Genomic DNA, 72,089 nt, shown 5'->3' on the forward strand with positions numbered 1-72,089 from the left:
GACATGAGGGACTTATACCCCGTGCGATCTGGTCTGCCAGAATGTATGGAATGGTGTGATGTAGGAGGCATCACCCCTCCTCGTGGACCCCGTCTGCCACCGTTTGTTGGACCAAGGCCACACCCGAGTCCCTATGGACCGCAAGCTCCACAGGACCAACTGTTTCCGGATGATCATGTTCAGCTTCCAGGACATGGTGGTGACTTCTATGAGGATTACTACGGAGACGTCTGAGTTGGCAGTAGATCTACTAGTATTGTAACAGTTGTAATCTCCACAGTCCTGCGTGTCTTGTGGAATACAACTTGGTGTGTATCACGTTCCGGAGGTGTAGAAAAATAATGTATAGGAGCTTGGAATGCCTCTGATGAGATGTATCGTCTTTCATCGTAGTTGTACCTTAGCCTGGGCTTGTACTAAACTATGTATGGCGTGTATGACCGTTGGTATATGTATGTTGCTATGTTACCATGTCATACTGATGGTCATCCCTGCATTCCGCGTTATCCATTACATTCCGCTTTTCCCTATCAAGATTCAGCCATCCTCGTCTAAATCGTTGCCTTGTTTCTCCTAGGATGGTTAACACCCGCAACAACCCTGCTGTCCAGGCGCAGGGTGAAGCCAATGCAGCCAGGGCGGAGGATCTGCCCCAACCGCCTTCACTGGCCGAAGTTATGCTGGAGGCAGAAAGAAACAAGCGTGAGACTAACCGCTTGCTAGAGCGAATTGAGCAGAATACTGCACGTCACCAGAGGAACGACCTGGTGTCCCTCAATGACTTTATCAAGTTGTACCCACCGAAGTTCAATCATTCCGTCGAGCCCCTTGATGCGGATGACTGGCTTCGCAGCATCACCCATAAGCTACGTTCTGCCAACGTAGCCGAAGCTGATAAGGTTACCTACGCTGCCTATCACCTCGAAGGCCCTGCTAGCCTTTGGTGGGAGAACTTTGAGGCTATGCGCCCAGCTGGCCAAATCACTACTTGGGCTGAATTCAGTGAGGCTTTCCGTGAGCATCACATCCCGGAGGGTCTCATAGATCGCAAGCGCGAAGAATTCTGCAACTTCACCCAAGGCAGACTGACCGTGGATGCATACAGCCGTGAGTTTGGAAATCTAGCACGCTATGCTCCTGAAGAGGTATCCACCGACGCCAAGAAGCAGGCAAGGTTCCGCAAGGGACTTAGCCCCGAGCTTCGCCGTGATCTCCGTCTGCATGAGTGTACCTCCTTCCAAAAGTTGGTCAATAAGGCCATCAGTGCCGAGACAGGACAAACTGACTATGACGCTACACGCAAGCACTCTCGTGACTTTGGTTCCTCATCTGGCTCCGGATCCCAGAAGCGCCGGGTCTGGATTCCAAATACTGCTCTACCACCCAGGTTCACTCCGAGGCCATCCTTCGAGGCGCCTCGCCCCAACCAGCAGCATGCACCGCCCAAAGTCTATGGTGGCCCCACTGCTAATGCTGCTCCACACCCCAATATTGTGACATGCTTCAAGTGTGGAGAAACGGGTCACTATCAGCGCGAGTGCCCCCGAAACAACCTCAATCAACCTGGACAGTCCGTTGGCCGTGGTAAGCCAGCAGGAAAGACTTACTACGCCAAGCCAGCCACCACAGCACGTGGCCATGTCAACTATGTTTCAGCTGAAGAAACTCATGAGGATCCCAACGTCGTCCTTGGTACGCTCCTTGTTAATTGCCATCCGGCAACTGTTCTTTTCGATACTGGAGCATCTCATTCATTTATCTCTGAGAGCTATGCTCGATTACACAACACCACATTCTGCGACATGCCCACTTCCATGGTAATCCAAACCCCTGGTTCTAAGTGGCAAACCTCTAAGATAAGCCATGGCAATGAAATTCTTGCTGACAGATTGGTCTTCCTTGCGTCACTAATAGCTCTCAAGTCCTCGGACATAAACATCATCTTGGGTATGGACTGGATGTCAGCTCATTATGCTAAGATTGATTGCTCCACTAGAACTGTTCAACTCACCCATCCGTCGGGCAAGACAGTCAATGTTTTGACCCGAGTGTCTAAACGTCAGCTCTACTCATTAAATGCCAACCTGGGAAACCCGGTGATGAAATCCATACCGATTTTATCCCATTTCCATTCAGGAATAGCTAGAGGCTGAAGGGTGCCAGCAGGTCGCTGATGCTCTGCTTTAACACGTCGGCAGACGACGCAATTAGCAATGTATTGAGCAATTTCTCTCTTCATCCTAGTCCACCAAAACCTCTGGCGTAGGTCCTGATACATTTTAGTACTACCGGGATGAATGGTGAGAGGAGATTCATGGGCTTCCTTAAGGATCAATCGCCTCAGGTTGCGTACCTTGGGAACCACTAGGCGGTCTCCAAAGAACACAACACCTTGGTCATCAACGGAGAAACAATCCGCAACTCCTTTCTTGATGTTTCTCTTAATACGGGAGATCCCTGGATCTACCTTCTGAGCTTGGATGATCTGATCCGTAAGGGTAGGTTTCGCCACCAGGGTAGATAGAAATCCTTGAGGAACAAGGTGAAGGTTAAGCTTACAGAATTCCTCGTGGAGAAGTGGTTGGCTTTGTTGTAACATCAAGTTGTTACAATAGGATTTACGGCTTAGCGCATCAGCCATGACGTTGGCTTTGCCCGGGGTGTAAGTAATTCCTAAGTCGTAGTCTGAGATCAACTCAACCCAACGTCTTTGCCTGAGATTCAAATCCGGTTGGGTGAAGATGTATTTCAGACTCTGGTGGTCTGTGAAAATCTCGCAACGGTTACCGAGAAGGTAATGTCGCCATGTTTTGAGTGCATGGACTACGGCTGCAAGCTCTAGATCATGTGTGGGATAATTATCCTCATGTGGACGCAACTGTCGGGAAGCGTAGGCAATCACATGACGGTCTTGCATGAGTATGCAACCTACCAACGCTGTCAGGACCCCGATTCCAAGTCACACCGATCTAGCCTGTAACACCTCATATCACATTGCGGCCTCACGCACGGTACTCCCACGGGTGTCGCCTTACCATGGCCCGGGACCGTTTGCGCCTTTTGGCTCACGTATATGACAATGTCGCTAGCATCCATATGACAGAGAACCCGGGCCGACATGGCTAGTCGTGAACCCAAAGCGGCACTAACGTATGGGGACAGGCATACATGAATCAACATCGAACATGTCGGTCAGCAGCGTGTGAATCCGGGCTGAAGCACTGGGCTAACAGGACTCCGGGAACCCGGGCTGTAGCAGGCTAGGCAGGACTCCGGAAGTCACCGCGTGACATTTCCCCGAAGGGACAGACACAGGAACGATATGACTCACATGCCGGCCAGTCAAGTGTCCAGAGCAGTAGTGCTGGGCTAGCAGGACTCCGGTGAACCGGGCTGTAGCGGACTACTATGGCTCAAGGAGGCACCAGACTACATTTCCCCATAAGAGAGGCTGCTAAAGATAGACAACTAGATTGTCGGATCCCACACATACCAAGCATTTCAAACATACACACAATATGCTCGATATGCGCGAATACAACATGGCATCACAACAACACTCTACAACTCAAGTACTTTATTTAAGGGGCTCCGGAGAGCCTTACATAACTTGTTCATACAGATAGGGGTCGCATGACCCAACACTCAAGTCATACAATCATACAAGCACATGCGGAAGCAAACTGTCTGGGTACAGACACTAGAAGAAAGAAGGCTTGACGAAGCCTGTCTATCTACATAGGCCCTTCACAAGCCTAGATCACCACCTGGGTGGCGCGTCACTCGTCGTCGTCGAGTTCTACGTAGAACCCGTCAGAAGGGGCGGTGTTGTCGTCTGAAAACAGTAATTAAAACAACATGAGTACAAAGGTACTCAGCAAGTCTTACAACAGATCCTACTATACATGTTCATTCTCAAGAAGGTAGTGGGGTTATTGCGGCAAGCCAGCTTTGACTCTTGGCTAAGCTATCCTACGATACACCACTTGTGAAATAGTTTTCGCACACGAGTCCACTAATCACCAACTCAATACTCCACCGTGGATCCTCCCTCGTCATCCAACGAGAGGGCCATCCGCGGTACTCACACTTATCTTGAGGCTTTTAGTAGTATCCATTTACTTGTCTATGAACTGCATAAGCGACCAAGTAGTCCTTTACCGCGGACGCGGCTATTCGAATAGTTTCATACCCTGCAGGGGTGTACTTCGTCACACACGCTCTCACCACTTATCGTCGCTACACGACGTGTACTCGGCAACCTTCAAGCGGAAGCCCAACGTGGGTGTCGGCCACAGCCTACCTAAACACTCGAGTCTCTAGTCCAGGTTTATCGCCTATTCAGGTTCCATCCGCAGGGAGTCCGGCCGAGGTTTCCACATACGGCCCCGAACGATGTGTGCAGGGTTCCCGGACACCAAACGGGCGACTCGGTACACCGTGCCACGAGCCTACCGCATCACAGCCCACCCCTTGGTCAGCGCTGTCCACGGCCTCCAGCTTACTACAAACACCAGAAACTACGTGCAACTCCTGGACAGAGGACAAGGGTGAATAAGAAGCCGAGGGGGTCCATTGGTTTCGGGCCCAATGTGTGGTAGTAGCTGAATCTTAAATCACGCATACAGATCTCAGTTCTTAGGGACGGTCTCAATGAAACAACCCACCATGTACTCCTACATGGCCTCCCATCGATACCTTTACCAAATCGTATTCAACACTTTACTCTCCTTACCGACACACACACTTTCACTCCAGTTCATCACCCTGATGAGCCAGACCTGACACAACTCTAAGCATAGCAAGCATAGCATTGTAGGAACACAACATGGCTCAATCAACTCCTACACATGCTAGTGGGTTTCATCTAGTTACTGTGGCAATGACAGGTCATGCAGAGGAAAATGGGTTCAACTACCGCAACACACACAGCAGTTTGAATCGCGTTGTCTTAATGCAGTAAACGAGAGCAGAAGCGAGAAGATGGGTTTGTATCGAAATGATCAATGGGTTGCTTGCCTGACAGAGTGGTGGTGGGATACTGCCCTTCAGTTGGATACCCGTGAATATCCTCGGCGGCAGGACCTACCACGATGAGCATACCGAAGCACAATCAACACCAAGCAAGTGCAACAATATGATGCATGCATGAGACATGGCAAAATGGATGTATTGGGCTAATGCAACTAAGGTCAGAAAGGTTTGGACTAATTTGAATCAAAGATTCAAATTCCAAGTTCATAAATGGCCCATAATAATGCCTTATCTTGTTCTGTATAAAACAGTAGGTTAACTTGCTTAATCATGCATGAAACCAGTACAGATGGATAGAATGGATTTTTCTGATCATTTTTCATATATAAATCTTTTCATTCTGAGCTATAGATTATTTTCTATGATTTTTTGAAGTTTGTGATAATTTCTGGAATTTCCAATATAAGAATAATTCCAGTAAAAGCTTTACTGCGTCAGCCTGACGTCAGTGTGACGTCAGCAGGTCAACGGGGTCGTCCAGGTCAATCCTGACGTGTGGGTCCCCTGTGTCAGTGTCACTGTTAGGTAATTAGTTAATTAGGATTAGTTTTAACTCTAACTCAGATTAGTTAGCAGGCGGGCCCCACTCGTCAGTGACCCTGGGGGGGTTAAACCGTGGTCAAACCACGTTGACTCGCCGGCGTTTAGCCGCCGGCGACGTCCAGACACGGCGGTGGAGTGCGGGATCCCTCTCCGGCGACCAAAAGGACGGCGGAGAGTACCTATGTGTAGCTGGGGGCGAACCGCGTCGACTGGTGGTGGTAGTGGAGCTCGGGGTCGCCGGAATCGACGCCGGCGACGAGCCGTGCGGCTGCCGGAGTACGGGCGTGGTTGAAACCGTAGCTAGAGAGCACGGCGAGGGACATGCGATGGCGCTACGGGTTCCTGGCGTTGCGGTGAAGCTAATGGCTACGGTGGTGCGGCCGTTGGATGGCCGGAGCCTCGTCGGCGACGAGCTCGTACGGCGGCGCGTTCGGGTGAGCTTCGTGCGGTGGCTACAGAGCTCGAGAGAGAGAGAGAGGGGAGGATGGGAAGGTGGCCATGCTCACGGCGATTGCGACGGAGCAGGCGGCGGGGTCGGAGACGAGCTGTAGCAGTGGCGACGGCGGAGGGGATCTCCGACGGGGAGCGGCGAAGGCGAGGTCGGTGGCGGAGCTTCGGGGCAAACGAGCGCTCGGGGCTCGGCTTGCTCGAAGGAGTGGGCGACGGCAGAGCTGTAGGACACAGTGGAATGGCGCGAGGTCGACGGTGGCCACGGTTACTCCGGTGAGGTGTCTGCGGCGGCGTCGGCCATGGTGGGGAAAAGGCGAGGGAGAGGCGATGGGGGAGAGTGACGATGTCCAGGGGCTCGGGGCGCGTCGAGGAAGGTCGTCCAGCTCGTCCGCGGCGAGGGCGGCAAGCTGCTGGCGCCGTGGCGAGCTCACGCTCGCCGGCGTCAGCTGTCTGCCTGCTCTGGCGAGAGCAAGCAGCTCGCTGGCGCGGGCCAGCACAGTGCTGGGCCGCCAGGTGGGCTGCCAGGTAAGTTTTCTGCCTTCTGTTCTCTTTTCTCTTTTTATTTATTTCTGTACTGTGTTTTGAAATAGTAAAAATACTATTTCATTTGGAAAAATCCTGAAAATATTCTGAGGCACCTTTGAGATTATTCCCAACGGCCTAAAAATACTTCCAAGGTTATTTGGGCATTTGAAAATATTTATAGCATTTAAAATGCCCAATTGCAAATACTTATGGCTTGTGCAAAAATCCAAGATGGCCTCCAAAAATATGAAACCATTTTTGGCAGAGGTTTTAACCAAGACCAAAGGTGGAGAACATTTATGGAGGGCATTTCAGGTTCATTGGAAATTTTTTAGTAAACCCTAGTTGTTCCAGGGGGGGTGCTGGGGGTTTCTGGCATTCCCCATTTCAGGTTTCTGTGAAATGTAGCCATGATGCAACACTCTAATGCATGAACTAACTAGGATGTGACAACTCACCCCCACTCAAAAGAATCTCGTCCCGAGATTTAGGTTCCGTTGGGAAGAAGGTGGGGTACTCAAGTCGAAGACGATCCTCCCTTTCCCAAGTAGCTTCTTTCTCGGAATGGTGTGACCATTGAACTTTGAGAAACTTGATGTTTCGGCGTCGAGTGGTACGCTCGGCTTGATCAAGGATTCGAACGGGATACTCCCGATATGTGAGATTTTCTTGGAGATCAAGCGTTTCGTGGTCCACTCCACGGATAGGATCCGAGAAGCAACGCCTGAGTTGGGAAACGTGGAAGACGTCATGAACCTTGGAAAGATGCGGAGGTAGTTCCAATTGGTAGGCAACTTCTCCTCGCTTGGCAAGAATGCGAAAGGGTCCAATGTAGCGAGGGGACAATTTGCCTTTGATACCGAATCGGTGGGTTCCCTTTAAAGGAGTCACCCGAAGGTAAGCCTTCTCGTCAACCTCAAAAGTCATAGCCTTATGTTTGCGATCATAATGGCTCTTTTGGCGAGATTGGGCTGTTTTCAATTTCTCACGAATAATGCGAACCTGCTCTTCTGCTTCCTGAATCATATCCGGGCCAAAGAGTTGTCTTTCCCCGGTTTCTGACCAGTTAAGAGGCGTTCGACATTTTCGTCCATAGAGAACCTCGAAAGGGGCTTTGCCCAAGCTAGCTTGGTAACTATTGTTATAAGCGAACTCGGCGAATGGAAGGCATTTCTCCCAATCCATGCCGAAGGAGATGACAGAAGCTCGGAGCATATCCTCCAGAATTTGATTAACTCGTTCTACCTGACCACTTGATTGAGGGTGAAAGGCGGTGCTAAAAGAGAGACGAGTTCCCATTGCATTTTGGAAGCTTTCCCAAAATCGAGAGGTGAAGAGACTTCCGCGGTCTGAGTTAATTTCCAATGGAACACCATGCAGAGACACTATTCGGGAGATGTACAAGTCTGCTAGCTGGCTAGCGGTTATACTCTCACGAACAGGTAGGAAGTGGGCTACTTTGGAAAGACGATCGACAACAACGAAGATAGCATTATTCCCTCTCTTGGTCCTGGGAAACCCGGTGATGAAATCCATACCGATTTTATCCCATTTCCATTCAGGAATAGCTAGAGGCTGAAGGGTGCCAGCAGGTCGCTGATGCTCTGCTTTAACACGTCGGCAGACATCGCAATTAGCAATGTATTGAGCAATTTCTCTCTTCATCCTAGTCCACCAAAACCTCTGGCGTAGGTCCTGATACATTTTAGTACTACCGGGATGAATGGTGAGAGGAGATTCATGGGCTTCCTTAAGGATCAATCGCCTCAGGTTGCGTACCTTGGGAACCACTAGGCGGTCTCCAAAGAACACAACACCTTGGTCATCAACGGAGAAACAATCCGCAACTCCTTTCTTGATGTTTCTCTTAATACGGGAGATCCCTGGATCTACCTTCTGAGCTTGGATGATCTGATCCGTAAGGGTAGGTTTCGCCACCAGGGTAGATAGAAATCCTTGAGGAACAAGGTGAAGGTTAAGCTTACAGAATTCCTCGTGGAGAAGTGGTTGGCTTTGTTGTAACATCAAGTTGTTACAATAGGATTTACGGCTTAGCGCATCAGCCATGACGTTGGCTTTGCCCGGGGTGTAAGTAATTCCTAAGTCGTAGTCTGAGATCAACTCAACCCAACGTCTTTGCCTGAGATTCAAATCCGGTTGGGTGAAGATGTATTTCAGACTCTGGTGGTCTGTGAAAATCTCGCAACGGTTACCGAGAAGGTAATGTCGCCATGTTTTGAGTGCATGGACTACGGCTGCAAGCTCTAGATCATGTGTGGGATAATTATCCTCATGTGGACGCAACTGTCGGGAAGCGTAGGCAATCACATGACGGTCTTGCATGAGTATGCAACCTAGTCCTTGTCGCGAGGCGTCGCAATAGATAACAAAGTCCTTAGAAAAATCTGGTGGTACGAGTACGGGAGCAGATGTTAGGCGTCTTTTCAGTTCCTGAAAGCTGAACTCGCACTGTGGGGTCCACTCGAACTTCTTATCTTTCTTGAGGAGTTCGGTTAGAGGTTTAGCAACCTTGGAGAAATTCTCGACGAAGCGACGGCAGTAGCTCGCTAAGCCAAGGAAACTCCGAACTTGTTTAACCGTTTCAGGGGGAGTCCAGTCAAGGATGGCTTGAACTCGCTCGGGATTGACAGCAATACCTTTACCAGAGATCACGTGGCCTAGGTAGGTTACTTCTGGCAACCAGAATTCACACTTGGAGAATTTAGCATAAAGGCGATGCTCTCGAAGTTTCGTTAGTACTAGCCTTAGATGCTCGGCATGTTCTGCCTCGTTCTTGGAGTAGATGAGTATATCATCGAGGTATACTACGATGAATTTATCCAAATACTCCATGAAGATTGAGTTCATTAACCGAGAGAAAGTGGCTGGAGCATTGGTTAACCCGAAGGACATGACTGTATACTCGTATTGGCCATAACGAGTAACAAAGGCCGTTTTAGGAATGTCCCCGTTCTTGATTTTGATTTGATGGTAGCCCAACCTCAAATCTATCTTAGAGAAGACTGAGGATCCAGCGAGCTGATCATACAGGTCGTTGATCCTAGGAAGCGGATACTTGTTCTTGATTGTGACTAGGTTGACGGGTCGGTAATCTACAACCATCCGATCCGTACCATCCTTCTTCTTGACGAAGAGGACGGGGCAAGCCCACGGAGAAGAACTAGGACGGATGAAACCCTTTTTCAAGGACTCATCGAGTTGTTTCTTAAGCTCGGCTAGCTCTAGGGGTGCCATCTTATAGGGTCTTCTAGAGATTGGGACGGTTCCTGGAACGAGGTCTATCACGAACTCAACATCTCTGTCAGGTGGAATACCTGGCAGTTCTTCAGGGAAGACATCCGGGAAGTCACAGACTACCGGCACATCTTCGAGGTCTGGAAGAGGGTTGGCATTTAATGAGTAGAGCTGACGTTTAGACACTCGGGTCAAAACATTGACTGTCTTGCCCGACGGATGGGTGAGTTGAACAGTTCTAGTGGAGCAATCAATCTTAGCATAATGAGCTGACATCCAGTCCATACCCAAGATGATGTTTATGTCCGAGGACTTGAGAGCTATTAGTGACGCAAGGAAGACCAATCTGTCAGCAAGAATTTCATTGCCATGGCTTATCTTAGAGGTTTGCCACTTAGAACCAGGGGTTTGGATTACCATGGAAGTGGGCATGTCGCAGAATGTGGTGTTGTGTAATCGAGCATAGCTCTCAGAGATAAATGAATGAGATGCTCCAGTATCGAAAAGAACAGTTGCCGGATGGCAATTAACAAGGAGCGTACCAAGGACGACGTTGGGATCCTCATGAGTTTCTTCAGCTGAAACATAGTTGACATGGCCACGTGCTGTGGTGGCTGGCTTGGCGTAGTAAGTCTTTCCTGCTGGCTTACCACGGCCAACGGACTGTCCAGGTTGATTGAGGTTGTTTCGGGGGCACTCGCGCTGATAGTGACCCGTTTCTCCACACTTGAAGCATGTCACAATATTGGGGCGTGGAGCAGCATTAGCAGTGGGGCCACCATAGACTTTGGGCGGTGCATGCTGCTGGTTGGGGCGAGGCACCTCAAAGGATGGCCTCGGAGTGAACCTGGGTGGTAGAGCAGTATTTGGAATCCAGACCCGGCGCTTCTGGGATCCGGAGCCAGATGAGGAACCAAAGTCACGAGAGTGCTTGCGTGTAGCGTCATAGTCAGTTTGTCCTGTCTCGGCACTGATGGCCTTATTGACCAACTTTTGGAAAGAGGTACACTCATGCAGACGGAGATCACGGCGAAGCTCGGGGCTAAGTCCCTTGCGGAACCTTGCCTGCTTCTTGGCGTCGGTGGATACCTCTTCAGGAGCATAGCGTGCTAGATTTCCAAACTCACGGCTGTATGCATCCACGGTCAGTCTGCCTTGGGTGAAGTTGCAGAATTCTTCGCGCTTGCGATCTATGAGACCCTCCGGGATGTGATGCTCACGGAAAGCCTCACTGAATTCAGCCCAAGTAGTGATTTGGCCAGCTGGGCGCATAGCCTCAAAGTTCTCCCACCAAAGGCTAGCAGGGCCTTCGAGGTGATAGGCAGCGTAGGTAACCTTATCAGCTTCGGCTACGTTGGCAGAACGTAGCTTATGGGTGATGCTGCGAAGCCAGTCATCCGCATCAAGGGGCTCGACGGAATGATTGAACTTCGGTGGGTACAACTTGATAAAGTCATTGAGGGACACCAGGTCGTTCCTCTGGTGACGTGCAGTATTCTGCTCAATTCGCTCTAGCAAGCGGTTAGTCTCACGCTTGTTTCTTTCTGCCTCCAGCATAACTTCGGCCAGTGAAGGCGGTTGGGGCAGATCCTCCGCCCTGGCTGCATTGGCTTCACCCTGCGCCTGGACAGCAGGGTTGTTGCGGGTGTTAACCATCCTAGGAGAAACAAGGCAACGATTTAGACGAGGATGGCTGAATCTTGATAGGGAAAAGCGGAATGTAATGGATAACGCGGAATGCAGGGATGACCATCAGTATGGCATGGTAACATAGCAACATACATATACCAACGGTCATACACGCCATACATAGTTTAGTACAAGCCCAGGCTAAGGTACAACTACGATGAAAGACGATACATCTCATCAGAGGCATTCCAAGCTCCTATACATTATTTTTCTACACCTCCGGAACGTGATACACACCAAGTTGTATTCCACAAGACACGCAGGACTGTGGAGATTACAACTGTTACAATACTAGTAGATCTACTGCCAACTCAGACGTCTCCGTAGTAATCCTCATAGAAGTCACCACCATGTCCTGGAAGCTGAACATGATCATCCGGAAACAGTCGGTCCTGTGGAGCTTGCGGTCCATAGGGACTCGGGTGTGGCCTTGGTCCAACAAACGGTGGCAGACGGGGTCCACGAGGAGGGGTGATGCCTCCTACATCACACCATTCCATACATTCTGGCAGACCAGATCGCACGGGGTATAAGTCCCTCATGTCCATGAACCCAGCTTGCACGGCAGGTGCAAACCGTGTCAGTGTGGCCCAGTGATCAGCACGAGCATTAAAGAGCTCCATTCGCAAGGCACGATTCTCACGGTCCTTGTCCTCAAGCATCTCAGTGGTGGTGCGGAGTAGTGAGTCCTCATGGGTAGAATCACAGTAAGTAGCCTGATAGTACCCCTGTGCCCCAGGGAGTGCTGCTGGCATGTAGCGGTAGTCGGTGTTCTGAAGCAAAGCAGTTTTGGCTCGCATGATAGTCATCATTGAGTAAGCTGCGTCCTGCACAGACATCTCGATAGTAACTCCAAGTCCATAAGAGCAATGGAGGGGTTCAGTGGCTCCGGGATAGGATGGATAAATCCTGACTTTAACCAAAGTCAATATCTTTGCACCGTGATACATAGACAACTTGAAGTGTGAATTCTGGTTGCCAGAAGTAACCTACCTAGGCCACGTGATCTCTGGTAAAGGTATTGCTGTCAATCCCGAGCGAGTTCAAGCCATCCTTGACTGGACTCCCCCTGAAACGGTTAAACAAGTTCGGAGTTTCCTTGGCTTAGCGAGCTACTGCCGTCGCTTCGTCGAGAATTTCTCCAAGGTTGCTAAACCTCTAACCGAACTCCTCAAGAAAGATAAGAAGTTCGAGTGGACCCCATAGTGCGAGTTCAGCTTTCAGGAACTGAAAAGACGCCTAACATCTGCTCCCGTACTCGTACCACCAGATTTTTCTAAGGACTTTGTTATCTATTGCGACGCCTCGCGACAAGGACTAGGTTGCATACTCATGCAAGACCGTCATGTGATTGCCTACGCTTCCCGACAGTTGCGTCCACATGAGGATAATTATCCCACACATGATCTAGAGCTTGCAGCCGTAGTCCATGCACTCAAAACATGGCGACATTACCTTCTCGGTAACCGTTGCGAGATTTTCACAGACCACCAGAGTCTGAAATACATCTTCACCCAACCGGATTTGAATCTCAGGCAAAGACGTTGGGTTGAGTTGATCTCAGACTACGACTTAGGAATTACTTACACCCCGGGCAAAGCCAACGTCATGGCTGATGCGCTAAGCCGTAAATCCTATTGTAACAACTTGATGTTACAACAAAGCCAACCACTTCTCCACGAGGAATTCTGTAAGCTTAACCTTCACCTTGTTCCTCAAGGATTTCTATCTACCCTGGTGGCGAAACCTACCCTTACGGATCAGATCATCCAAGCTCAGAAGGTAGATCCAGGGATCTCCCGTATTAAGAGAAACATCAAGAAAGGAGTTGCGGATTGTTTCTCCGTTGATGACCAAGGTGTTGTGTTCTTTGGAGACCGCCTAGTGGTTCCCAAGGTACGCAACCTGAGGCGATTGATCCTTAAGGAAGCCCATGAATCTCCTCTCACCATTCATTCCGGTAGTACTAAAATGTATCAGGACCTACGCCCGAGGTTTTGGTGGACTAGGATGAAGAGAGAAATTGCTCAATACATTGCTAATTGCGATGTCTGCCGACGTGTTAAAGCAGAGCATCAGCGACCTGCTGGCACCCTTCAGCCTCTAGCTATTCCTGAATGGAAATGGGATAAAATCGGTATGGATTTCATCACCGGGTTTCCCAGGACCAAGAGAGGGAATAATGCTATCTTCGTTGTTGTCGATCGTCTTTCCAAAGTAGCCCACTTCCTACCTGTTCGTGAGAGTATAACCGCTAGCCAGCTAGCAGACTTGTACATCTCCCGAATAGTGTCTCTGCATGGTGTTCCATTGGAAATTAACTCAGACCGCGGAAGTCTCTTCACCTCTCGATTTTGGGAAAGCTTCCAAAATGCAATGGGAACTCGTCTCTCTTTTAGCACCGCCTTTCACCCTCAATCAAGTGGTCAGGTAGAACGAGTTAATCAAATTCTGGAGGATATGCTCCGAGCTTCTGTCATCTCCTTCGGCATGGATTGGGAGAAATGCCTTCCATTCGCCGAGTTTGCTTATAACAATAGTTACCAAGCTAGCTTGGGCAAAGCCCCTTTCGAGGTTCTCTATGGACGAAAATGTCGAACGCCTCTTAACTGGTCAGAAACCGGGGAAAGACAACTCTTTGGCCCGGATATGATTCAGGAAGCAGAAGAGCAGGTTCGCATTATTCGTGAGAAATTGAAAACAGCCCAATCTCGCCAAAAGAGCCATTATGATCGCAAACATAAGGCTATGACTTTTGAGGTTGACGAGAAGGCTTACCTTCGGGTGACTCCTTTAAAGGGAACCCACCGATTCGGTATCAAAGGCAAATTGTCCCCTCGCTACATTGGACCCTTTCGCATTCTTGCCAAGCGAGGAGAAGTTGCCTACCAATTGGAACTACCTCCGCATCTTTCCAAGGTTCATGACGTCTTCCACGTTTCCCAACTCAGGCGTTGCTTCTCGGATCCTATCCGTGGAGTGGACCACGAAACGCTTGATCTCCAAGAAAATCTCACATATCGGGAGTATCCCATTCGAATCCTTGATCAAGCCGAGCGTACCACTCGACGCCGAAACATCAAGTTTCTCAAAGTTCAATGGTCACACCATTCCGAGAAAGAAGCTACTTGGGAAAGGGAGGATCGTCTTCGACTTGAGTACCCCACCTTCTTCCCAACGGAACCTAAATCTCGGGACGAGATTCTTTTGAGTGGGGGTGAGTTGTCACATCCTAGTTAGTTCATGCATTAGAGTGTTGCATCATGGCTACATTTCACAGAAACCTGAAATGGGGAATGCCAGAAACCCCCAGCACCCCCCCCCCTGGAACAACTAGGGTTTACTAAAATTTTTCCAATGAACCTGAAATGCCCTCCATAAATGTTCTCCACCTTTGGTCTTGGTTAAAACCTCTGCCAAAAATGGTTTCATATTTTTGGAGGCCATCTTGGATTTTTGCACAAGCCATAAGTATTTGCAATTGGGCATTTTAAATGCTATAAATATTTTCAAATGCCCAAATAACCTTGGAAGTATTTTTAGGCCGTTGGGAATAATCTCAAAGGTGCCTCAGAATATTTTCAGGATTTTTCCAAATGAAATAGTATTTTTACTATTTCAAAACACAGTACAGAAATAAATAAAAAGAGAAAAGAGAACAGAAGGCAGAAAACTTACCTGGCAGCCCACCTGGCGGCCCAGCACTGTGCTGGCCCGCGCCAGCGAGCTGCTTGCTCTCGCCAGAGCAGGCAGACAGCTGACGCCGGCGAGCGTGAGCTCGCCACGGCGCCAGCAGCTTGCCGCCCTCGCCGCGGACGAGCTGGACGACCTTCCTCGACGCGCCCCGAGCCCCTGGACATCGTCACTCTCCCCCATCGCCTCTCCCTCGCCTTTTCCCCACCATGGCCGACGCCGCCGCAGACACCTCACCGGAGTAACCGTGGCCACCGTCGACCTCGCGCCATTCCACTGTGTCCTACAGCTCTGCCGTCGCCCACTCCTTCGAGCAAGCCGAGCCCCGAGCGCTCGTTTGCCCCGAAGCTCCGCCACCGACCTCGCCTTCGCCGCTCCCCGTCGGAGATCCCCTCCGCCGTCGCCACTGCTACAGCTCGTCTCCGACCCCGCCGCCTGCTCCGTCGCAACCGCCGTGAGCATGGCCACCTTCCCATCCTCCCCTCTCTCTCTCTCGAGCTCTGTAGCCACCGCACGAAGCTCACCCGAACGCGCCGCCGTACGAGCTCGTCGCCGACGAGGCTCCGGCCATCCAACGGCCGCACCACCGTAGCCATTAGCTTCACCGCAACGCCAGGAACCCGTAGCGCCATCGCATGTCCCTCGCCGTGCTCTCTAGCTACGGTTTCAACCACGCCCGTACTCCGGCAGCCGCACGGCTCGTCGCCGGCGTCGATTCCGGCGACCCCGAGCTCCACTACCACCACCAGTCGACGCGGTTCGCCCCCAGCTACACGTAGGTACTCTCCGCCGTCCTTTTGGTCGCCGGAGAGGGATCCCGCACTCCACCGCCGTGTCTGGACGTCGCCGGCGGCTAAACGCCGGCGAGTCAACGTGGTTTGACCACGGTTTAACCCCCCAGGGTCACTGACGAGTGGGGCCCGCCTGCTAACTAATCTGAGTTAGAGTTAAAACTAATCCTAATTAACTAATTACCTAACAGTGACACTGACACAGGGGACCCACACGTCAGGATTGACCTGGACGACCCCGTTGACCTGCTGACGTCACACTGACGTCAGGCTGACGCAGTAAAGCTTTTACTGGAATTATTCTTATATTGGAAATTCCAGAAATTATCACAAACTTCAAAAAATCATAGAAAATAATCTATAGCTCAGAATGAAAAGATTTATATATGAAAAATGATCAGAAAAATCCATTCTATCCATCTGTACTGGTTTCATGCATGATTAAGCAAGTTAACCTACTGTTTTATACAGAACAAGATAAGGCATTATTATGGGCCATTTATGAACTTGGAATTTGAATCTTTGATTCAAATTAGTCCAAACCTTTCTGACCTTAGTTGCATTAGCCCAATACATCCATTTTGCCATGTCTCATGCATGCATCATATTGTTGCACTTGCTTGGTGTTGATTGTGCTTCGGTATGCTCATCGTGGTAGGTCCTGCCGCCGAGGATATTCACGGGTATCCAACTGAAGGGCAGTATCCCACCACCACTCTGTCAGGCAAGCAACCCATTGATCATTTCGATACAAACCCATCTTCTCGCTTCTGCTCTCATTTACTGCATTAAGACAACGCGATTCAAACTGCTGTGTGTGTTGCGGTAGTTGAACCCATTTTCCTCTGCATGACCTGTCATTGCCACAGTAACTAGATGAAACCCACTAGCATGTGTAGGAGTTGATTGAGCCATGTTGTGTTCCTACAATGCTATGCTTGCTATGCTTAGAGTTGTGTCAGGTCTGGCTTATCAGGGTGATGAACTGGAGTGAAAGTGTGTGTGTCGGTAAGGAGAGTAAAGTGTTGAATACGATTTGGTAAAGGTATCGATGGGAGGCCATGTAGGAGTACATGGTGGGTTGTTTCATTGAGACCGTCCCTAAGAACTGAGATCTGTATGCGTGATTTAAGATTCAGCTACTACCACACATTGGGCCCGAAACCAATGGACCCCCTCGGCTTCTTATTCACCCTTGTCCTCTGTCCAGGAGTTGCACGTAGTTTCTGGTGTTTGTAGTAAGCTGGAGGCCGTGGACAGCGCTGACCAAGGGGTGGGCTGTGATGCGGTAGGCTCGTGGCACGGTGTACCGAGTCGCCCGTTTGGTGTCCGGGAACCCTGCACACATCGTTCGGGGCCGTATGTGGAAACCTCGGCCGGACTCCCTGCGGATGGAACCTGAATAGGCGATAAACCTGGACTAGAGACTCGAGTGTTTAGGTAGGCTGTGGCCGACACCCACGTTGGGCTTCCGCTTGAAGGTTGCCGAGTACACGTCGTGTAGCGACGATAAGTGGTGAGAGCGCGTGTGACGAAGTACACCCCTGCAGGGTATGAAACTATTCGAATAGCCGCGTCCGCGGTAAAGGACTACTTGGTCGCTTATGCAGTTCATAGACAAGTAAATGGAAACTACTAAAAGCCTCAAGATAAGTGTGAGTACCGCGGATGGCCCTCTCGTTGGATGACGAGGGAGGATCCACGGTGGAGTATTGAGTTGGTGATTAGTGGACTCGTGTGCGAAAACTATTTCACAAGTGGTGTATCGTAGGATAGCTTAGCCAAGAGTCAAAGCTGGCTTGCCACAATAACCCCACTACCTTCTTGAGAATGAACATGTATAGTAGGATCTGTTGTAAGACTTGCTGAGTACCTTTGTACTCATGTTGTTTTAATTACTGTTTTCAGACGACAACACCGCCCCTTCTGACGGGTTCTACGTAGAACTCGACGACGACGAGTGACGCGCCACCCAGGTGGTGATCTAGGCTTGTGAAGGGCCTATGTAGATAGACAGGCTTCGTCAAGCCTTCTTTCTTCTAGTGTCTGTACGCAGACAGTTTGCCTCCGCATGTGCTTGTATGATTGTATGACTTGAGTGTTGGGTCATGCGACCCCTATCTGTATGAACAAGTTATGTAAGGCCCTCCGGAGCCCCTTAAATAAAGTACTTGAGTTGTAGAGTTTTGTTGTGATGCCATGTTGTATTCGCGCATATCGAGCATATTGTGTGTATGTTTGAAATGCTTGGTATGTGTGGGATCCGACAATCTAGTTGTCTATCTTTAGCAGCCTCTCTTATGGGGAAATGTAGTCTGGTGCCTCCTTGAGCCATAGTAGTCCGCTACAGCCCGGTTCACCGGAGTCCTGCTAGCCCAGCACTACTGCTCTGGACACTTGACTGGCCGGCATGTGAGTCATATCGTTCCTGTGTCTGTCCCTTCGGGGAAATGTCACGCGGTGACTTCCGGAGTCCTGCCTAGCCTGCTACAGCCCGGGTTCCCGGAGTCCTGTTAGCCCAGTGCTTCAGCCCGGATTCACACGCTGCTGACCGACATGTTCGATGTTGATTCATGTATGCCTGTCCCCATACGTTAGTGCCGCTTTGGGTTCACGACTAGCCATGTCGGCCCGGGTTCTCTGTCATATGGATGCTAGCGACATTGTCATATACGTGAGCCAAAAGGCGCAAACGGTCCCGGGCCATGGTAAGGCGACACCCGTGGGAGTACCGTGCGTGAGGCCGCAATGTGATATGAGGTGTTACAGGCTAGATCGGTGTGACTTGGAATCGGGGTCCTGACAGTCAGCCTTACCCCGCAGCCGACCAATCAGCGCTCATACTCCCCTCAGAGTGGGCATCCGCTGCGGTGGCTTCGCCGACTCTGGGTCGTTCCCTTCCTGGGCCTCGCCCTCGTCCACCGCATTTTTGCTCTCGCACGGCGAGGCCAACATGGTCAACATGCAACAGCCATCAGAAGAGGCTGACAGTAGGGGCCCACACAAGGAAATGCCTCCTTATTACGTGCAAAATAATGATTCCTCCACCTGACAGCTGGGACCCACCGGAAGGGCCTCTGTATTTTGCAAAAAAAAAACATTGCCCCCGCTGACAGCTCGGACCCGCAAGCTATATCTTCGCACGCAAGGAAGTGCCTCCTGATTACGCACAAAAAAATGAATATTCCCCCTGCTACCTGGGACTCACCATAGTGTGAGGCTGACTTGTGGGCCTACAAAGTTGACAGGGGCGGAGGGCTTTGTCAACATCCAACGGCCGTAATGCTTCTTCAACCTCTGGTCTTCTTGCTCCAGGCGCCCAAAGTAGCGCCGGTCGTGCCGCTTGCTCCTGCCTCCTGTGGCCCGCTGTGCTGCAGTGGAGGCCTCACCACCCCCTACTACTCCTACCGCTGGCCAAGCCCTGCGGCGACGGCAGCCTCACACCGCAGCCGAACCAGTGAACCCTCGTACTCCTCTCCGTGTGGGCATGCACTGCCGCGTCTTCCTCGGCTCCGCGTCGTCCCCTTCCTAGGCCTTGCCGTCGTCCACCGCCTTGGTGCTCTCAGCGCGGTGTGGTCAATGTGGTCAATGACCGACTTCCATCAGAAGAGTACTGTACATGGAGAGGCTGACAGCTGGGTCCACGGCCACAGCAAGGAAGTGCTTCCTTATTATGCGGAAAATAATGATTCCTCCACCTGACAGCAGGGACCCACTAGACGGGCCACCGTATTTCGCGAAAAAAACGTTTCCCCCCTGACTGCTGGGACCCACCAGCTACATCTTCGCACGCAAGGAAGTGCGTCCATATTACGGGCAAAAAAATGATTCACCCCCTGACTATTGGGACCCACCAGCTACATCTTCGCACGCAAGGAAGTGCCTGACAGTCGGGACCCACCTAGTCGAAGCGTACGTAGCATTGTCACTCTAGTCGTGAATGTGTACGTCAATACGATTGGTCTGTCTGCAGGCTGTAGCGATGAACCGTGGCCGTGTAAGGAAGTGAAAGTGTGTTATATCGACTAGAGGGGGGTGAATAGGCGATTTTTATGAATTCTTCACTGAGGAATTTGCAGGTGAGGAAATTCCTTAGCGAAGAACTACTTGCAGCGGAATAAGTACTCAAAAGTAAACATAACAGAACACAAGCATGGTCATCATGATGAAATGAAGACAAGCACAGAGTACAGAAAGCGTAAACACAGGATAACACCGGATGAAGACAAACAGACTGAAGAAATTGAACTGAGGAAATTGAGAAAGTCTTCAGTCAAAGTCTTCAAACATAGATATGACAAGCGCACAACACAGTAATGAGGAAATGAAAGAGTTGAGGAAATAGAACCAATAGGCTTGGTGAAGACAATGATTTGGTAGACCAGTTCCAACTGTTGTCTCAGTTGTACATCTGGTTGGAGTGGCTAGGTATTTAAACCTGAGGACACACTGTCCCGGACACACAGTCCTCACCGTATTCTGCTTGAGCTAAGGTCACACAGACCTCGCCCAATCACTCGTGGTAAGTCTTCAGGTGACTTGCGAACCTTCTCAAACTCGGTCACTCGGCGATCCACAATTCCTCTTGGATGCTCTAGACCATGATGCCTAACCGTGTGGAAGAAGTACAATCTTCAAAGGTAACAAGCGCCGAATCCACGCAGGATCAATCTCTTCAGTGATGCTCAATCACTTAGGGTTTGTAGGTGTTTGGGTTTGGGTTTTCCTCACTTGATGATTTTCGCTCAAAGTCCTCGGAGGATGGGATGCTCTCAAATGACAAGTGTCAGTTTCTCTCGGAGCAGCCAACCATCTAGTGGTTGTAGGGGGGCAGCTATTTATAGCCTAAGGAGCAGCCCGACATGATAAGACATAAATGCCCTTCAATGATATGACCGTTAGGTGGGTAGATATTTTGGGACAGCTGGCGCATAGCACAGCAACGGTCAGAAATTTGAGTATCAAATTCCTCAGGGCTATCATATTCCTCACTGTGTAGGCAATCCACACTAGCGAATTCCTAACTCCTTCAGTCAGAACAAATTCATCAGAGACCAGAAGAACTTCGTCTCTGTCGCTGAAGAATATGACTGAACTGTATGAGATTTCCAATGGCTTCACTCAAAGGGATTGGTAGGTGTAGGATTTTGAGTTGAGCATCACATGGAAATTTTTCCTTAGTATTTCCTCGACCCCCTTTAACAGTACGGTCTTTCCTATGGCTCAAGAAAGAGAAAGTGAAACTACGAAAACAAAAGTCTTCACGCTTCATGCTCCTCAAATGAATACCAAGTCTTCAAGGTCACACCAATTTCTTCACTTTCAAACTCTTCCGAAAGTCTTCACAAATCCAAAGTTTTCAGTCGAAGAACTTCATTTTTAGGGGTTGACTTTCTCTGTAAATATCAAACTCCTCATTGACTTATAGACTTGTGTACACTCATAAACACATTAGTCCCTTAACCTATAAGTCTTCAATACACCAAATTCACTAAGGGGCACTAGATGCACTTACAATCTCCCCCTTTTTGGTGATTGATGACAATATAGGTTAAGTTTTCAACGGGGATAAACATATGAAGTGTAAATACTGATATTGAGGAATTTGATTACAAGATATAGAAGAACTCCCCCTGAAGATGTGCATAGTGAGGAATTTGCTTTTGAAGCAATGCACACTTGAAGAGTTGAACATGGATATCTCCCCCTATATCTTGTAATTCATACACGCATTTGACATAATATATGAAGAATTTGAAATGCATGATGAAATATGGTGACTGATGTAATTCAGCATGCGTGCAATAACATTAACGAGGAATAAGCATGCAGAAGAAACATCAAAAGTATCAGGCCACCATAGAGTTTCAAGTTTACAACTTGATCCAACAAAGTCATCAAAAGAACGTGAGTTGTAACTTAGAGAAAAAAACGCCCATAAAAGATAGACCCGCTTGAAGACTAACTCAAATTTCTCCCCCTTTTGTCATCGAATGACCAAAAGGTTCGAAAATGAGGACTAACGCCCCTAAAGAATATCAAGTTGATGAAGGAGCGCCAGCGTTATTGGGGTCGTTTGTTGATGTAGGGCCTGCCGCAGTGTCGTCCAAGTCTTCATGCTCGTCGGTGTCACGCGATGAAGAATAGGAGCTGGCCACCAAGGACGGAACCTTGACCTTCTTGTATTTCTTCGGTGGAGGAGCAGACCAGTCAAAATCTTCCTTGAGATCCATTTTCTTCAGATCTTCTGCGCTATAAATGTGAGACAGAACAGCCCAGGTACTGTTGAAGGTTTCATGGAGGTAGTAATGGTTTTTCTTCACTGCATTGTGGGTAGCAGTCATGTTGTGAAGAATTGAACCAAACTGACACTTGACCCATTTGTGATTGCGATCAACCTTCTGGTGAAGACTGAGGAGAAGCTCACGGTCAGTCATCACCCTGGGAGCTGTGCCTTGAGGATTTGGCTTGGTTGCGTTGGTGGCAGAGTCATGGGTGGCAGAGTCATCATTGGTGGAGTAGGATGCAGCCTTGCGAAATTGACCATCCAATGGACGATGCCTTCATCAATAACAGTAGTAGCCTTGCCCTTTTCATCAGCTGAGGAAAATGTTTGTTTGAGGACTTCAATCGGGGGCAAGTAGCTGCAATGGTTCAGTGTATCAGCTTTGTAGTTGAGTGAAGACCTTGTTCTGATGAATCTCATAATCCACTCAAACGGTGACATTGCGACATGGGCCAGAGTCCTTATGAAGAAATCATGGAAGTTGACGGGAACGCCATGAATGATATTGAAAAGCAGATTCTTCATGATGCCAACGACTTCTTCTTAATTCGAGTCGTGGCCCTTGATAGGACTCAATGTCTTTGCCAGAATGCGATAGACAGTCCTAGGCACATATAGTAATTCCTTCACAAGGAATTTAGTTCTTGGGGCCTGACCTGGCTTCAATGGCTTCATCAGCACTTGCATATAGTGATCTGTAAGCTCAGGTTCACTGTAGACGCAACGAGCAGCTTCAAGGGGAGGACTGAGAGGCAAAGCACGAAGCAATTCAGTAGCTGGTGCCTTGTAGTGAGTATTTTCAGACATACAGTCCAGCACCCATGAATTCACATCTTCAGAGTCTCCGGTGATATGCAGAGTTACATAAAATTGAAGAATGAGCTCTTCATTCCAATCACATATATCAGTGCAGAAATTTAACATCCCAGCGTCGTGAAGAACACTGAGGACTGGCACGAAGCACGGCAGAGATTCCATATCCACGTGAGGAATGTGCTCATGATCGAAGACTTTGTCTTTGTTGAACAGCACTGAGGAATAAAAATTTGCCTGGCTGGCAGTCCAGAAACGCCTCTTCCTAATGCGAGCAGAGTCATAGGGGTTGTAATTAGTGAAGAATATGTGCTCGCCGAAGAAATCATTAGCCTTGAATTTTTGCTTCCTTGAGAATGGATCCTTTGGTTTGGGCAGAGGAGTGTCAGTCAGTTGCATTACAACCTCAGGAATCGCAATCTCAGGTTCTTCAGGCTGAGGAATTTCTGGTTCCTCTTCAGTGGCAGTCTGGGTGTTCAATTCTTCATTTTCATTTTCTTCAGCACTAGTGGCTGGAATTTCTTCATGAACAGATGGGGTTGCACGAGGTTCTTCAGATCCCATTTGTACTTCAGTAGCAACAGGGGACTGAGGAATTTGCTGTAAAGGTGTGAAGAGTGGAGAGTTGGGGTGCTGATTTTCCCAAAAGTCATCATTCATCACTGGTGTGGTACAGCCAATGTCCACGTCTTCATCTTCTATTTTTTCAACGCCGGCCTCTTCAGCAGTAAACTGAGGCATAGGCGAGGAAACAGCTGGAGTTGAAGGGATTTCATCCACTTCAATTTCCTCATCCATCTGCTCTGACGAAGCAGCAGAAGGATTTTCTTCATTAGATCCGCTAGGGATCACATATTCTTCATCAAAAGGAACAAGGTCCTTTGATGGCATGGTTGAGATCGGAACAGCATCAATGGGGTTTGCAACTGAGCTGGTCAATTGCTTCATCTTCTTCGGAGCTGAAGAATCTGAAGAAGCCGATGCTTTCCTTTTCTTCACTGCTGCACGCTCTGCAGCCTTGGTCTTCTTCACATCTGATGCAGATGGAAAGATTGGAGTTGGAGTAGGCGCAGGAGGAGAAGAGGAATGTGGTTGATTTTCTTCAGGCACAACTGATGCAGTTGCCCTGACCTCTTCATTTTCTTCAGGCGCACCAGTAGTGGATGCCCTGGCAATTTCATCAGTGGCTGGAATGCAGTCATCAGCCCTGGAACTCACATTTTCTTCAGCAGCCTGAATGTCATCAGCGGTGCTGGCATGTTCTTCAGTTGGCTGAGCAGATGCTTCAGCCTGAGGTATTTCTTGTTGCGATGGGGCTGCAACATTGGAGGTGAACTTTTCAGTCAGTTTCAAAAACCTGACCTTGGCTCCTTGCCAATCAGCATAGTAAGCATTGAAATCATCGCTGAGGACTTTGATTTCAGACTGTATTTTCACAAGATCATCTGTTGTCATAGAGACAACGTTGTTCTTTAGGAATTTCTCCTTCCTGTACTGCGCTTTCTTGATCTGCCTGGCCTTCTCAAATTTCCATTTCTCTTCTTGGATGAAGGCAGTCAGCATATGATTTTGGCTAGGAGTCAGCTTGAAATCAGGCATAGGAGTGTTTGGGTCCTTGTGCCAGAGATCAATGTAATCGAGGATCAACTTTGGATCCAAAAGCAGAGGCACATTTGTGCCCTTGGCTCTAGCGGCCCAGACTTGCCTATCTCTGATGATTTTAGCAAGTTCTTCATCATCAGCTTCGTCTTCTTCAGACGGCACTTGGAAGGCGACCTGCTTCTTGTGAGGACTGGGGCGAGAACCTCATCCAGTAGTGGTCTTTGTCTTCAGCAGAGAGGGTCCCGTTGAAGAATTTGGAGCAGCTGAGGAACTAGCTGAAGCTCCTGAGGCAATAGAGATGCCAATAGTCCTTTGGCATGTGGCAAGATGCACAGGTGCTAAGGATTTGGTCGGAGCAGCTGAGGACTTATGCGGAGGAGCTGAGGATTTTGGAGGAGCAGGAGCAGCGTGAGGAATTGGCCGTGAGGGCTTTGAGGATTCTGGCCATGAGGGCATTGAAGGTGAAGCACTTGGCTTACGCGCAGGCTTCTTTGCCATGGATTTCTTCGGCTTGACAGAGGCCTCAGCGGCAGCAGAGTCTTCATTGAATTTCCTCACTGCTTCTCTGGCTTGTCTAGCAAGCTTGGCCTGGCGCTTGGCCCATTCATCAGGATAATCCTTACCACGCTGGAAGCTGGTGGGATCAGCTTCTTGGCCAGGTGCCAACGGAGGTCTTGGGCATGGAGGATTGAGTGCGAATTTCTTCATGTACTTGGGAGTCACATACCTGTACTCCCTCCACTCTCTTGCCCATCTCCTCTCTATCTTCTGAATGCGCACCTTGCACTGATTTTTATCTTCCTCAGGGGGTGTGTAGTACCCAGCATAGATGTCCTCAGGGATTTCAAATGCAGTGTTGACCTCAGGCCTCTTTCCTCCTTTTTGTGGCTTCTTTCCATCAGCCATTTTCTTCAGATGAGGAATTTGAACAATTGAATTTTCTGAAGAAGTATGCAACTTTTCTTCGAGGAACGCTGCAAATGAGTTAAGTTGATGAGAACCTAGAGATTCAGCAGCGGACATGAGTACCTGTGAACAGAGTATAGTTGCGAGGAATTTGGAGAGGTCATATGCGTTCTCAGAAGGTTTTTCAAAAAGAACAAGTTTGAGGAATTTGACCAGATGAGTCTTGAAGAATTTCACTAAGCGTTCTTTGTCTTTGGTTCCAGAGTTGTATAGATCGAAGATCCACACAAATGAGGAATCTTGAAGAAAAATTATTGCTTAGAGAAACGAATCAAGAACAGATGACATGTGAGGTGTTTAGTGTGTGAAGAATTTGAAGAATAAACACCTTTGAAGATTTTGTAGAAATCATTTGAATCAAAGAGGGCAGTAAAAGTAAATTTTAATTACCCTGGACAAAGAACACGACGAACTGTGAGGTAGAGATGAGAAGTTCGTCTGTGCAGATCTTCCACGCCCTAACTCGGCGGAGGAAGACGGCTACGGCGGCTGCGGAGTGAAGATTTCCGCGGCCAGCACAAGTACGGCGGCGACGACGTCGAGGCAGTGAAGCTCTTCCTCACCGGCGATGATGAAGTAGTGGCGGCGCTAGGGTTTGAGAAGCTCGAGCTGGAGAGAGGTTGAGCGGAGTAAAGGAAGTGAGGAAGGGGAGATGGGGTATTTATAGCCACAGTGAAAAACTGTTCGCCCGAAGATTTTGGACGAACGTGCCCCTGACGCTTCTCATTCACTTGACATGTGTCACCCACGTACTGAGAAGTGGAGATTGTGTTAGATCGTGGGTGAATAGATAAGTATTTTGTGGGATGCGGAACAGTTTGAGCGGCAAAGCCGGAAATTTGGATAAGATAAGTTAAAAGTTCCGTTCGCAAATTCTTCAGCTGACAAGGACACAGTGAAGATTTTGAACGAGTTTCAAATAGAATGCACATGAAGAATTTGTGAATAGATTGGGTTGAGTATAGCATAGAGGGCGAAGGGTCCGGTCACATTCACTTAGTAGAAAAACCAACTTGAAGAATTAGCCATAAGTGAATGCTATAGAGGACATAAACATATGTATATATATATATATAGCCAATGAAGAAAAACGACGGAAACAGTGAAGACAATGCAAAGTTGAAGAAAATGAACAACCGAGGAATTTCACTAAGGAAAAACTCAAATTGAAAATTTTCAACTTTTGGTGGTGGCGTGACCAACCGTATAAGAATGATGATTTCAGACACCGCGTACAATTGTCGTAGGGTTCTGAGAATCAAATTCTTCGTTAATTTCTTCACACTTAGAGTGTTATTCTTCATTGATTGAAGAAAAACGTTTCTTCATGAGTTGCACATCTAAGTCATCAATTTTGCATAAGTGTTAGGATGAGTGTCCTTTTCAAAGAACATTAGAAGATTCTAAGATATTTAGCTCACACTGCAACTTGCTAAATCTATTCTCATCCAAGGGCTTTGTGAAGATATCGGCTAGCTGTTCTTCAGTCTTCACATGCTCAATAGAAATGTCGCCCTTCAACACATGATCACAAAGAAAATGATTACGAATCTGAATGTGCTTTGTCTTCGAGTGCTGAACTGGGTTGTGAGCAATCTTGATGGCACTCTCATTGTCACAGTAGAGATGCACATTCTTCATGTTGACGCCGTAGTCCTTGAGAGTTTGCTTCATCCACAGCAATTGAGCACAGCAAGAACCAACAGCAATGTGCTCAGCTTCAGCAGTAGACAGTGATACGTAGTTCTGTTTCTTCGAGGACCAACAGACCAAAGATCGTCCGAGGAAATGACATGTACCAGATGTTGACTTGCGGTCCACACGATCACCAGCATAGTCAGAGTCAGAATATCGAATGAGATCAAAAGTCGAGCCCTTGGGGTACCATAATCCAAGTGTTGGTGTGTGAGCTAGATATCGAAGAATATGCTTCACAGCCTTATGGTGTGATTCCTTTGGTGTAGCTTGAAATCGGGCACACATGCAAACACTAAGCATAATATCTAGCCTAGATGCACATAAATACAATAAAGAACCAATCATGGAGCGGTATACCTTTTGATCGAAGTCAATACCATTTTCATCAGTGCATAGATGGCCATTTGTAGGCATCGGAATTTTGACGCCTTTGCAATCTTGCATGCCGAATTTCCTCAGTACATCCTTGAGGTATTTCTCCTGAGATATGAATATGCCATTGCGCTGTTGACGAATTTGAAGACCTAAGAAGAATTTCAATTCTCCCATCATAGACATTTGATATTCTTCACTCATCATATAGGAAAATTCATCACTATAACGTTGGTCAGTACAGCCAAAGATAATATCATCAACATATATTTGGCACACAAACAATTCATCATCATAAGATTTAGTGAAAAGAGTAGGGTCGAGTGAACCGGGTTTGAAGCCTTTCTTCATGAGGAATTCCTTCAAAGTATCATACCACGCCCGAGGGGCCTGCTTGAGGCCACAGAGGGCCTTATTGAGTCTGAAGACTTTGTCAGGATGCTTTGGATCTTCAAAACCTGGGGGTTGAGCAACATATACTTCTTCCTCAAGCTTACCATGGAGGAATGCACTTTTCACATCCATTTGATATAAAGTGATATCATGATGGTTAGCATAAGCAAGTAATATGCGAATAGCTTCAAGTCTAGCAACAGGTGGAAAAGTTTCATCGAAATCAATTCCTTCAACCTGTGTGTACCCTTGAGCTACAAGCCGTGCGTTATTCCTCACAACAAGGCCATTTTCATCTTGCTTGTTGCGGTAGATCTACTTTGTGCCAATGATATTGTGCTTGCGAGGATATGGACGTTTAACCAGTTCCTAGACGTTGTTGAGCTCGAATTGATGTAATTCTTCTTGCATGGCCTGAATCCACTCAGGCTCCAGAAATGCTTCATCTACCTTAGTGGGCTCTGTGATAGACACAAAAGCATAGTGCCCACAAAAGTTATATAATGTGAAGCTTTTGAGCGTGTGAGAGGACCTGGTGCTTCAATGTCATCGATGATCTTTTCAACTTGCACTTATTTTGCAACGCGAGGATGAGTTGGTTGTCGTCGAGGAATTTGATCAGCATTTTCTTCAGGTGCATTAGCTCGACGTTCTTCACGTTCTGGAATGAATTCTTCAGCAGATTCTTCGGTAGGAATGACATCCTCAGTAGCCTTGAACTTGATAGTTTTCTCAGGTGCTGGTTCATCTATCACAGAGGGTAGGTGCTCTCTTTGCGAGCCATTAGTTTCATCGAACCACACATCTACAGTTTCAACAACCTTGTGAAGAACGTTGTTGAAGACTCTGTAGGTGTGCGAGTCCTTTCCGTAACCAAGCATAAAACCTTCATGTGCTTTCGGTGCAAATTTAGCATTGTGATGAGGATCTCTAATCCAACATTTAGCACCGAAGACTTTGAAATAACTCACATTGGGTTTCTTCTCAGTGAGGAGTTCATAGGCAGTCTTCTTGAAGAATTTGTGAAGATATACCCTGTTGATGATGTGGCACACAGTATAAATTACCTCAATCCAGAAGTGACGAGGCGTCTTGTACTCATCAAGCATAGTGCGAGCCATGTCAACAAGAGTTCTGTTCTTGCGCTCCACGACGCCATTCTGTTGAGGAGTATAAGGAGAAGATAACTCATGAGTAATACCAAGTTCATCAAGATAGTCATCAAGACCAGAATTCTTGAACTCAGTTCCATTGTCACTTCTGATGTGCTTGATCTTCACACCAAAGTTGGTTGAAGCCCTCGAGGAAAATCGTTTGAAGACTTCCTGCACTTCATGTTTGTAAGTGACAATATGTACCCATGTGTAACGAGAGTAATCATCAACAATAACAAAGCCATAGAGAGATGCATCATTTGTGACTGCAGAATAATGGTTAGGACCGAAGAGATCCATATGAAGCAATTCAAATGGTCGAGTAGTGGTCATGATAGTTTTCGCTGGATGCTTAGCCTTGGTCATCTTTCAAGCTTCACAGGCTCCGCATAAGTGATCCTTGAGGAATTTGACATTCTCAATGCCAATGATGTGCTTATTCTTCACAAGCGTGTGCAAATTCCTGATGCCTGCATGACCAAGTCCTCGATCCCATAGACAGCCTTCTGAAGCTTTTGCATGTAGGCACACGGCTGGTTGCGGTCCTGTAGAGAAATCAACAATATACAAGTCTCCTCTCCTAAAGCCTTCGAAGACTTTGTAATTGTCAGCTTCCATAACCACAACACAACGATACTTGACAAAGACAACAACCATATCAAGATCACAAAGCATTGACACAGACATAAGGTTGTATCCTAAGGACTCGACAAGCATGACTTTGTCCATGTGTCGATCCTTTGTGATCGCAACCTTACCTAGACCCAATACCTGACTTTTGCCTTTGTCAGCAAAGATGATATGCTTCAGATGCGATGGTGATAAGGGAGCATCCATCAATAGATTCTTGTCACCAGTCATGTGATTTGTACATCCACTATTGAGGACCCACTCAGTGGCTTTGGGTTGATCATCCTGCATATGAATTAGTGCAGCTTACGAACTTCATATACTTCATCAGTGAAGAATATGGAATCACAATTCATCAGACCAATTTCATCAAGCAATGCAACAGTTAAAACAGTATGAGGACGTGAGAAATGAAAGTTCATTTCTTCATGATTAGCCTGCGTCCTTTCAGGCAATTTTCAGGTCTCCAGAAAATTCTTCAGACGTTTGAGCACGTCTGGAGACCTGACCCTGCATAAGAGATTAGTTCTTTTTCTTCACCACCCACATCTGAAGGGGTGGCAAAGAGTTCATCACTCTGCGAGCTCCATACGAGAAAGGTGGCATAGAAGCCAATCCATTTCGTTTCACATAAGAGGAGTTAGGGTAAGCATATGAATAAGCAGAGAAATTCTTCAAGGACTTATGAACATAATGATTAGAAGAATAATGCTCATATTCATAGCCCTTTGCTCTTCTGTGCGAAACAGAGTTGTTAGCACGATGATAATCATATGAGGACTTTGATCCTTTTGAGGAATTTGATCCACGTGAGGAATTTGGTCCGTATGAGGACTTGGATCCATATGAAGAATTTGGTCCATATGAAGAATTTGATCTAGGGTTCCTAGTCTTCACAGGTGGTGTCATGAGGACATTCACCTGAAGACTTTCAAGGCACCTTTTGGGAACCCAGATTTTCTTCATAGGGGAACCGTTCCTGCAGTTAGTGCCAACATATCTAGCAAATACTTCACCATTCTGATTTTTGAACAGTTTATAGTTGGAGTCAAATGACTCATCAGAAGAATGAGGAGATTCACATGTAAAGCCAGATAGATTTGATGGATCAACTGGAGGTCCCTTTGCAGCAACCCATGAGGTTTTGGGGTACTGCTCAGGCTTCCAATATGTACCATCAGTATTGAGTTTCCTCTCAAAGGCAATACCCTCTTTCCTCGGGTTCCTGTTGAGGATCTGCTTTTTAAGCACATCACAAAGAGTCTGATGCCCTTTGAGGCTTTTGTACATGCCTATCATGTACAATTCCTTCAGCCCTGCATCGTCAGTGATACTAGCAATGTCCTCAGATGAAGAATTAGTGATAGCAGAGGTAGGTGAAGAATTTGTAACATTAGAAGCATTTGAACATTCAGGTGAAGAATTAGCAGATTCACGTTCAATGCATTTCAAACATGGAGGAACAAATTCTTCCTGAGCAGCGCTGATTTTTTGAGCAAGTAATGAATCGCGCTCCTTCTGAAGATCTTCATAACTCACTCTTAGCTTCTCAAGATCTTGCTTTCTTTGAAGAAATTCATAAGAATGCTTCTCATGATCAGATAAGAGAGTGTTATGATGACCTTGAAGGTTATCAAACCTAGTCTGAAGTCTCTGAAGATTTTTAGTCAAGGTTTTTGTGCGATCCATTTCTTCACCCAACGTATCATCACTTTTGTCTAGCATGTTTTGAACCTTTTCAAAAGCCCTTTGTTGTTTCACAGCAATCTTAGCAAGTTTAGAGTAGCTGGGCTTGAGGTTTTCATCAGATTCATTCTCACTAGATTCAGAGGAGGTATATTTGATTACCTTGGCACCCTTTGCCATGAAGCAATAGGTGGGAGCGTAGTCATCATTGCCTTCATCAGCCTTGTTGGTGAAGCCATTTTCTTCAGAGTTGGAGATAGACTTGCTGACGAATGCAGTAGCGAGAGCTAGACTTGCTACTCCAGACTCGGACTCCTCAGATGCCTCCTCTTCCTCATGTTCCTCAGATTCAGCTTCAGAGTCCATTTCCTTGCCAATGAAGGCCCGAGCCTTCTTGGAGCTGCTCTTCTTGTGAGATGAAGAGATTGAGGATTTTGATGATGAAGATTTTGAGGATTTCTTCTTTTTCTTCGCATCATCAGAACTGTAATCCTTGTATTTCTTCTTCTTTGATTCCTTTTCCCACTGAGGACAATCTTGAATGTAGTGTCCAGGTTTCTTGCATTTGTGACAAAGCCTCTTCTTGTAGTCACTGGATGAGGAATCATTGCTCCTTGAGGATCTTCCAAAGCGACCACGTCTTGAGAACTTTTGAAATTTCTTCACGAGCAGTGCTAGTTCCTGGCTCAGTTCTTCAGGATCACCAAGGCTGCTGCCAGAGTCTTCATCTTCAGACTCAGAAACTGCCTTGGCCTTCAGTGCACGTGATCTGCCATAGCTCAAACCATAGAGGTCTCTCTTTTCAGCAAGCTGGAACTCATGAGTATTTAGCCTTTCGAGGATATCAGCGGGATCAAGTGACTTGTAATTAGCACGTTCTTGTATCATCAATGCCAGAGTATCAAATGAGGAATCAAGCGATCTCAACAATTTCTTCACCACCTCATGGTCGGTGATGTCAGTGGCACCAAGCGCTTGAAGCTCATTTGAGATGTTAGTGAGGCGATCGAAGGTTTGTTGAACATTTTCATTGTCGAGTCTTTTGAAGCGGTTGAAGAGATTGCGAAGAACATCAACTCGAGAGTCACGCTGAGTTGAGACTCCTTCATTCACTTTGGAAAGCCTATCCCAGATAAGCTTAGCAGTTTCCAAAGCACTCACTCTTCCATACTGTCCTTTGCTCAGATGGCCACATATGATATTCTTCGCTTGAGAATCGAGTTGCTTGAATCTCTTCACATCGGTAGCGTTCAGTGAGGGTGAGACAGAGGGAACACCATTTTACACAACATACCAGAGATCGTTATCAATTGCCTCAAGATGCATTCGCATCTTATTCTTCCAGTAGGGGTAGTCCGTCCCATCGAAGGTAGGACACCCAGCAGAGACCTTGATCATACCTGCGGTCGACATAACTAAAACTCCGGGCGGTTAAACCAAAATCACACAGAACAAGGGAGTACCTTGCTCTGATACCAATTGAAAGTGTGTTATATCGACTAGAGGGGGGTGAATAGGTGATTTTTATGAATTCTTCACTGAGGAATTTGCAGGTGAGGAAATTCCTTAGCGAAGAACTACTTGCAGCGGAATTAGTACTCAAAAGTAAACATAACAGAACACAAGCATGGTCACCATGATGAAATGAAGACAAGCACAGAGTACAGAAAGCGTAAACACAGGATAACACAGGATGAAGACAAACAGATTGAAGAAATTGAACTGAGGAAATTTAGAAAGTCTTCAGTCAAAGTCTTCAAACACAGATATGACAAGCACACAACACAGTAATGAGGAAATGAAAGAGTTGAGGAAATAGAACCAGTAGGCTTGGTGAAGACAATGATTTGGTAGACTAGTTCGAACTGCTGTCTCAGTTGTACATCTGGTTGGAGCGGCTAGGTATTTAAACCTGAGGACACACAGTCCCGGACACACAGTCCTCACCGTATTCTCCTTGAGCTAAGGTCACACAGACCTCGCCCAACCACTCGTGGTAAGTCTTCAGGTGACTTCCGAACCTTCACAAACTCTGTCACTCGGCGATCCACAATTCCTCTTGGATGCTCTAGACCATGACGCCTAACCGTTTGGAAGAAGCACAGTCTTCAAAGGTAACAAGCGTCGGATCCATGCAGGACCAATCTCTTCAGTGATGCTCAATCACTTTGGGTTTGTAGGTGTTTGGGTTTGGGTTTTCCTCACTTGATGATTTTCGCTCAAAGTCCTCGGAGGATGGGATGCTCTCAAATGACAAGTGTCAGTTTCTCTCAGAGCAGCCAACCAGCTAGTGGTTGTAGGGGACGGCTATTTATAGCCTAGGGAGCAGCCCGACATGATAAGACATAAATGCCGTTCAATGATATGACCGTTAGGTGGGTAGATATTTTGGGACAGCTGGCGCATAGCACAGCAACGGTCGGAAATTTGAGTATCAAATTCCTCAGGGCTATCATGTTCCTCACTGTGTAGGCAATCCGCACTGGCGAATTCCTAACTCCTCAGTCAGAACAAATTCCTCAGAGACCAGAAGAACTTCGTCTCTGTCACTAAAGAATATGACTGAACAGTATGAGGTTTCCAATGGCTTCACTCGAAGGGATTGGCAGGTGTAGGATTTTGAGTTGAGCATCACATGGAAATTTTTCCTTAGTATTTCCTCGACCCCCTTTAACAGTACGGTGTTTCCTATGACTCAAGAAAGAGAAAATGAAACTACGAAAACAAAAGTCTTCACGCTTCATGTTCCTCAAATGAATACCAAGTCTTCAAGGTCACACCAATTTCTTCACTTTCAAAGTCTTCACAAATCCAAAGTTTTCAGTCGAAGAACTTCATTTTTAGGGGTCGACTTTCTCTGTAAATATCAAACTCCTCATAGACTTATAGACCTGTGTACACTCATAAACACATTAGTCCCTTAACCTATAAGTCTTCAATACACCAAAATCACTAAGGGGCACTAGATGCACTTACAGGAAGGGCACGTGTCGTAGTAGAGGCGCGCACGTGTCGTAGTAGAGGCACGCACATGTCGTAGTAGAGGCGCAAATGTAGCATGTACACGTACGTAAAGCGGCTAGGCTACAAGAAAGTAAATACGGCCACGTACGTACATACGGGCGGGGTCTCGAACGCCTACTCGCGCATACGTACGGCCATGGCTCGTGTACATGGCTGGGTCGGAACGGAGAAACTGCGTCGTCGTCATGTTCATGGGGAGGCAACGAAATGCATCGTGTTCATCGGGAGGCAACGGAATGCGTGCTGTTCATCGGGAGCCAACTGGCTTGGACAGAACAGGCGATGCAAACGAGGCCTGGCATACCGCAGAACGGAGGAAATGGCCTTGTGTTCGACCGGCCACGGTCAAAACAGGATCCTGTTCATCGGGAGGGGTCTCGCGTACCGCAAAACGGAGGAAACAGTCCTCCTACGGTAGAAACGGGGTCCTGTTGATCGGTAGGGGTGTGGCGTACCGCAAAACGGAGGAAACGGACTTGTGTTGGAGCGCTACGGTCGAAACGGGGGTCCTGTTCATCGGGAGGGGTGTGGCGTACCGCAAAACGGGACTCCACGGGATACTGTTCATCTCCACCATCGACTACTTCCATGGGCTACTGTTCATCCACCGTCGACTGCCTCCACGGGCTCCTGTTCATCCATCGTCAACCTCCTCCAGCCTCCACCTACGACTATTCATCCACGGGCTCCTGTTCATCCGGCATCCACCGCTGCTCCACCGGCTACTCTTCAACCAGCCCTCTCCATGGGGTCCTGTTCAACCACCCCTCCATGGGCTACTGTTCATTCAGCCCTCCACCGGCTACTGTTCAACCAGTCCTCCACCGGCTACTGTTCAACCAGCCCTCCACTGGGTCCTGTTCATCCAGCCCTCCACGGGGTCCTGTTCATCCACCGCTTCGATCGATCGGGGTACTGTTCATCCAGCAGCAACGTCCTCTACTACCACGGGCCCCTGTTCGTTCAACCCCCACCGGGAACTGTTCATCCAAACCCCCCCCCAACAACGCTCACTGTTCATCCAGAGGCAGCATCGATCGGCTTCAGTTACCATTAGTAGCGAAGGAATCACTCGGGTTCAGTAATAGCAAGGGATCGATCGATCGCTTGGGTTCAGTAACGCGTAGCCTGCAGTGCAATCGCTCGGGTTCAGTTAGAGCCCAACGCCTCGCACACACGCACGTACGTATGAGAGAAACGCGCATCGCTCGGCCTCGGACCACCCACCGTAACTAGGAACTCCCCGATATTTTCCTCTCCCTCGCTTCTACCACGGTTTTTTCCATCATGGACGGCCCAAAGAATGTCATGCAACTGCGTCTCTGGCCCGCCCAGGACGAAAAGCCCATTTTTTGTCATAGAAGTAGGACCCCACCACATCTATGATGATACTGGGTTTTGTCACAATTATCGTCATAGAAGTGTCATAAGTATGATAGAAATTTTTTTCGTTCAGCCCAAAATGTCACGGATGTGTCTTTTTTTTGTAGTGCCATCAAGATGTGGTGCTCGTCTAGGACGGATGCACTTTGAAGTGCGTCCGCTGTTGTATTCGGTGCCTTTGGATTAGCAGAGGTCACCGCTCCCTCCTCTCCTGCAGGGGGTCGTTCACTAGACTCCGAGGCCGTGTGGGTCTCTGGAGTAGTATGCGGCTGGGGGACGGATTGACCGGGGCCCCCATCGCCGGTCTTCATGGGGGCCGTACTCCCCGGTCCTCCGGCAGCCAAGGTGTTACCCTCTGGCGCCGTTAAATCACCCCCCTGCGTCTCCTCAAGGCTCGGGGAGGGCCTATGAGATGACACCTCGGTGTCATCCGTCCTAGGCGGCGGGAAAGCTAATGGAGGCGACTCGCTCTCCATCATCTCCGGCAGCAGATCCCCCGAGGATGAGGATAGTTGGGGAAGATCGCGGGCCGGACTAAAAGATAGAACTTAGAGTTATCATCACAGTTCATAGATTAAATAATTGTGAAAAATCCACGGACTACTTACGAGTCGGCTTGGGGCTTAGTCCGGCGACGGTGCTTCGGGATAGCATCGGCGTCTGACTCCGAGTCATCGGGGAGGGTAATTTTGTCCCTCTTGGATGCTTCGGCTTCTAGGTCTTCAGAGGCTGCCCTCTTTTTGCCCTTGCGGGGAGGATCTTCTTCTTCCTCCTCCTCCTCCTCCTCCTTGTCATTGCCCTCATGAGAGGACTGGGCATCAGCTTCTCCGGACACTGCGTCCGAAGTGCCCTCTTCTTTCTTCTTCTTCTTCTTCTTCTTCATCATCTTCTTCTTCTTCTTCTTCTTCTTCTTCTAGTCCTTCTTGGCCGGCGCCTGGTATGGTGCCGGGACCAGCATCCTCATTAATAGAGGATTGGCTGGGTTTTCGGGGAGCGGAGCCGGACACCGGATCTGCTCTGCCTTCTTAATCCAGACCTATTTGGCGATGGACTACTCAATACTTCCCTTTTGGGTTGACGAGCCTATTGGTGTTCGGAGGTTTAGGAATTTACCTCGGAGGCAGGATGGTTGCAGTCGAGGCCGGTGTAGTTTGAGGACTTTGGCCATGATTTCTGCTTCTTAAAAAGCAGCTTCCAGATCCCCTTATCCGTTGTGTTGTAGAACTATTGTAGGGTCCGTGGTCCTTTTGGGTTGAACTCCAACATCTGGAGGGGCGCCGCTGGCAGGGAAGTGCTCGGCGGATCAGCATCACTTGAATTACGTCAGCAACGGTAATGTCCTTCGCTATCATGCTCTTGACGTGTTTCTGCAGCAGCAGCACCTCAGGGACCGACCCCCAGTCCGGACCCTTGTCGGTCCAGGATCTGAGCCTCAGTGGGGGTCCAGATCTAAAGGCTGGAGCGGCTGCCCACTTGGAGCCGCTGGGTTCTGTGATATTGAACCATTCCTGTTGCCATATTTTGACGGTGTCCACAAAGACTCCCTTTGGCCAATTGACTTTGGGGAGCTTGCTCACCATGGCGCCACCATAGTCCGCATGTTTCCTGTCGACCACCTTCGGCTTCACATTAAAAATCTTGAGCCATAAGCCGAAGTGTGGAGGGACGCGGAGGAAGGCCTCACCCACGACGATGAACGCCGAGATGTGAAGGAACGAATTTGGGGCTAGATCATGAAAATCCAGCCCGTAGTAGAACATGGGACCCCTTACAAAGGGGTGAAGGGCGAATCCAAGTCCGCGGAGGAAGTGGGGGATAAACACCAACCCTCCCGCCGGGCTCCGGAGTAGGGATGACCTGCGCTGGATCGGGAAGCCTGTGCTTGATTTCCGCGGTTAGATACCGCGCTTACCGCAGCTCCTTGATGTTCTCCTCCGTGACGGAGGAGACCATCCACTTGCCTTGAGAGCCGGCCATGGCCGTAGGAGTTGCAGAGGGGAGAAAAGCTTGGAACTTGGGCGCTGGAGCTCGAGGATGGAGAGGCAGAGAGAGAATGAGGCGTGGGGGCGGAAGAGTTGGATTCTATCCACTTATATGGACTGCGAATATCAAGCGTCCCCCTCCCTTGAGCCTTAAAACTCGCCTGTTCCCAAGGAGTCATGCCAACAACACAGTTAGGTTACCAAAACTCGCACTGATGAGAATCCCGCAATAAGGGGACATGATCTCTACTTTGACAAGACGTGTCAATGGGAGTTGCGTATTGAAACGCAGGTCGGGAGGCCCAAAAACGGTTCGAAATGATAGGAGAGCCAAACGTGACGTTTCGCTGGAAAAAGCTGTCGATGGATATATTTTAAGTATTATGCTCTTATGGTTGTAAGGTTAACTTGTTATACAGAGCCGGATATAGATCTCTTGTTCGGAGGTCTACTTTGGAGTACTCGGAGGAGGAACCCACCTTGCGATGCCAAAAACAACCGCTACCACTTGAGCTTGCGTTGGTTTTTCCCTTGAAGAGGAAAGGGTGATGCAGAAAAGTAGCGTAAGTATTTCCCTCAGTTTTTGAGAACCAATGTATCAATCCAGTAGGACACACAAGTCGCCTTATACCTGCACAAACAAATAAGAACCTTGCAACCAACGCGATAAAGGGGTTGTCAATCCCTTCACGGCCACTTGCAAAAGTGAGATCTGATCGAGATAATAAGATAAATATTTTTGGTATTATTATGATATAGATTGAAAGTAAATATTGCAAAGTAAAAATAGATTGGAAACTTATATGATGGAAAACAGATCCGGGGGCCATAGGTTTCACTAGTGGCTTCTCTCAAGATAGCATAAGTATTACGGTGGGTGAACAAATTACTGTCGAGCAATTGATAGAAAAGTGCATAATTATGAGAATATCTAGGCATGATCATGTATATAGGCATCACGTCCGCGACAAGTAGACCAAAAAGTTTCTGCATCTACTAATATTACTCCACACATCGACCGCTATCCAGCATGCATCTAGAGTATTAAGGTCATAAGAACAGAGTAATACATTAGGCAAGATGACATGATGTAGAGGGATAAACTCAAGCAATATGATATAAACCCCATCTTTTTATCCTCGATGGCAACAATCCAATACGTGCCTTGCTGCCCCTGCTGTACTAGGAAAGGACACCGCAACATTGAACCCAAAGCTAAGCACTTCTCCCATTGCAAGAAAGATCAATCTAGTAGGCCAAACCAAACTGATAATTCGAAGAGACTTGCAAAGATAACCAATCATACATAAAAGAATTCAGAGAAGATTCAAATATTGTTCATAGATAATTTTGATCATAAACCCACAATTCATCTGATCTCGACAAACACATCGCAAAAAGAATTACATCGAATAGATCTCCAAGAGAATCGAGGAGAACTTTGTATTGAGATCCAAAGAGAGAGACGAAGCCATCTAGCTAATAACTATGGACCCGAAGGTCTGTGGTAAACTACTCACACATCATCGGAGAGGCTATGGTGTTGATGTAGAAGCCCTCTGTGATCGATTCCCCCTCCGGCGGAGCGCCGGAAAAGGCCCCGAGATGGGATCTCACGGGTACAGAAGGTTGCCGCGGTGGAAATAGGATTTCGTGGTGCTCCTGGATGTTTTCGGGGTATATGGGTATATATAGGAGCAAGAAGTAGGTCGGTGGAGCTGCGAGGGGCCCACGAGGGTGGGGGGGCGCGCCCAGGGGGGCAGGCGCGCCTCCCTGCCTCGTGGCCTCCTCGCTTCTTTCTTGACTTCCACTCCAAGTCTCCTGGATCACGTTTGTTCCAAAATTAACTCTCCCAAAGGTTTCATTCCGTTTGGACTCCGTTTGATATTCCCTTTTTGCGAAACACTGAAATAGGCAAAAAAAATAGCAATTTGCACTGAGCCTCCGGTTAATAGGTTAGTCCCAAAAATAATATATAAGTGCTTAGTAACACCCATTAAACATCCAAAACAGATAATATAATAGCATGGAATAATCAAAAATTATAGAAACGTTGGATACGTATCAAGCATCCCCAAGCTTAATTCCTGCTCGTCCTCGAGTAGGTAAATGATAAAAACAGAATTTTTGATGTGGAATGCTACATAGCATATTTCTCAATGTAATCTTCATTATTGTGGCATGAATGTTCAGATCCGAAAGATTCAAGATAAAAGTTTAATATTGACATGAAAATAATAATACTTCAAGCATACTAACAAAGCAATCTTGTCTTCTCAAAATAACATGGCCAAAGAAAGTTATCCCTACAAAATCATATAGTCTGGCTATGCTCTATCTTCATCACACAAAGTATTTAAATCATGCACAACCCTGATGACAAGCCAAGCAATTGTTTCATACTTTGATGTTCTCAAACTTTTTCAATCTTCACGCAATACATGAGTGTGAGCCATGGACATAGCACTATATGTGGAATAGAATGGTGGTTGTGGAGAAGACAAAAAGGAGAAGATAGTCTCACATCAACTAGGCGTATCAACGGGCTATGGAGATGCCCATTAATAGATATCAATGTGAGTGAGTAGGGATTGCCATGCAACGGATGCACTAGACCTAGGGCATTTTGAGGAAGCCCATCATTGGAATATACAAGCCAAGTTCTACAATGTAAAATTCCCACTAGTATATGAAAGTGACAACATAGGAGACTGTCGGATGTGGGGTTCCGGCAGACCCTTAAGGTTCGAACTCTGGGGTGCGCGCGAAGTCTTTCCCTCCTACCGATCTATGCCCTAGCTCACTGGATCTCGCGGACGAACTCGACGAACTCACAACACAGAAGACACAAGATTTATACTGGTTCAGGCCACCGTTTTGGTGTAATACCCTACTCTAGTGTGGTGGTGGTGGATTGCCTCTTGGGCTGATGATGAACAGTACAAAGGGAAGAACAACCTCTAAGTGAGGTTGAGGTGTTCTTCTGGTTGGTGAACTTAGCGGGTGAGAGCTGGATGAACTGCTCGATCCCCCCTACTGTGGTGGCTAGCTCTACTTATATAGGCCTTGGTCCTCTTCCCAAATATTGAGCGGGAAGGGAGCCAACAAAGGCGGGCAAATTCGAAGGGGGACAGCCAGTACAAGCTATCCTGACAAAAGCGGTCTTCGCCTGCGAAAAGCTCTCGTGGTGACGCCGTCTTGGGCTCCACGATGACCTCCGTCTTGCCATCCTTCTGGTCTTTGTCTCGTTGCACCGATATGGCAATCTTTGCCTGATGCCTCGGTACGCCTCGCCTGCGCTGGCTTCCTTAGCACCAAAGAGGAATCAAGGACGTTGGGCACGCTGGCGCCCGCCTGGCGTCCGCCTGGTGTCGATCGTCATGGCTCATGTCACGAGAGCCTCGTGAGGTTTGCCCCGCCTTGATATCTCCGCTCCTCGTGAGCCTGCCTGACTAGGCCACCCTTGAGGAGGTCTTGCGTCGTCCGCCTCATGAGGCTTGGCCCCTCGCGAGGGTCTTGAATGCTTTGTCGATGAAGATGGGTTGTACGGCCCGCTGGCTTAGCAACGCCGTGGGCCGGAGGCGGGCAAGTCTGGGGACCCCCGTTCCCAGAACGCCGACAGTAGCCCCCGGGCCCAAGGTGCGCTCGGGCTTGGCTTCGCGGAGAATCCAAGGGTCAAGTATGGAGCACCACGGGCCCCAAGAGCTTGCGGCCTTGATTGACGTGTGGCGGTTGATTGGACGTGGGCGTCTCCGCTTCCCCATGCTGCCTCGGCAACTGCTTGACCTGACAAAAGGCTGGCGCAGGCAGTACTTGCCTTCATTGCTTCTTCCTCGCCTCGTTCCAGATCCCCTTTCTTGTTCCTCGCCACCGCTACCTCCAGATCCGCTCCAATCTCATCCTGCATTTGCGATCCGTGGCGCCGCACAAAGTCAGGACTTCCTTAGCACCGGCTTGGTATGAGCCGGCCCTTGAGGCGCCCACCATCACGGAGAAGAGCCTCGCCTCCGTGCGCCTGCTGACGGCGGGTGAGAGCAATGAGTGGGGGAGACCGAGCTCCGGCTTGCCTCCGACGTGCCGGAGCCTGAGGAGAGCACCTTCTTCCCCTTCTTCTCGAGCAGTGTTGCCGTCGGGTTGGTTCCTCCCTTCCCCGATTTCTTTTACGAAGTCCTCGACCACTACGGGCTGCAGGCGTTGCATCTCCATCCCAACTCTGTCCTCCTCCTGTCCATCTTCGCCTACTACTGTGAGGCGTACCTGGGCGTGATGCCATCCGTGGCGCTCCTGCGCCATTTCTTCTTCCTCCATGTCAGCGAGGGGCACGTCTCCGGATGCGCTAATTTCGTCGCATCCGGCAAGGCCAACTCGATCTCGAGCACCGGGAAGAGGGCCGACAACATTCGATCCACATGGGTCATGATGGACGCCAAGCGTGCCGATCCGCGTCTGGTGTTGCCAACGGTAGCGCCCTCTTCCAACGGGGGGTGGCCCAAGGTGGAGCTTGGCGATGAGCGGGCATCGTAGTGTTGGGGCAGATGACGACCGACTTGAAGTCGGGCAACGCGAGGGCGGCCAAGGTGACGGGGGTCATGCTCCTGAGGGAGTTCCTGACGCTGCGAGTTGCCCCGCTCCAGGCGCGCGCGCGCCCCCTGTGGGAGCTTGAAGAAGAGGGAAACAAGACCCGCCTGAGGCCGGGGGCCCTGCCCGATGATGAATTGGCCGCTGTCCTGCGTCTCATAGTTGAGGGCAACCAGGAGTACCCACCAAGCGCCTTCGCTCCCTTGTTCCAACGCAGGGACCGGGAGGAATTCGTCGCCTCCAGGCCGACCTTTGACACGCGCGGGCTGGTGTCGCCGGCGCTCCCGGGAGCCCCTGCGGCACCGATACCGGTGGAGGTGTCCTCTGACGAGTCCCGTGGGGAGGGGGAAGAGGAGGTGGACTCAGAGAAGACTCTTGAAGAAGTAGGGGAGACTTCCCCTCTGAGCAAGGCCGAGATCCTCTGCGCCCTTCCTGACGATGCCGAGGCTGACGCCCGCCAGGAGGAGAGGGAGCAGCCCCTCATCCTGATGAGGGGAAGGTCGTCGCTGGTGCCTCGTGATGCCGCCTCCGTCCCGACACCTCCTGGGGCTGGCTCCGGCTCAGCCTCCGCACCGCCTGCCGCCGCCGGAACCCGAACGCCAGCTCCTCAGGTCCCGATGCTGTCAGGCTTCAAGCTCCCCAAGCCGTAGTATGTCGCGGTGGATCGGTAAGTGTCTGAAGCTTCGCCTTGTCCCTGTTTGTACTCGTCATTTCCTGATGCTCGCCCTTAGTTGACCAGGCCGACACCTTCGGTGAAGAAGAGGAAGGAGGATGCGGCGGCCGTACCTCCCTCCGCAGAGAAAGGAGGCAGCAGCGCCCGCACCTCCCCAGCCCGGTCGTCCTCGCGGGGCCAAGAGGAGCATCACTGTGTGGAATCAGCCCCCATGGCCCCGCTGGCTCCGGAAGTGCCGGCGCCTGATGCGGCTGATGAGGTCCCAGCTGCTCCGGAACCCGCGATTTCCCAGGCCCTGGTGATGATGTCACCTCCTCCCACTGTTGCACCTCCACTCCCTGGTTCTTCTGCTCCTGCTGCCATTCTGGAACATGCTCTTTCGGAGATGACCCAGTTGCAGGCAGATCTCCTGGGCGCGGACCCACGCCTGGTGGCCGGGCGCCTGGAGCTGGCCTCTGGTTGGCTTCACTTCGACCTGGCGGTTCGCGCGGCGCTGGGCCAGGCTGATGCGGCTTCCGAGAAGGAGAAGCAGAGTGCTGCCAACGCTGCAGCCGATCGTGAGACGACGCTGAAAGACGCCAAGGCCGCCCGTGACCGCTGCCAAGTGCTGGAGGACGAGTTGCAGGGCCTGCGCGATAAGCACGCCGAAGAAGCACGCCACCGCCAAGCGAAGGAGGAGGAGATGAAGGCCCGGGAGGACGCCGTCAAGAACCGTGATGCTGAGCTGGCGGAGTTGGGGAAGACGCAGGTCGCCGAGCGCAACTGGTTGGAAGAGTTGGAGCGGAAGATGGAGGCGAGGGAGGCCGATCTTGATGCCAAGGCGCGAGTCCTAGCCGAAGACCGCGCGGCCTTTGCCGATCTCGAGGAGAGGTCTCGCAAGGCGCTGAAGACGCTCTACGAGCACGGCCTGGCGAAGTCGCTGGCCACCGACGAGGACGGCCCCGCCCGGTTGCTTCCTCTCTTGGTGAAGGCGCTCGAGGAAGTCGTTGATGGCATCGGTCCTATGGCGGAGGCAGAGGCTCGCGTCCTATCTTCGGCTGCATTGACTCGTGTCTTCAGCCATCTGCAACTCCGCGACCCCAACGCTTGCCTTGACGAGCTGTTGGAGCCTGTGGCTGAAGATCAATGCGAGGCTGCCGCCGCAGCCGTACAAGATCAAGTGGAGGCCTTGCTGAAGAAGTTCCGCGGCTTTGTCTCCGCTCCTTTGTCCGGCGATGTCGCCGATCCTGCGGCTGGTGGTGAAGGTGAAAACAACGTCGCTCACGAAGGAGCACCTTCCGCAGGCGATGGTGGCGCCTAGGGGTGACCTGCGGCTATTCTCCCATTTCGTTCCTGCAACATGCATTAGGCCTCGTGGAGGCGTTTAGAATTTTCATTTGATATCGTGAGGACAATGTGTTTGTAATATTTGCTTCGAGATTTTGCGATTTCCTTCCTATTTGCTTTGTGTTCTGCGTCGGCAGAGGCCGGCCCCGCGCATACCTCAACCGCCATTGGGCCGACTGGAGACCAGGACGGACCAAGGAGTGAGGGGCTACGTGACCAGTTAGGCTCCCGAGTCGCGATGCTCATGAGTCCCCCTTGACGCGCAAACAACTTATAGGGAGAGTTCGCGAGGATAGATTAATGTTCTACGTCGGCAGAGCCCGGCCCCGCGCATACCTCAACCGCCATTGGGCCGACCAGAGACCAGGACGGACCAAGGAGTGAGGGGCTACGTGACCAGTTAGGCTCTTGAGTCGCGATGCTCAGGAGTCCCCCTTGACGTGCAAACAATTTCCATACCTGCCCTCGCCGAGGCCTCGGGAGGGGCGCACGACGCCCAGGTCCGGGAGACCTGGTTGGGTAGCGTGCGCTTGGGCGTGACCCGAGCGCAGCCCCCGTGCCCAGCCCCCTCGCGCGGCTCTCCCGAGGGGAGGCATTGCGGTGAGGCTGGACGCTGAGCTCTGGGCTGCCTGAGGTTGGTACGACCGTGGGGTCGCCCTCAGTTGTTTATCACCAGTGCGGAGCATAGTGCTTCCGCTTGTGCACGGGCATAGCCGCTCCTCGGCAGTGTCGACGGCCAGCGCGGAGCATGGTGCTTCCACTTGTGCGTGGGATGGGGGCCCCCGTCCGGGAGGAGCCCCCGGGGCGTGCACAACCCCGCCCTGACACGTGGCTTGCACGGCAGGGCTGCGAGGTGTATCTGGGCACTCGTGAGCCAGCGCGGGACTCACGAGGCCCTACCTCAAGGCGGGTTGCGCCTGGTCTTGAGTCTTGGTGACAGTATGTTCCTGCAAATTGGTTAGGTGCAAGCACTCTCCGTCCTCAGGTCCCGGCCCTCGAGCGAGCTCAGCCGCCGCTGGTATGCCAGGTCGCGATGCCATGGTCAAGGCCAGGGGGTGAGGGCTGGAGAGCCAGTAAGAGCTCCTGAGTCGCGATGCTCAGGAGCCCCCCTTTTAACGCGCAAGCAAATTGCACGGGGTGAATGGACCCGCGGCGGGTGGCGATGATCGAGCAGGTGATAGCCATAGGCAAGTTAAGCAGGGAAGGCAAATCAGCTTGGGTAAATGCAGGAAGATACATGCCACTGGGTCCGGCCCGAGCGGCTTGGGGATAATGCAGCCCGAGGGGCGCCCCCAGCAAGGCAAGCTAAAGACATAAGCAAAAGGGATACATGCCACATGGACGGACCCATGCGGCCTGGGAATAATGTAGCCCGAGGGGCGCTCCCAGCTAAATGAGCTTGGAAAGTGTCACCTGATTCTGTAGACGAAGTAGAGTTGGTGCAGCTGAAGGCGTGCGTCGAAGGAGTGGCTCCTCATGAACCACCAGGGCCCTGAGCCTCGGGGGGCTCTGGGGGCTCGGGAGGTACCCTGAAGACCGTCTCCATCTCTTCCAGGACGGCGTGGTACCTGGCCTCCTGAGTCGCTAGGACACGCCGCATGTCGCGCTGATAGGCTGACGCCACGCTCGGCAAGCCGAAGGGCATGTGAACGTAGCTGTGTGGCGGGCCCTCGCAACGGCCCACACGCGAAGGCCAGAAACGCTCCTGAGATGCGGCCCTGTTGAGCCCTGGGACGTCGACGCAGACACGCAGCCCAGAATCCTCGCCTGGATGGGGAGCTGCGCCTCGTGAGTGGCCGTCGTCGCGCATGGCTCTTGCGTCTTGCAGTTCCTGAGTGGTCTTGGTGATGAACTCCTGAGTGGTGGGCACTCCTTGCCCTATGTTCTCCTGAGGGAAGCGTGCCGCGAGGCATGCCTCCAAGTGGTGCCCAAGCGCCTCCCTCGTGAGGTTGGCAAGGTCTGAGGCCCTCCAGAAGAGAGCCTCCGAGCCCTGCCCGAGGAGGGCGCCGGACGCGCCTTTCTATGCGATAGAGGGAGGCGCCCCTGGGACGGACGCTGATCCTGATGAGGCCCCAGCCACGACGCCATCCTCCTAAGGTCCTGCACGGCGCAACTGCTTCTTCTTGGGGATGGCCTCCGGAGGGCCCTCACTCCTGCTGTCGGGGTCGTTGATTGCTGAAGCTTGGAAGGCGCGCTCAAGTGAGCACACCGCATCTCTCTCTTCACATGGGACCATGATGATTCCGCCGCTTCCCGACATCTTGAGGACATTGTAGCCGTGATGGGTGACTGCCATGAACTTGGCCAGGGCCGGATACCTGAGGATGGCGTTGTACGGCAGGCGGATGTGCACGACGTCGAAGTCGATGAGCTCGGTGCAGTAGTTCTTGTGCTCTCCGAAGGTGACAGGCAGGCGGACTTGCCCTATCGGTGTGGTGGAACCGTCAGTCACCCCTGAGAAAGACTTGGTAGACTGGAGCTGCTCATATGGCACTTGGAGGTTGTCGAACGTGTCGACGGACAGGACATTGAGCCCTATGCCGCCGTCGATGAGGGTCTTGGTAACCTGCACATTGCTGATGACTGGGGAGCACATCATCGGGAGGGCGCCAGCGGTGGCCGTGCACTTGAGCTGATCTGCCAAGTTGAAAGTGATGGCGCATTGGGATCACTTGAGTGGGCGCGTGGCCTCGAGCTTGGGGAGCACCGCGTTCACCTCGCGAGCGAACTGTTTGAAGATGCGCTGAGAGGCTGGGGCCTGGGCGCCGCCCAATATGCAGGCGATTGCACGCGGCTCCTGGAAGCCCCCAGCCCCCTCGTCCTGATGGCGGTCGTCGTTCCTTCTTGGTGGCGGCAGTGGGGGAAGACCGGCGTTGCCTTGGGGGCGATCCTCACGAAGCTGGTCCCTCCAGGCCCCCTCACGAGGATGGTCCTGCCAGCGGTCCTCATGAGGCCTGTCGCGCCACTCCTGGCGCGGGCCACGGTCGTCCCAGTCCGCCTCCACGTCCTCCTCTACGGCCGTAGCCCCGGTCGCTACGCTCGGGGCGTCGACCGAAGCGTCCTTCTCGTATGGCTCTGAGCTCTTGACAGTCACTGGTGTTGTGGTGTTCAGGTTGTGGAAGGCGCAGAACGGTCGGCTGTTCTTGGATGACTCAGGCTGATCTCTGCCCCGCTTGGTGTCGGGCTCCGTTGCTAGCACTGCTGCTTCCTTGCGCTTCACGTCCTTTGCCTTAGCCTTCTTCTCCTCCGTGCCCGCGGCTGGCAGCTCGAGGAGAGAGAGGCTCCCCTCCTCAGCTCTTGCGTACTTGGTCGCCAGGTTGAACAGCTCCTGAGAAGTGCAGAGCTCCTCGTGGATAGCGAGCTCTTCCATCATCTTGACGTCACGGACGCCGTCGGAGAACGCGGAGATGATGGCCTCGTCCGTGACCTTGGGGATCTTGAGGCGAGTGTTGTTGAAGCGCTGGATGTACTTCTGGAGGGTCTCTCCTGGTTGTTGCTTGATGCGGTGCAGGTCACCCGCGGCCCGCGGGTGGTCGCGAGTGCCCTGGAAGTTGGCGACGAAGCGGTCGCGCATCTCGTCCGAGGAGGAGATCGAGCCGTGCTGCAGGTTCAAGAGCCAGGAGCGGGCTCCATCCTTGAGAGCCATGGGAAACCAGTTCGCCATGACTTTCTCATCACCGTTGGCCGCTTCGATGCTCAGCTCGTAGAGCTGCAGGAACTCCGCGGGGTCAGCGGTGCCGTCGTAGCGAGGAGGCAGATCCGGCTTGAACTTTGCCTGGCCAGGGGACGCTACGCAGCTCGGGGGTGAAGGCGCGGTAGCGGGCCGTGGTTGCTGGGGCCCGCTTCAGAGGTGGAGCTTGGTCTTGATGAGGTCCGCGCGGCGCCGTTGCAGGCGATGCGCGGTCTTGACGAGGCAGCGCGGGAAGCGCGGGTGCAGCTTCTCGCGGCCGAGGGATTTCTTGGTAGCTTCTCTCTTCGCGCGCGGGCACCGGGCGTGGCGGATCACGCCGCGAGGCCGCGCGCCTTGGCGGCAAGGCACCGTCTTGGGGCAGAGGTGGTGGAGGCGCGCCATGAGCCTCGCCGCCCGTGGGCGGCTGAGGGTGAGGTAGAGAGAGGGACGGCGCCGGGGAGCCCCCTGCGACGCAGACGAGCTCGGCGATGCGATCGAGCCACTCCTTGTAGAGATCGTCGACTGGGCGGTAGCGCAGGAGTTCGTTTGCGGCGAGGAGTGCGGCCCGCGCCCCCATGGGAGCGCGGCGTGCGTGAGACGAAGAACCGGCCGGGGTCAGTGACGGAGTGGCGTTGCGGTAATCTTGCCGCACCGATGGATGCAGCCAGGATGCTTGCTGCTCGTTCCCCGCCGGGCCGGTGGCAGCGTTGGCGGCGGGAGACGGAGAACGACGAGGCGGCCCGCCGACGGGAGCCGTCTAAGCAACGCGGGCGGTGAGGGCAGCCCGACGCTCAGCTCGAGCACGGCGAGCGTCCGCCATGGAGACGACGGAGCGACGGAGCTACGAATTGATGGAAGGGAAGCTAGGGCGCACCCCTACCTGGCGTGCCAAATGTCGGATGTGGGGTTCCGGCAAACCCTTAAGGTTCGAACTCTGGGGTGCGCGTGAAGTCTTTCCCTCCTACCGATCTACGCCCTAGCTCACTGGATCTCGCGGACGAACTCGATGAACTCACAACACGGAAGACATGAGATTTATACTGGTTCGGGCCACCATTGTGGTGTAATACCCTACTCCAGTGTAGTGGTGGTGGATTGCCTCTTGGGCTGATGATGAACAGTACGAAGGGAAGAACAGCCTCCTGAGGTTGAGGTGTTCTTGTGCTTCGTGAACTTAGCGGGTGAGAGCTGGATGAACTGCTCGATCCCCCCTACTATGGTGGCTAGCTCTACTTATATAGGCCCTGGTCCTCTTCCCAAATATTGAGCGGGAAGGGAGCCAACAACGGCGGGCAAATTCGAAGGGGGACAGCCAGTACAAGCTATCCTGCCAAAAGCGGTCTTCGCCTGCGAAAAGCTCTGGTGGTGACGCCCTCTTGGGCTCCACGATGACCTCCGTCTTGCCGTCCTTCTGGTCTTGGTCTCGTTGCACCGATATGGCAACCTTTGCCTGATGCCTCGGTACTCCTCGCCTGCGCTGGCTTCCTTAGCACCAAAGAGGAAACAAGGATGCTGGGCGCGCTGGCGCCCGCCTGGTGTCGATCGTCATGGCTCATGTCATGAGAGCCTCGTGAGGTTTGCCCCGCCTTGATATCTCCGCTCCTCGTGAGCCTGCCTGACTAGGCCACTCTTGAGGAGGTCTTGCGTAGTCCGCCTCGCGAGGCTTGGCCCCTCGCGAAGGTCTTGAATGCTTTGTCGATGAAGATGGGTTGTGCGGCCCACTGGCTTAGCCACGCCGTGGGCCGCAGGCAGGCAAGTCTGGGGACCCCCGTTCCCAGAACGCTGACAGAGACTCTCTATCATGAAGATCATGGTGCTACTTTAAAGCACAAGTGTGGCAAAAGGATAGTAACATTGTCCCTTCTCTCTTTTTCTCTCATTTTTTTGTTTGGGCCTTCTTCTCTTTTTTTATGGCCTCTTTTTTTTCGTCCGGAGTCTCATCCAGACTTGTGGGGGAATCATAGTCTCCATCATCCTTTTCTCACTTGGGACAATGCTCTAATAATGATGATCATCACACTTTTATTTACTTACAACTCAATAATTAGAACAAAATATGACTCTATGTGAATGCCTCCGGCGGTGTACTGGGATATACAATGAATCAAGAGTGAAATGTATGAAAGAATTATGAATGGTGGTTTTGCCACAAATACGATGTCCACTACATGATCATGCAAAGCAATATGACAATGATGAAGCGTGTCATAATAAACGGAACGGTGGTAAGTTGCATGGCAATATATCTCGGAATGGCTATGGGAATGCCATAATAGGTAGGTATGGTGGCTGTTTTGAGGAAGGTATATGGTGGGTGTATGATACCGGCGAAAGGTGCGCGGTATTAGAGAGACTAGAAATGGTGGAAGGGTGAGAGTGCGTATAATCCATGGACACAACATTAGTCATAAAGAACTCACATACTTATTGCAAAAATATATTAGTTATCAAAACGAAGTACTACGCGCATGCTCCTAGGGGGGTAAATTGGTAGGAAAAGACCATCGCTCGTCCCCGACCGCCACTCATAAGGAACACAATCAATAAATAAATCATGCTCCGACTTTAGCACATAACGGTTCACCATACGTGCATGCTACGGGAATCACAAACTTTAGAACAAGTATTTCTCAAATTCACATCTACTCAACTAGCATGACTCTAATATCACCATCTTCATATCTCAAAACAATCATCAAGTATCAAACTTCTCATAATATTCAATGCACTTTATATGATAGTTTTTATTATACCCATCTTGGATGTTCATCATATTAGGACTAATTTTATAGCCAAAGCAAACTACCATGCTGTTCTAAAAGACTCTCAAAATAATATAAGTGAAGCATGAGAGGACGATTATCTAGCTCAAAAGATATAAGTGAAGCACATAGAGTATTCTAATAAATTCTGATTCATGTGTGTCTCTCCCAAAAGGTGTGTACAGAAAGGATGATTGTGGTAAACTAAAAGCAAAGACTCAAATCATACACGATGCACCAAGCAAAACACATATCATGTGGTGAATAAAAATATAGCCTCAAGTAAAGTTACCGATAGACGAAGACGAAAGAGGGGATGCCTTCCGGGGCATCCCCAAGCTTAGGCTTTTGGTTTTCCTTGAATTTTACCTTGGTGTGCCTTGGGCATCCCCAATATTAGGCTCTTGCCACTCCTTATTCCATAATCCATCAAATCTTTACCCAAAACATGAAAACTTCACAACACAAAACTCAACAGAAAAATCTCATGAGCTCCGTTAGCGAAAGAAAACAAACCACCACTTTAAGGTACTGTAATGAACTCATTCTTTATTTATATTGGTGTTAAACCTACTGTATTCCAACTTCTCTATGGTTTATACCCTCCGATACTAGCCATAGATTCATCAAAATAAGCAAACAACACACGAAAAACAGAATCTGTGAAAAACAGAACAGTCTGTAGTAATCTGTATCAAACGTATACTTCTGGAACTCCAAAAATTCTGAAATAAATTGCTGGACTTGAGTAATTTGCCTATTAATCATATGCAAAAATAATCAACTAAATAGCACTCTCCAGTAAAACATGGAAGCTAATCTCGTGAGCGCTAAAGTTTCTGTTTTTTACAGCAAGATCATAAAGACTTCACCCAAGTCTTCCCAAACGTTCTACTTGGCACAAACACTAATTAAAACATAAAACCACATCTTAACATAAGCTAGATGAATTATTTATTACTAAACAGAACCAAAAAGCAAGAAACAAAAATAAAATTGGGTTGCCTCCCAACAAGCGCTATCGTTTAACGCCCCTAGCTAGGCATAAAAGCAAGGATAGATCTAGGTATTACCGTCTTTGGTAGGCAATCCGTAAGTGGCTCTCATAATAGATTCATAAGGTAATTTTCTTTCTAGGAAAGTGTTCCATGCCTTTCCTTAACAGAAATTGGAATCTAACATTTCCTTCTTTCATATCAATAATTGCATCGATCGTTCTAAGGAAAAGTCTACCAAGAGTAATAGGACATGTAGGATTGCAATCTATATCAAGAACAATGAAATCTACGGGCACATAATTCCTATTTGAAACAATAAGAACATCATTAATTCTTCCCATAGGTTTCTTAATGGTGGGATCCGCAACGTGCAAGTTTAAAGAACAATCATCAATTTCACGGAAACCTAACACATCACACAAAGTTTTTGGAATCGTGGAAACACTAGCACCCAAATCACATAAAGCATAGCATTCGTGATCTTTAATCTTAATTTTAATAGTAGGTTCCCACTCATCATAAACTCTTCTAGGGATAGAAACTTTTAATTCAAGTTTTTCTTCATAAGATTGCATTAAAGCATCAACGTTAAGTTTGGTAAAAGCTTTATTTTGACTATAAGCATGAGGAGAATTTAACGCGGATTGCAACAAGGAAATACAATCTATTAAAGAAAAATTATCATAATTAAATTCCTTGAAATCCAAAATAGTGGGTTCATTGCTATGTAAAGTTTTGACCTCTTCAATCCCACTTTTACCAATTTTTACATCAAGATTTAAAAACTCCGAATCATTGGAACGCCTTTTAACTAAAGTTGACTCATCTCCAGTCCCATCATTATCAAGATTCATATTGCAAAACAAATATTTAATAGGGGACACATAAATCACTTTTAGATCTTCCCTATTATCATAAAAACTAGAAGAACACGCTTTTACAAAGCAATCTTTCTTAGCACGCATCCTAGCGGTTCTTTCTTTGCACTCATCAATGGAAATTCTCATAGCTTTGAGAGACTCATTGATATCATGCTTAGGTGTAATAGATCTAAGTTTCAAAGAATCAACATCAAGAGAAATTCTATCCACGTTCCTAACCAATTCATCAATCGTAGGCAATTTTTCTTCAAGCAAAGCATTTGTCGGGGGGATGAACCCCAGGCGGGCAACGGAACCCGGATACTTTTCAAACACCACGGGGCCAGCATCGCCCCTCAATCCGGCTCGTACTTGGCTGGGTCACTTGGCCCGGCCAAGCCCTGCGACCCGGCCGAGCTCCGCAACCCGGCCAGACTCCTCAACTCGGCCCCAACAACCAAGCTCAAGACTTCCCCAACAAGCCAGCACCGCCCTTGGCATGTTCTCCAAACCCGGCTGAGGGTCAGCGGACGGCCCATTCCAGCCATACGATGGGACGAGTCTCCACCAACTGATGACCGAAGCCACAGTGCCCCGCCCATGCCTCTGGTCAGCCGGACGAGGCAACAGTGCCCCCACCCACCCGCTGACCAGGGCTGGCGTGGCAACAATGCACCCTACCACTTGCTATATCATGCCTCCCATATTGCCATGTCAAGCCTCTAACCCACCTTTCCTAGCAAACCGTTGTTTGGCTATGTTACCGCTTTTGCTCAGCCCCTTTTATAGCGTTGCTAGTTGCAGATGAAGTTGAAGCTGGTTCCATGTTGGAACATGGATATGTTGGGATATCACAATATCTCTTATTTAAATTAATGCATCTATATACTTGGTAAAGGGTGGAAGGCTCGGCCTTATGCCTGGTGTTTTGTTCCATTCTTGCCGCCCTAGTTTCCGTCATACCGGTGTTATGTTCCTTGATTTTGCGTTCCTAACGCGGTTGGGTGATTTATGGGACCCCCTTGACAGTTTGCTTTGAATAAAACTCCTCCAGCAAGGCCCAACCTTGGTTTTACATTTGCCTCACCTAGCCTTTTCCCTTGGGAGTCACGCATCCCGAGGGTCATCTTTATTTTAACCCCCCCGGGCCAGTGCTTCTCTAAGTGCTGGTCTGAACTGAGTAGACTGTGGGGCCCCCTCGTGGAAACTCAAGGTCTGGTTTTACTCGTAGGATGTCTCATCCGGTGTTGCCCTGAGAACGAGATATGTGCAGCTCCTATCGGGATTGTCGGCACATCGGGCGGCTTTGCTGGTCTTGTTTTACCATTGTCGAAATGTCTTGTAACCGGGATTCCGAGACTGATCGGGTCTTCCCGGGAGAAGGAATATCCTTCGTTGACCGTGAGAGCTTATAATGGGCTAAGTTGGGACACCCCTGCAGGGTATTATCTTTCGAAAGCCGTGCCCGCGGTTATGTGGCAGATGGGAATTTGTTAATATCCGATTGTAGAGAATTTGACACTCGACTTAATTAAAATGCATCAACCGCGTGTGTAGCCGTGATGGTCTCTTTTCGGCGGAGTCCGGGAAGAGAACACGGCTTTTGGGTTATGTTTGACGTAAGTAGGAGTTCAGGATCACTTCTTGATCATTACTAGTTGACGATCGTTCCGTTTCTCCTCTTCTCGCTCTTATTTGTGTATGTTAGCCACCATATATGCTTAGTGCTTGCTGCAGCTCCACCTCATTACCCCATCCTTTCCTATAAGCTTAAATAGTCTTGATCTCGCGGGTGTGAGATTGCTGAGTCCTCGTGACTCACAGATACTTCCAAAACAGTTGCAGGTGCCGATGATACCAGTGCAGATGATGCAACCGAGCTCAAGTGGGAGTTCGACGAGGACCTTGGTCGTTACTATGTTTCGTTTCCTGTTGATCAGTAGTGGAGCCCAGTTGGGACGATCGGGGATCTAGCATTTGGGGTTGTCTTCTTTTCTTTTGGTTCCGTAGTCGGACATATGTGTGTACTCTGATTGATCTATGATTTCTTTATGCATTGTGTGAAGTGGCGATTGTAAGCCAACTCTTTATCCCATTCTTGTTCATTACATGGGATTGTGTGAAGATGACCCTTCTTGCGACAAAACCACAATGCGGTTATGCCTCTAAGTCGTGCCTCGACACGTGGGAGATATAGCCGCATCGTGGGTGTGACAAGTTGGTAATCAGAGCCATCCCCGACTTAGGAGCCCCCTGCTTGATCGAATCGCTGGCGTTGTTGAGTCTAGAACAAAAATGTTTTGAGTCTTAGGATTATATATATCGGAGAGTAGGATTCTTTTTACTCCTCAGTCCCTTCGTCGCTCTGGTGAGGCCTCCTGACGTAGAAGTTTTGACTCTTCTCTCCTCAAATTTCACTAAAAAAATTTAGGATCACGCGGGTATCTTGGAATCATTCCGATGGTTTTGTGACGAGAACATTGTTCTTGGTGCCTCCTGACATTTAGGGGTTGTGGCAGTGTCCCGGGGAGTTGAGCTCCGAGGTGTTGTCGTCACAATTTTATCGTTGCAGTTCTGGAATACCTGAGTTTCGCCGACATCGAAAATCTCTTTTATGCAGTTGTTGGTGAGATCACCTCGACGCCACCCAGTACTGGGGCGGGAATTCGGGAGTATTGCCATAACTCGTATAACGGATGCTTTTCGAAGGTTGAGGTAAATGATTTCCGAAGGTTTCTTGGTTATGTGTTGAAGGATGGATACAACTAGATCTAGGTATTGTTAGTTTGGGTGAGATATATTGTGTCCCCTGTATCCCCAACACCAGATTGCATAACCAGAAAGTTTCGGGAGTTTATAAGTGGGAATTCAAGTAGCTCCTATAATATCTTTCCAACAGACACATGATACGATATGGGATCTATCATATGTTTGTTTCTGGCTTATTTCCTAAGCCAATCCTTTGTTTTGTTTTGGTTTGTGGTATTCGAGTTGCGTCGAAGTCAAGTGTTGATTCCCTACCTTTCCTAAGCGGTGTTCTCATACTTCTATGTGAATACCAATCCTTCTTGATCATCGATATTGTCATCCCAATTCTTTCCAACCGGCGTGTTTCTCTTCAAGTGCATCCAGTCATTCCAACATTCGCAAGATCAGTTCTAAGCTTTTTCTCAACGGTGTTCGTTTCATCTGACCCAAGTTGCCTTTGTTTTCCCACCCTCCCACCCTTTTCTTCAAGGACTCATATTTCTTAATCAAGTATCATTTTATTGATGGGAAGTCTCTCCATTCTTTTTCGTCAATGTTCTTATCCGGTGATTCTCAGGAAGATACAAACGAAGCTTCAAGTGTATCATTCTTCATTCTCGTATTCCTTTTCGGTGGATTCAATTCAAGTTGCAGGTGTTGATCTTATCCCCTTCCCCGTTTCAAGTGCTTTCGTATGACGGTGTATCTCTTAATCTTTGATCGCTCGCTATTCTTTTGTTCCGGAGTGCTGAAGAGATCTTTGAAGATTCGTGTATCCACTCCGCATCAATTCTAACTATTTCGAGGTTGTTACCTCATTCAAGCCATTTAATTCAACCGGTGCAATCTCCTTTTCAAGTAATCATTTCAATAGTGTTTCTTTTGAGTGGGCCCTAACCCACAGGTCTTTTCCCAGGATCTTACCTGACTCTTCGAATTCTTTTCGGAGTTATTCTCAAATTCATTGCAAAGTTTGACGTAAGAATGAATTATCATCAGTCATATGTCTTTCTCCAAGATCTTTCAAATTCTTTTCATTGTTGATTCAACATTTCTATTCTTCATGGTTCCGAAGTGCCTCAATAATTCATGGTGGTGTTTCTCATCATGATTCTCAACATTTGAAGACCGAAGAAGGATTTCTCCTAAATCTTGGTCCGCTCTCTTAAAAATTCATAGTTCTAGCTTATGCCCTACTCTCATAATTGTTTTCGATTGCGAGAATTCTTTTCATACCCATCCGGAGCATTTCATGAGTTGTTTCCATTTCTTTCCTCCGAAGCCCATCATCTCAGAATTACTCATTCCAGCTTTCAGCTCTCGTTCTCCAAATCTTACCGGTGCATCATTCAAGTATTCTCTAATCAGTTCATGATCTCTTCGTTTCACTTGTATCTAAATTCTGTCAAGTATCTTTATTCGTTTTCTAATTCTTCCTGGTGTTTCTTTATCTTATCTTCGTTGATTTTCATTCTTACGGTGGTTCGTTCAAGATTTCTCTTCCTTCGTCACATATCAATTTATTCGTTGTTTCAATCCTACCGGTGGTTCGATGAAGACCTTCCCAAGTTTGCGCAATATCTATCTTAATCCTTTCTTGAGAATAAGTAGTATGCAAAATCCGTTGCTTGTCATCAATCTAAATTGGTGAAGGTTAAGCATAATGCAATTCTTATTCTTGTTTCATCCAAGTGATTAATTCCTTATTCCGGAGATTCATCAAAATTCTTGATCTCATTTGTTCATTTTTCTTTCCGGAGCTCCAAGTTATTTCAATTATATCATTTCAAAGCTTCATCTAATCATTGCAAGGCTTCTCCCGGAGTTCTTTTCAACTTCCCCTTTCGTTTGATCATTCTTTTATTATCGGAGTTCTTCATGGAGGATCAACATGGTGGCTCATCAAGGATTCCTTTCATTCTTCAATTGTTCTTCAAGAATTCTCTCAAAGTTATGATCTGCCAAGCTATACTCAAAGATAAACATGGTGTTCTACACATGTTTTGTTTTGAGGAGTTCAAGCATTCTTCATCTTGCATTCCGAAGTGCAATTCTTCCTACCTTATCTTTTGAGGTGGTGCTATGTCATTCTGGATAATTTCCCTTCGGGTTCATGATTCACAAAGTTTTCAAGAGTGACATATTTAAATCCATCATTTTATCTTTGTTCAAGAGATCTTTTCAACCAATCAATCTTTTTGTTGGAGTTGTATTGGGTTATATTTCACCTATAGCCTTCCCTAAGGAATGTAGGTATTTGTGGTGGTTATCAATGATCAAATTTTCTCCTTCTCATCTTGGTGAAGAAGTTTTCTTCTCCTTGTTGATCTCAATCCTCTCAACTGTTTCCGTAGTGGCAGAATTTCGCCTCTATCTTGAGAAGTTTTCCATAAGCCCACTACAAGCTTGTTCATTTCGTTGTTGGTTTTCCAACTACTCTGTTCTTACCTCCATGGAAGGGTGTTTTCCAAGCGCATTTGTGGCAGAAGTTGGCATTTTCATCTCCATTCTTTTATTCCAATGTTCTATCTTCTATTATTTCTTCTGGAGGCATGGTGATGTTGCTCTCTTCGCTCATCATCTCGAATTGTGAGGATCGTGTTCTTTTCTTACTTATCCTCTTTTAACCGGAGTCTCATCCAAGTGCTTTCATTTTGCCAAGTTCATATTCTATCTCTTCCATTTTCCAACCGGAGAGTTATCGTAATTGATCCTTATCGTTCCTTGTACATCTCGTTTCAACCGGAGTGCTTGCATGTACTTCTCGTCCATTGTTCTCGTCATTCATAGCTTTGCAAACTCCAAGGTTCACATGGTGTTCCTTGTTTCTCTTTTCTACCGGTGTGCTTTCATATTCCTTTTGATCCGTTAAGCTCTTGTTTCATATTCTTCAACCTACAAAGGTTCTCGCAATGTTCCTTGTTCCTCTTTGATAACGGAGTGTTTTCAATCTCGTTCATCTCCCTTGTTTCTCTCTTTTCGTTTGTTCAATCTCTCAAGGTTCGTGGTTTCACTCGTTTGTCAAAGAAGCAACTTAGCTTTACCTCTTCTCTTCCTCTTCCTTTTTTTTTCGGTGCCGTCCGTAGATCTCGGGGCGAGATCCTCTTGTAGTGGTGGAGTGTTGTAACGCCCCGAGACCGACGCTCCAGACGGCTTCCATGTTTTTCGTTGTTGTCATGTGTTTCGTTTGTTTGTTGCATTCATTATCGCATCATTCGCATTACATCGGCACTCCGTTGCCGTCATGTTTTCAAAACTTGCATCCGCTCGTAGTTGCCACGTTTCCCCCTTTCTTTTGTTGACCGTTCCGAGTCCCATCGGGTTTTCGCTTCCCTCTTGCCCGTGACCGCCTTACCCCCCTTTTGCGTGCGTGTCCGAAACTTCCCCGAACTCAACCCGGACAGTTGTCACCGTTGGGTCCGGATCATCTCCAAGTATCCCTAAGATATCTTCATTTTATTTGTTGGACTTCCTAAACTATTTATTTTGGTCCGTCCGATTACAAACAAAGGGACGAGATAACCCTACCCACACCCACCTACTATAAATAGCAGTGCAATCATCAGACAAATCCCTAATTTCTAGGGATCCTCCTCCCCGCCGCCAGTATCTGGTTCCCTCGGGATCCATCCCGAGCCAACCTGCAGCCGCCACTCCTCTCCCGGATCTCCCCTGTCCTCCAGATCATGCCTCAACCAACCTTCGCTCAGCCAGCTAGAGCTCGGTCCCGATTGGATCGAGGCCCTTCCTCCTCCCTCGTCTCAGCATGAGCCCGAGCTCCTCTGCCCGTCGCCATGAACACCCGCAGGAGCACCAACGCCACCAAGCCGCCGTCCGTCGTCCTCTGCTTCACGCTGCCTCCGGCGAGCAGAAGCCCCGCGCCTGTAGCCTCTCGTCCCGCAGCACGCCCGTCCTCAGATCCCCACGCCAGGAGCTCTTTCCCTTTGCTCGCTTCGACCCCGGGTCGCCGGAGACACCAGGGGATCTCCTCTGCCTCGCCCCGTTCGCCGCCGCAAGCAGCAGCACCACCGGAGCTCCCTCCGCCGACGAGAACCACCTGCAGATGAGCCCCGTGCCGCCCGTTCCTTCCTTTCCCGCTTCTCTCTTCTCCCTCTCACATCTCTGTCGTGTTTCCTTTTTCCGTCAGAGATCCAGAGCCGAAGCTTGCCGCTGCCTCGTCCAAGCCCGTTCCCGGCCAGATCCGGACGCCCAGGACCTCGCCGCCCCTGCGCCCCGCTCGCCGGAGCTCTGCTCCCAGCCACCGCCACCCTGCTCGCCTCCTTTGCTTCGCCCTTGCGCGAGGAGGACGACCCAGCGCCAAGTCCCGCTTCGCCGTTGACTGCGCCCCCTCCACCTCCTTGTTCGATCCCGCCAGCGTGGACGAGCGCCAGGGCCTAGCCGCGCCTTGCCCTGCCGTGTGGGCCACCGCATCCCCAGCTGGCCTGTTGGCCCAATGTGAGCAACCGCGCCAGCCCAGTGAGCCCCTCCTGCTACCTCTCCACAGTGCTGGGCAAGGCCCATGGTGAGAACAGATCCGGCCCGACACGTTTTTTTTCCAGTTCTGGACGATTTTCCTAATTATCCAGAGACTGCAGTTTTACATAAAAACCCTCAAACATCATGCATATAATAACTCTTTAACAGTGCATCATATGTAAAAACATTATATATGAAAAATGCTTAGATTTCTGTCTAGTTTCATGTTATGTTGTTTTCATCCATGTTAAAATGTTTAAACTTGCTGTTTGTTTAATTTTGCATAAATGCCATGTTAAAATGATTTAATTCATAACTAAATAACCGTAGCTCCAAATTTAATAAACTTTATATGTAAATGGGGCAGAAAAATGCATAGATTAACTTGGTGCACTTTAATTTGATGTTTAAAAACATTAAAATTGTGTTTAGGGCAGAACAGTACCAAATCTAAAATATGCACATGAGCATTTTCCGGAATTGTTGTTTGTTGTTCCGGCCTCATTTAAACTTGCCTAAATAGTTAGTTTAATTATGCTTCACCTCTTGCCATGTTAACCAACATTTAATCTATTCTTGTTCCTAAACGAGAGCAAACTAAATAACTTGAATGTGGTGTTTCGTCAATACGCAAGTCGTTGCATATTGAGCTCCACTTAATTTGTAGTATTGTTTGTGCACCTTGCCATGACATGCCTCATTAAACTGGACATGCATCATACTTGATTGTGCATCATGCCATGTGTATGTGGTGGTTGTTTACTATGTTGTTTGTTTCTTTCCGGGTTGCTTCTCTCGTTAGCTTCGGTTTCGTTCCGGAGTTGTGAGGATTCGTTCGACTACGTCCGTTTGTCTTCTTCATGGACTCGTTCTTCTTCCTTGCGGGATCTCAGGCAAGATGACCATACCCTTGAAATCACTTCTATCTTTGCTTGCTAGTTGTTTACACTATTGCTATGCCGCGCTACCTACCACTTGCTATATCATGCCTCCCATATTGCCATGTCAAGCCTCTAACCATCCTTCCTAGCAAACCATTGTTTGGCTATGTTACCGCTTTTGCTCAGCCCTTCTTATAGCGTTGCTAGTTGCAGATGAAGTTGAAGCTGGTTCCATGTTGGAACATGGATATGTTGGGATATCACAATATCTCTTATTTAAATTAATGCATCTATATACTTGGTAAAGGGTGGAAGGCTCGGCCTTATGCCTGGTGTTTTGTTCCACTCTTGCCACCCTAGTTTCCGTCATACCGGTGTTATGTTCCTTGATTTTGCGTTCCTAACGCGGTTGGGTGATTTATGGGACCCCCTTGACAGTTCGCTTTGAATAAAACTCCTCCAGCAAGGCCCAATCTTGGTTTTACATTTGCCTCACCTAGCCTTTTCCCTTGGGAGTCGCGCATCCCGAGGGTCATCTTTATTTTAACCCCCCCGGGCCAGTGCTTCTCTAAGTGCTGGTCTGAACTGAGTAGACTGCGGGGCCCCCTCGTGGAAACTCGAGGTCTGGTTTTACTCGTAGGATGTCTCATCCGGTGTTTCCCTGAGAACGAGATATGTGCAGCTCCTATCGGGATTGTCGGTACATCGGGCGGCTTTGCTGGTCTTGTTTTACCATTGTCGAAATGTCTTGTAACCGGGATTCCGAGACTGATCGGGTCTTCCCGAGAGAAGGAATATCCTTCATTGACCGTGAGAGCTTATAATGGGCTAAGTTGGGACACCCCTGCAGAGTATTATCTTTCGAAAGCCGTGCCCGCGGTTATGTGGCAGATGGGAATTTGTTAATATCCGGTTGTAGAGAATTTGACACTCGACTTAATTAAAACGCATCAACCGTGTGTGTAGCCGTGATGGTCTCTTTTCGACGGAGTCCGGGAAGAGAACACGGCTTTTGGGTTATGTTTGACGTAAGTAGGAGTTCAGGATCACTTCTTGATCATTACTAGTTGACGACCGTTCCATTGCTCCTCTTCTTGCTCTTATTTGCGTATGTTAGCCACCATATATGCTTAGTGCTTGCTGCAGCTCCACCTCATTACCCGATCCTTTCCTATAAGCTTAAATAGTCTTGATCTCGCGGGTGTGAGATTGCTGAGTCCTCGTGACTCACAGATACTTCCAAAACAGTTGCAGGTGCCGATGATACCAGTGCAGATGACGCAACCAAGCTCAAGTGGGGCTTCGACGAGGACCTTGGTCGTTACTATGTTTCGTTTCCTGTTGATCAGTAGTGGAGCCCAGTTGGGACGATCGGGGATCTAGCATTTGGGGTTGTCTTCTTTTCTTTTGGTTCTGTAGTCGGACCTATGTGTGTACTCTGATTGATGTATGATTTATTTATGTATTGTGTGAAGTGGCGATTGTAAGCCAACTCTTTATCCCATTCTTGTTCATTACATGGGATTGTGTGAAGATGACCCTTCTTGCGACAAAACCACAATGCGGTTATGCCTCTAAGTCGTGCCTCGACACGTGGGAGATATAGCCGCATCGTGGGTGTGACACTGACGGAGCGCCACTGTAGCCGACTCAACTCGGCCACGCTTTGGCGACCGACAAGACGGCACACAGTGCCCCCTAGGCGCATGGGGCCCGCGCCCGGCAAACCCAGCGAGCCCTGGCACCCGGCGGGTCCCAGCCCGGGTTCCTGGACACTGACAACCCGGCCCTACGGCCTTGTAACATTACCGTTGTACCCCTGAGGGGTTGACCTATAAAACCCCCAGGAGCCCTCGTGCATACGGGCACGTAAGCAAGCAGGCGACACCACACACCCATCCACCCACTCACACGTCTAGCAAGTAACACCCGAGGAGAGGGAGCAGCCTAAGCCTTGGCCTGACCTCCTTCTTCCTCCATACAGCTCTAGGAGCAACTTTGTACTGTTACATATAAACCACACTCGGCAGGACTAGGGGTGTTATCTCTCCGGAGAGCCCCAAACCTGGGTATGTTCGGCGTCCCACGCTCGCTCATGCCGACCTCGCCTCTGGAGCCCATCAGTGCCCTCGAGCCTCCTCCTATCTTTAGCCATCCCTTGGCTTCTGCCGTGCGCCCACCACAACAGTTGGCGACCACTGTGGGGCAGCTCGAGGTCCTGGCCGGGACCATGCTTCAGATGGGGATCTTCTCCGACTCCGAAGAGCCCGTCACGCTGGCGGATGACGTCATCGACGCGCTCGCCGCCTCCTTCACCATGCTGCGCATCTCCGACGCGCCTACGGACGACGAGTACCCCCGTGAGGTAGTTAGCTTTTCTGACTCCCCGCTCTCCATCAACGACGGCACTCCCGCCGGAGCGATGGACCTCTGCATGGAGGTCTTCGTCACTGACACCGGCGCCTCCTCCTCGTCAAGCCCGGCAAGGAGGGCCGCCGAAGCTAAGGCCACGGCGGATAGGGCCGACTCGCCCAACCCGCTGCGCGCCACGATGCAGAGCCTCCGCGTTCCCATCGGCACCGACGTCGACGCCTCCAACATCGCCGAGGCCCGGACTCGCCTCAACGAGGATCGCCAGCGCCTGCTGGACCTCACCGAGACACTCGCCGCCACGCAGCGTCACCCCGACTCTACCCAGCTGGAGCGTGACGCCGCCTACGGCTTCACGCCTACCGCCCCCGAGCCAAGCCGGGTCGCCGACGTGCGAGCCCGGGGTGGCGCGAACGGGCGCGCCTTCGGCGCCCTCCTTCCCGTCTACGAGACTCCCATGAAGAACATGCGTGCTGCCCAGCCGGCCGCGGTCGGCCTGGATCATCTTGTGGGTGAGGAGCTGCAGGATCACCTCAAGAGGGTGAACGACCTCCTCGTCGCGGCCAACGCGCAGCAGGACCGCCTCAATCAGGTCGCCAAGCCGGTCGGATCCGGCTCCGTCCGAGTCGCCGGACGCGGCGACAACCAGCACACGGCATCTTCACCACCCGGCGAGGCGCACTCCGGCCGCACCCGGACCCGGCGCAACCCCGCCCCGACGGCTGCTGGCGGCTTGGCGGACGAGCCGGCCTCGGAGGCCCGGTGCCGCCTCGACCCCCTGCTCCAACCAGGCCGACGTCCGGCTGCAGGCGACCCGGCCCCCGCGGTGCGGTCACCGACCGGCTGGGCCCGCGCGCCATCGACGACACCGACGCTCATCACCGCCTCGACCGACTCGCCCTCTCCCAGGAGCTGGAGGAGACCGGCCCCGTCGGACCGGTCTGCTTCGGGCCACACATCCGGGGCGAGCCCTTCACCAAAGGGTTCACGCTCCCCCGCGACACCCCCAAGTACAACGGCACCGTGAAGCCGGAGGACTGGCTCACCGACTACACCACGGCCATCGGCATCGCTGGCGGTAACCACCGCCTCGCTGTGCGCTACGTGCCCCTCATGCTCCAGGGGTCGGCCCGCACCTGGTTGAACAGTCTGCCGGCTGGCAGCATCAACGCATGGGTCGACTTCGAGCAAGCCTTCGTGCGCAACTTCACCGGCACCTACAAGCAACACAGCCGCCCCAGCCAGCTGGCCATGTGCTTGCAGGGGCCGGCGGAAACTGGCCGCAAGTACCTCGCACGCTGGACCAAGCTCCGGAACAGCTGCGAGGGCGTCCACGAAGTCCAAGCGATCCAGTACTTCGTCAACGGGTGCCGAGACGGCACCCTCCTCAAGCACAAGCTCTTGCGCTCCGAGCCGGCCACCATGGCCGCGCTCATGGTGATGGCAGACAAGTATGCCAACGCCGACTCCGCCATGAAGATCCAGGTGGCACGGGATGAAGCCGGCAAGGCAAAGCCGGTGCCGTCTCCGAAGCCGGCCGGCGAGGGAAGCCGGCAGCAGCACAACCAGCAGAACAGTTGGGGAACGTAGTAATTTCAAAAAAATTCCTACGCACACGCAAGATCATGGTGATGCATAGCAACGAGAGGGGAGAGTGTTGTCCACGTACCCTCGTAGACCGACAACGAAAGCGTTATCACAACGCGGTTGATGTAGTCGTACGTCTTCACGATCCGACCGATCAAGTACCGAACGCACGGCACCTCCGAGTTCTACACACGTTCAGCTCGATGACGTGCCTCGAACTCCGATCCAGCCGAGTGTTGAGGGAGAGTTTCGTCAGCACGACGGTGTGGTGACGATGATGATGTTCCACCGACGCAGGGCTTCGCCTAAGCTCCGCAACGGTATTATCGAGGTGTAATATGGTGGAGGGGGGCACCGCACACGACTAAGAGATCTCAAGGATCAATTGTTGTGTCTCTGGGGTGCCCCCCTACCCCCATATATAAAGGAGCAAGGGGGAGGCAGCCGGCCAAGGGGAGAGGCGCGCCAAAGGGGGGAGTCCTACTCCCACCGGGAGTAGGACTCCTCCTTTCCTTGTGGGAGTAGGAGAAGGGAAGGGGGGAGGAGAAAGAAGGAAGGGGGCGCCCCCCTCCCTAGTCCAATTCGGACTAGCCCATGGGGAGGGGTGCGGCCACCCTTTGGGGTCTTTCTCTCCTTTCCCGTATGGCCCATTAAGGCCCAATACGAATTACCGTAACTCTCCGGTACTCCGAAAAATACCCGAATCACTCGGAACCTTTCCGAAGTCCGAATATAGTCGTCCAATATATCGATTTTTACGTCTCGGCCATTTCGAGACGCCTCGTCATATCCCCGATCTCATCTGGGACTCCGAACTCCTTCGGTACATCTAAACTCAATAAAACTGTCATCGTAACGTTAAGCGTGCGGACCCTTAGGGTTCTAGAACTATGTAGACATGACCGAGACACTTCTCTCGTCAATAACCAATAGCGGGACCTGGATGCCCATATTGGCTCCCACATATTCTACGAAGATCTTTATCGGTCAGACCGCATAACAACATACGTTGTTCCCTTTGTCATCGGTATGTTACTTGCCCGAGATTCGATCGTCGGTATCTCGATACCTAGTTCAATCTCGTTACTGGCAAGTCTCTTTACTCGTTCCGTAATACATCATCCCGCAACTAACTCATTAGTCACAATGCTTGCAAGGCTTATAGTGATGTGTATTACCGAGTGGGCCCAGAGATACCTCTCCGACAATCGGAGTGACAAATCCTAATCTCGAAATACGCCAACCCAACAAGTACCTTTGGAGACACCTGTAGAGCACCTTTATCATCACCCATTTACGTTGTGACGTTTGGCAGCACACAAAGTGTTCCTCCGGTAAACGGGAGTTGCATAATCTCATAGTCATAGGAACATGTATGAGTCATGAAGAAAGCAATAGCAACATACTAAACGATCGGGTGCTAATGCTAACGGAATGGGTCAGGTCAATCACGTCATTCTCCTAATCAGGTGATCCCGTTAATCAAATGACAACTCATGTCTATGGCTAGGAAACATAACCATCTTTGATTAACGAGCTAGTCAAGTAGAGGCATACTAGTGACACTCTGTTTGTCTATGTATTCACACATTTATTATGTTTTCGGTTAATACAATTCTAGCATGAATAATAAACATTTATCATGATATAAGGAAATAAATAATACTTTATTATTGCCTCTAGGGCATAGTTCCTTCAGTCTCCCACTTGCACTAGAGTCAATAATCTAGTTCACATCGCCATGTGATTTAACATCAATAATTCACATCACCATGTGATTAACACCCATAGTTCACATCTCTATGTGACCAACACTCAAAGGGTTTACTAAAGTCAATAATCTAGTTCACATCGCTATGTGATTAACACCCAAAGAGTACTAAGGTGTGATCATGTTTTGATTGTGAGATAATTTTAGTCAACGGGTCTGTCACATTCAGATCCGTAGGTATTTTGCAAATTTCTATGTCTACAATGCTCTGCTCAGAGCTACTCTAGCTAATTGCTCCCACTTTCAATATGTATCTAGACCGAGACTTAGAGTCATCTAGATTAGTGTCAAAACTTGCATCGACGTAACCCTTTACGACGAACCTTTTGTCACTTCCATAATCGAGAAACATATCCTTATTCCACTAAGGATAATTTTGACCGCTGTCCAGTGATCTACTCCTAGATCACTATTGTACTCCCTTGCCAAAATCAGTGTAGGGTATACAATAGATCTGGTACACAGCATGGCATACTTTATAGAATCTATGGCCAAGGCATAGGGAATGACTTTCATTCTCTTTCTATCTTCTGCTGTGGTCGGGCTTTGAGTCTTACTCAATTTCACACCTTGTAACACAGGCAAGAACTCTTTCTTTGACTGTTCTATTTTGAACTACTTCAAAATCTTGTTAAGGTATGTACTCATTGAAAACTTATCAAGCGTCTTCATCTATCTCTATAGATCTTGATGCTCAATATGTAAGCAGCTTCACCGAGGTCTTTCTTTGAAAAACTTCTTTCAAACACTCCTTTATGCTTTGCAGAATAATTCTACATTATTTTCGATCAACAATATGTCATTCACATATACTTATCAGAAATGCTGTAGTGCTCCCACTCACTTTCTTGTAAATACAGGCTTCACCGCAAGTCTGTATAAAACTATATCCTTTGATCAACTTATCAAAGTGTATAGTCCAACTCCGAGATGCTTGCACCAGTCCATAGATGGATCGCTGGAGCTTGCATATTTTGTTAGCACCTTTAGGATTGACAAAACCTCCTGGTTGCATCATATACAACTCTTCTTTAATAAATCCATTAAGGAATGTAGTTTTGTTTATCCATTTGCCAGATTTCATAAAATGCGGCAATTGCTAATATGATTCAGACAGACTTTAAGCATAGATACGAGTGAGAAACTCTCTCATCGTATTCAACACCTTGAACTTGTCGAAAACCTTTTGCGACAATTCTAGCTTTGTAGATAGTGACACTACTATCAGCGTCCGTCTTCCTCTTGAAGATCCATTTAATCTCAATGGCTCGCCAATCATTGGGCAAGTCAATCAAAGTCCATACTTTGTTCTCATACATGGATCTCATCTCAGATTTCATGCCCTCAAGCCATTTTGCGGAATCTGGGCTCACCATCGCTTCTTCATAGTTCATAGGTTCGTCATGGTCTAGTAACATAACCTCCAGAACAGGATTACCGTACCACTTTGGTGCGGATCTTACTCTGGTTGACCTACGAGGTTTAGTAATAACTTGATCTGAAGTTCCATGATCATCATCATTAACTTCCTCACTAATTGGTGTAGGAGTCACAGGAACAGATTTCTATGATGAACTACTTTCCAATAAGGGAGCAGGTACAGTTACCTCATCAAGTTCTACTTTCCTCCCACTCACTTCTTTCGAGAGAAACTCCTTCTCTAGAAAGGATCCATTCTTAGCAACGAATGTCTTGCCTTCGGATCTGTGATAGAAGGTGTACCCAACTGTCTCCTTTGGGTATCCTATGAAGACACATTTCTCCGATTTGGGTTTGAGCTTATCAGGATGAAACCTTTTCACATAAGCATCACAACCCCAAACTTTAAGAAACGACAACTTTGGTTTCTTGCCAAACCACAGTTCATAAGATGTCGTCTCAACGGATTTAGATGGTACCCTATTTAACGTGAATGTAGCTGTCTCTAATGCATAACCCAAAAAACGATAGTGGTAGATCGGTAAGATACATCATATATCGCACTATATCCAATAAAGTACGGTTATGACGTTCGGACACACCATTATGCTGTGGTGTTCCAGGTGGCGTGAGTAGTGAAACTATTTCACATTGTTTTAACTGAAGGCCAAACTCGTAACTCAAATACTCTTCTCTACGATCAGATCGTAGAAACTTTATTTTTCTTGTTACGATGATTTTCCACTTCACTCTGAAATTATATGAACTTTTCAAATGTTTTAGACTTATGTTTTATTAAGTAGATATACCCATATCTGCTCAAATCATCTATGAAGGTGAGAAAATAACAATATCCGCCACGAGCCTCAATATTCATTGGACCACATACATCTGTATGTATGACTTCCAAAAAATCTGTTGCTCTCTCCATAGTTTCGGAGAACGGCGTTTTAGTCATCTTGCCCATGAGGCACGGTTCGCAAGTATCAAGTGATTCATAATCAAGTGATTCCAAAATCCCATCAGTATGGAGTTTCTTCATGCGCTTTACACCAATATGACCTAAACGGCAGTGCCACAAATAAGTTGCACTATCATTATTAACTTTGCATCTTTTGGCTTCAATATTATGATTATGTGTATCACTACGATCGAGATCCAACAAACCATTTTCGTTGGTGTGTATGACCATAGAAGGTTTTTACTCATGTAAACAGAACAACAATTGTTCTCTAACTTAAATGAATAACCGTATTCCAATAAACCTGATCAAATCATATTCATGCTCAACGCAAACACCAAATAACACTTATTTAATTTCAACACTAATCTCGAAAGTATAGGGAGTGTGCGATGTTCATATCAATCTTGGAACTACTTCCAACACACATCGTCACCTCGCCTTTTACTAGTCTCTGTTTATTCTGCAACTCCCGTTTCGAGTTACTACTTTAGCAACTGAACCAGTATCAAATACCGAGGGGTTGCTATAAACACTAGTAAAGTACACATCAATAACATGTATATCCAATATACCTTTGTTCACTTTGCCATCCTTCTTATCCACCAAATAGTTGGGGTAGTTCCGCTTCCAGTGACCAGTCCCTTTGCAGTAGAAGCACTTAGTCTCAGGCTTAGGACCAGACTTAGGCTTCTTCACTTGAGCAGCAACTTGCTTGCCGTTCTTCTTGAAGTTCCCCTTCTATCCCTTTGCCCTTTTCTTGAAACTAGTGGTCTTGTTAACCATCAACACTTGATGCTCTTTCTTGATTTCTACCTTCATCGATTTCAGCATCGCGAAGAGCTCGGGAATTACTTTCGTCATCCCTTACATACTATAGTTCATCACGAAGTTCTACTAACTTTGGTGATGGTGACTAGAGAATTCTGTCAATCACTATTTTATCTGGAAGATTAACTCCCACTTGATTCAAGCGATTGTAGTACCCAGACAATCTGAGCACATGCTCACTAGTTGAGCGATTCTCCTCCATCTTTTAGCTATAGAACTTGTTGGAGACTTCATATCTCTCAACTCGGGTATTTGCTTGAAATATTAACTTCAACTCCTGGAACATCTCATATGGTCCATGACGTTCAAAACGTCTTTGAAGTCCCGATTCTAAGCCGTTAAGCATGGTGCACTAAACTGTCAAGTAGTCATCATATTGAGCTAGCCAAACGTTCATAAAGTCTGCATCTGCTCCTGCAATAGGTCTGTCACCTAGCGGTGCATCAAGGACATAATTTTTCTGTGCAGCAATGAGGATAATCCTCAGATCACGGATCCAATCCGCATCTTTGCTACTAACATCTTTCAACATAATTTTTTCTCTAGGAACATATCAAAAATAAACACAGGGAAGCAACAACGCGAGCTATTGATCTATAACATAATTTGCAAAATACTATCAGGACTAAGTTCATGATAAATTGAAGTTTAATTAATCATATTACTTAAGAACTCCCACTTAGATAGACATCCCTCTAATCATCTAAGTGATTGCGTGATCCAAAGCAACTAAACCATGTCCGATTAACACGTGAGATGGAGTAGTCTCAATGGTGAACATCACTATGTTGATCATATCTTCTATATGATTCACGCTCGACCTTTCGTTCTCTGTGTTCCGAGGCCATATCTGTACATATGCTAGGCTCGTCAAGTTTAACCTGAGTATTCCGCGTGTGCAACTGTTTTGCACCCGTTGTATTTGAACGTAGAGCCTATCACACCCGATTAACACGTGGTGTCTCAGCATGAAGAACTTTCGCAACGGTGCATACTCAGGGAGAACACTTTTATCTTGAAATTTTAGTGAGAGATCATCTTATAATGCTACCGTCAATCAAAGCAAAAAAAGATGCATAAAGGATTAACATCACATGCAATCAATATAAGTGATATGATATGGCCATCATCATCTTGTGCTTGTGATCTCCATCTCCGAAGCACCGTGCTCGTGATCTCCATCTCCGAAGCACCGTCATGATCACCATCGTCACCGGCACGACACCTTGATCTCCATCGTAGTATCATTGTCGTCTCGCCAACTTCTTGCTTTTACGACTATCGCTACCGCTTAGTGATAAAGTAAAACTATTACATGGCGATTGCACCTCATACAATAAAGCGACAACCATATGGCTCCTGCCAGTTGCCGATAACTCGGTTACAAAACATGATCATCTCATACAATAAAATATAGCATCATGTCTTGACCATATCACATCACAACATGCCCTGCAAAAACAAGTTAGACGTCCTCTACTTTGTTGTTGCAAGTTTTACGTGGCTGCTACGGGCTTAGCAAGAACCGTTCTTACCTACGCATCAAAACCACAACGATAGTTTGTCAAGTTGGTGCTGTTATAACCTTCGCAAGGACCAGGCGTAGCCACACTCGGTTCAACTAAAGTGAGAGAGACAGACACCCGCCAGTCACCTTTAAGCAACGAGTGCTCCGAACGGTGAAACCAGTCTCGCGTAAGCGTACGCGTAATGTCAGTCCGGGCCGCTTCATCTCACAATACCGCTGAACCAAAGTATGACATGCTGGTAAGCAGTATGACTTATATCGCCCACAACTCACTTGTGTTCTACTCGTGCAAAGCATCAGCGCATAAAACCAGGCTCTGATGCCACTGTTGGGGAACGTAGTAATTTCAAAAAATTTCCTACGCACACGCAAGATCATGGTGATGCATAGCAACGAGAGGGGAGAGTGTTGTCCACGTACCCTCATAGACCGACAGCGGAAGCGTTATCACAACGCGGTTGATGTAGTCGTACGTCTTCACGATCCGACCAATCAAGTACCGAACACACGGCACCTCCGAGTTCTACACACGTTCAGCTCGATGACGTCCCTCGAACTCTGATCCAGCCGAGTGTTGAGGGAGAGTTTCGTCAGCACGACGGCGTGGTGACGATGATGATGTTCCACCGACGCAGGGCTTCGCCTAAGCTCTGCAACGGTATTATCGAGGTGTAATATGGT

The sequence above is a fragment of the Aegilops tauschii genome, chromosome 7, assembly GCF_002575655.3.
Source record: "Aegilops tauschii subsp. strangulata cultivar AL8/78 chromosome 7, Aet v6.0, whole genome shotgun sequence".
NCBI lineage: Eukaryota > Viridiplantae > Streptophyta > Magnoliopsida > Poales > Poaceae > Aegilops > Aegilops tauschii.